Here is a 72089-nt window from a genome sequence, read left to right on the forward strand (position 1 = left end):
TCGGACCAGAAGATCATGCTTCACCAATCTCAACACCGGATGAAGTCAGCGGACCCCGTCAACGATCATGCTTCACCGATATAACACCTCGCTCATGATGAAGTCAGCGGACCCCGAAGGTCATGCTCCACCAATCGTATACTCCCATGATGAAGTCAGCAGACCCTAAGGTCATGCTTCATCAATCACCAATACCATGATGAAATCAGCGGACTCCGAAAGTCATGCTTCATCAATCAACGCCCTTTTGGCCTCGAACGACGAGTAGCGTAACATCGCGCTCTGCTACGCCATAGTGAATCCTAACGGATACCACTAACCATTCACACACTCGAGCAAGAACCACCTATATCAAACATAGGCACAAAACAATAATTCTCTAGAAGAGAATCCGACACACACCTCCCCTAACCAAAGGATTTCACCTTGCTCACCAAACACGTCCATTATCTCTCAACGAGATTTACCACATTACCACTTCGGTGATAATTTAAATCCAAACCATAAGTACAATTTAACCAAAATTGTACCCTACGTCAATTTGACCAAAACTAGGTCCCAACACAATTTTCGGATCTACCAAAAGCATCATCCGAAATCTCACACTAAAACTTCCTCGTGCGGGAGTGTAACTCCCCCACTTGGAACTACGTCCCATATCCACAACTCGTACAACCGTACAATGCTACCAAAGGTAGACTTTACAAACGATTGGGCTCCCATGACCCATCACCATATCTTGCTCCAGCCTTGAGCACACGAAGGATTTCAATCAATCCTTAAACACTTCGAACAAAAAGTGTACCACGATTACACAAACCACACCCTCGCAATCATCCAATTGCTCTAGTTTGTCAATTTCCACCTAGTCACTCATGTACCTAAGGGTTTCACTCCGGTACCCTAAATACAACGTAACCACAACACAATCGGAGTCGAACACCACGCTAGTAGGTATAAAAGAGGCACCTAATGTCGCGTCACGTAGACTCCTTTACCAACATACATCGAGATCCAAAACACTCGATTTCAAGGGTTTCATCCCACCCGTCGAACCTCATGGTTCATCAACTCCAACATACAAGCGAACACGCGCTTAACAATCGAACACCAAAACCCATTTCCATGGCTTGGTAGAAACATTTTCCAAATACTAAGGAATGCTTGGTTACGCCAAGTCTTACGCCCTTCGCCCAACAATCAAAACGTCACCATAGGGTACTTCCATTAGGAACGTCACCCATAACAACAATATGCACACATGCATTTAACAACTCAAACTCAACGGCACTTAATAAATAATCAAAGACATATTTATTAAAATGAAACGTACCTTAACGTCTCCTTACCGCACCCGTCCCCGCTAACTTGGGACATTCCGACTTACGATGTCCTTCTTCTTGGCAATTGAAACACACCATACCATCACCCTTTGGTACCGAACATTCCCAAGACTTGTGACCCCTCATGCCATAATTGTAACATCTAGATGCACTAAAATCCGGTATACCCATCCGCGTACCACCCGTGCTCACACTCGGACCCTTAGTCCTCTTACTCGGAGCACCATACGAAACAACCCTTCTCTCACTTGAAGGTTCACCAATCTTTGATCGCGTATACGACTCGAAACCTCTAGCCACGGCGAATAATTCCGCAAACGATTTCGCGTGACCCCGGCTAATCTTATTCTTCAAGTCATCATTCAAGGTTCGATAGAAATCTTGCATCAACAAATTATCATTCCCCAAATACTCCGGGCAAAAACGAGCCTTCGCCATAAAGGTCGTCTTGAGAGTATTCAAATCCATAGAACCTTGTTGCAAATTTCGCAACTCATTACGCAATTCCGACAAATCGGCTGAAGTCCGGAACTCCTCGAAGAATTCCTTCTTAAACCCGTCCCATGATAACGCCATAAACGGTTCACCACCGACAAGATCAATCTTACCATCCAACCAATCCTTTGTCCTACCCCGCAACAAACTAGTAGCGAGTCTTGTCCTCTTCTCAGGAGGGCATTCAATAGTACGAAAACACCCTTCGACATCCGAGATCCAAGTTGTGCTTATCAAAGGATCCGGTTTCCCGTCATACATCGGAGGTTTAGTCCTCATGAAGCTCTTAAGACAACGCTCCATTTCACTACTACCCCGAAATTCGGAATACTTCCTATCCATTTCTTCTCGTAACGCACCCACTTGCTCCGCAACTCTAGCGTTAAACTCCAAATCGTTCGTCTCGATCCCGTTTCCCGTCGCCATTCTAAGGAATGCAAAGCGATTAGATCACGAACGTATAAAGCACACACACAACACCGCCCCATCTTGCTAAACACTCGTCGTACATCACTTGATAGACACGATTTGCACCCGTAATAAGGTTTGCAAGTCCTTATTACGCACACACGTCATCTCAACTCGTTAGTACAACGACCGCCTCGCTCGATGATATAACCAACACAACGACGATTCCACGCGATATAAACACACGCAAGGGAATAGCATCACAACACAAGCCAAAAATCCTAGTTAGTCCACCTACAAACAAGGCACTAACTATAACCCGTTCTGACCCATAATCCTACAAGTCCCGCAACAAATAAGCACACACAAAAGTCTAAGTCTAGGCACCTATCTCAAGTCACCTAAATCCCTTAGACCATGCTCTGATACCACTTGTAACAACCCAACCCGTATTAAAACCGGCCCATAAATTTTTTTCCTTTTAATACGCTTTAAAAAACACTTTAGGTCCTAATTGTGTTTCCATAAACATCTTTAATACGATAGAAGGTTTAATAAACCTTAAAACATTTAATACATTGATTAATTGTCTAAACGGACATACACGACCCGACTAGTTTAGTTTTCAACCAAAACCGAGCATGGTGATTTGGGACTACGCTACCCAAATCCTAATCGAATACAAAAGCAAGATCTTCTTAGAAACCTAGCCAAGATCTCTAATCCCCAAGCTTACCCGAGCCGCCAAGCATGCGAACCTATAAAAATATCAACAACGAGAGGGTAAGCTAACGCTTAGTGAATGATAATATACTACATACATATATATGTATAAAATGGACACGCCACACAAATATCAAATACCGTATACCGAAGCATCCATGTATAAGGCAACTACACTAAACATACCGTACAATCTCTAAGCAACAAGCTAAAGATATCAACAAAGCGTAAGTTCACCAACGACGATGTGAACAACGCCAATAAGCTACACCCGGAGGGTTAGCTACAACACAACAATACAATAATATATATAACAATATAAAACGAATAAGGTTAACCCCTTAACCCATTACCGAATACCAAATGCCACAATGAAGATTGGCCGAGCTACACGAGACTTAGTAATCCGAACCCACACGAGGTTACTATCTTTACAACATCGAGGTTGGCCGAACTACACGAGCCTTAGTAATCCGAAACCACACGAGATTACTACCTCAATAAGATGACCGAACTACACGAGTCACCATGAATCCGAACTACACGAGACTCATTTTAGATAAGATGACCGAACTACATGCATCATCGTAAATCCGAACTACACGCGATTCACTTCTCCAACTCAACCCACGGTCACGGGATTATAAAATCCACCACATCGGGGTTATCCACATCACGACAATATCAACCCTTCGCCATTGAGGTTATAACATCCAAATCACAACCGCGTGTGATAACGTACACACAAGCGTGTACCTCGCCAAAGGTGGTCAACCAAAATGCACAAACGTGCCAATTGGACCTATACACAAGTCCATCAATCCACCTATATGTGAAGTGAGCTCTATGACCGAGAACCACTTCACCCGACCCGCACCCATCCTACACATACTTATGCATATAGGATATTAACACTCACCTTGTCGCCTTGATGAACGCTTCCAAATAATCCACAACTTGCCGAAGGAATTAACCTATCCCATTATCATAAATACCACAACACAATTAGGATGGATTTACAAACCAACCCAAATTCGACACTTAGTGCAATTTCGACCCAATTGCACTTCCAAGCACAAACCGTGCCCAAACTAACCAATAATCACTAACACAAGTGATAATGGTCCTAATATGCCAATTAAACCCGAACACAAGTGTTAAACACTTATCGTTCTCAAAATCGCCCATAAACCCTAATTTTGACCCATAAGGTTAAAATCTCACCATTTACAAGTTTTGACACCAAAACATGTTTAACTCGGTTTCATACTTCAGCTTAATCTATTTTAAGTTTACAAACGTCATCGAATCAACATTCGGGTCATAATCCTCAACAAACCCTAATTTTGACTCTAGTTAAAATTAGTCAACCACGAAAACCCTAAAAGTCTCCAAAACACCAATAATCACTAATGCTAGTGATTGTACACCATTTACAAGTCTTAAACATGGTTAAATCATTAACCAACCCAAAACCCGCCTTTAACAACAACAAACCCGACTATTGGTGTTAATCTCCAATTAACAACTAAATGGGTTTCACCTATGAATCATACAATCAAAAGCCCCAAAAATGAATGATGAACACAAGAATGAAATTCGGAGTTAGAGTTTACCACTAGTATCACTGTGTAGCCAAGAACGAGGAGAACAAACTTGTCAACTACGCCAAAGATCAAATCCCGTTTCTTCCTTTCCAAAAATCCGTTTGAATCCAATTGGGTGTTTGAGTTTTTGAGAGAAAAATGAAATAAAAAGGGAAAAGAAATTAGGAAATGAAAGGAGTGGATGAGGTTAAAGCCTCAAATCTGGCTCAAACGTGAAAAGACCAAATTGCCCTCGAACTTCATTTAAAATTACAAGAATCCGGCACCAAATTGCCCAGAATACCGCGCAGCGGCCTTAATCGTCGCGCCGCGACCTTTGCCTAGGTCTGGGATCATTTTTTGTCAAGCTTCTGATCTGGATTCCAGTTAAATGCCGCGCCGCTGCCTCCTTTGTCGCGCCGCGACGTTCAACGTGGTCTGACTCATTTCCTTGCATACAAGACCTTAACACCCGAATATGTTCCGAACCCTTCATACGCCTATCGTACATACACAATACACCTATAAATCATGTACGGAGAAAAACGGGGTGTTAAAATATAATATAGTATTATATTAATATTATATTAATATTATTATTATAAAATTATTTTATATGGTTATTTGCGAGTCGATATAGAAGGTCAATATAGAGGCATCAATGATCAACAATAATAAAGATGCTTCGTGGCGGGTTAGAGAAAAAAAGCTTCGTGGCTCATAAAGATCCATAATCCATCCGTTAATTAACTATTTAATAAGAAAAGTATAAAGAAATAAAAAAAGAAAAATGCTAAACGTAACCGTAAGAGCTAGATTTAAACATTTATTACAAAGTTAATATATATATAATATAAAACTACAAATTTCTATAAACAATCCAACCCCTGAATTTAAGTATGAAAACCACATCATAATTTAGAAAATTAACACTTTGTAATAAATGCTTAAACATTGGCTTAAGGGCTACGTTTAGCATTACTCATAAAAAAGAATAAAACTTAAAAAGAAAAGAAGAAAAAAAGTTGGTGAAGTTGACGAGTGAACAGTATTTGAAGGGTAATCATAGGCAAGAAAAAACTTGGTCAGTAATAGATACGGTAATAATATTGTTTAAAAAATACATTGATATATATATATATGTATATATATATATGTGTGTGTATATATATATATATATATATATATATATATATATATATGTATATATATATGTATATATATCACTATATACATTAAAAGAGAGTCTCGATTAGCTAATAAATGTTTTCAAAACCCCTTTAACTACCATTAGATTAGAAAATTTACATTATAATACCCCTTGATCCAACGGTCCTTAATCATCCACTAAAAATATTAGCTAATAAATCAATTTTACATACACTCTATTCCTAAAATGCCCTTCTAATAACAAAAAAAAACACGGGATAATCTAAACCCTTTAGAACTTCATATGCAAACCCTAGCTTCAGTCGACTAATTCTCCAGACACATGCATCATAAATCAATCCCAAAAATCAGTCTTTCGATGCATTCATACGAATCAAGAAATTGCACATACATCCAGGACAAACAATCAGAATATTGTTCATTTATTCTAAGGTTGCTCATATACATTTTTCGGTAAATCAATCTCTCACTGAGTTGTTACATGTAATCATCTTCTCTATATTGTGACTTTCATTCATCTTCTTCATCATTTCATCATGATTGCACCTGCTTTTGTTTATATGATTTATATACGGCCTTAGGACATAGATTTGAAATTGTTAGGTTTCGACTCTTATGGAGTCGTGTTTGTGTTTGTTAATTAGGGGTTTGATTTTTTTTTTTTTAGGGTTTTTGATTTGTTTGAATTTTGTAGGGATTTTGTTTTGCTTGCTTGATTTTCTTAGGTAATAAGAGTGTTTAGGTCTATAATTAAAGTTATAATTAAAGCTGATCGAGCCCATCAAAATGTGGGATAATGGATGATTCGTAGACATTAGTTTGGCAAGGTACGTTTCAGTTGCATAATAAGTTTTATAATTTTCAATTTGAGAAATAAAAATAATTGCTATGTACAACGTTTTGCATTTGTTATTTAAAAAATTGTTGCAAAGTATTGCTATCACAAGAAACATGAAACATGCAACACACAATAGATAGGTTGCAGAGGTGGAACTTGAACTCGGATATTGATGAGGCGGGTGTAAAAATTTAATAAATTTTTTATTATCAGCAGGGGTGAACAAAAAAAAAATCTTATAATTATGTAATTTTTTTTAATGTAAAAACAATTTTCCCGCTAAATCTAGGTGGGCAAGATACCCCTTTGGGATACACTATAATCTTCGAGATTAACCTTGAATTGTGCAACTTTCAAACAATCTATTATTAGGGAAAAAGGTTCTTTTTCAGCAACTCCAACAATTGATGATCAGTCTGATCACAGCTCGGATGTACAAATTATAAGTAGAAGTGAGTTTATGAACTTACCTACAGAGAGTGAAAGTGATTCATTCTTTCCTAGCAGTCCCGAAGGTTCATATACAGTTGTCTTTTTCACAATGCCAAAAGGAAAGGTTTGGGTAAGTTACCAATAATTTCACACATACATACATATTTGACCCTAATAGATGAATCTGATGTCCACTGGCACCATATGAAAAAGTTAATGCTTTAATAAAACTCAACAATATAACTTTTTCACGAATCTTTTTTCATAGTTTAACAAGTATCATATTGTTTTTTTATAGCGCCTACTCAAAGAATTTGTTGATTTACCAGAGTTGAAAAAAGGATGCCGTTACAAATGTGTTGATTGCGAGAAAGTAACTCATATATGGGGACTGAAGGAGGAAAAAAAGAAATAAAAACCTAATTTATATGTTTCATCGGGATAGTTTAAGTTTAAGAAATCAAATGCCTATGTTATGCTGGAAGACGACACTCACCCGATACATGGTGATTGTTATTAGGTATATTAACAATATCAATCTGCAATTTTCCATATAAATGCGGATTTGATATTCAGTATGTCAAATTTAGTATTTTCAATCTATCTGTGGATATCTGTTTCAGTCCATTTTGACCATTTGATACTATTAACCTCTATGTATGTATCCAGAGTCTCTTAACGTATGTATGATATATACTCTTAAACTCTTTGACTATTTGATGCAGATTTTAGTTTAATGTTACTACTCCTTTTGTCCCAAAATAATTGTCCTGTTAGACTTTTCAAAATCAATTTATTAAGTTTTGTCTTTAAATATTAGTTGGTTTTTGCTATAACATAGTTGATGAAATTTATATGAATAGATAGATTTTCGAATGTGCTTTCATTTGGTATAACTTTCATTCGATATTATATAACATGAAGAAAGATATTTAAGGTCAAAGTTGAAGAAAAAAGACTCAAAAAGTCAAAACAGGACAATTATTTGGGACGGAGGGAGTATTATATTTACTAAACTTTCTGTGGTAGCATTGTTATTACTACACAATAATAATTATGTTTTACTCAATCAAATTATAATATAAACAACGGATAGTATAGATTAGTGAGAATTAATTACTTGTATTGGTTTCTAATTTTTAATTGGTCAACTTAAAATTTGAAGTTCTAAACATTTTGGATATGTGATATCATTCATACATGATATTACACAAGAATTAGTATCAAAATGAATCAAATACTTCATCTTCTGTTGTTACCTTGTTTGGAGAAACGGAAACTTATAGCCAAATTAATAAAAAATACACAAATACAATATAATATCGTATTAATAAATGATTGGACCAGTCAAAAATCCCGCGAAATCGCGGGTCTTTAACTAGTATATATATAATTTGAAAACCATACAATATTTTTTATTGTAATAAAAATTATAAAATAGATATTTTTTATTAACATTATAATGTTATTTTTATGAATTATGAATGATATATTATTTTATATAATATAAAAATAATTTATAGCTTGCACATAAATTTAAAAAAATTACGTTAATATATTATTTGTTGAATCTTATATAAACGCATGGGATAATGTTGTCAGTTGAAGTTAAAATGTTATTGATAATCGTTAGATATTTAGATGTATGATTGCTATGTTTCGTTTGAAATTTTGACATAATGAAATTTATTTGTATTAAAAACATATATAATTAGATATCTACATAAAATATTATTCTTAAAGATCGGGTTCTAAAATAACTTTTTAGGAGCTCATGTTTGGTGTTTTATCGATTATTTATAAACGGAAGTTAAAATGATTTCAACAGACGGACTCATAATCTATGTGTTAATATTCAATAATAATGTTTTCGATACAAATGTTATCAGTAATAAAGGATTTTTTAATTGTATTATACATTGGATAAGTATCAATATTAATATTATCGACTACTAATTTATACAAATGTCGTGCAACGCACGGGCTCATAAAACTAGTATGTATATATAAATGTATTTCGGGTGATAATGGATATCCATATCCGATCCACGAAACTTTTGATCACCCATATCCATATCCGTTAATCGTCCATTTATATCATCCATATCCATATCCGTTAATCGTCCATTTACATCATCCATATCCATTGTAAATGGATCGGATCGGGTAAATGTCTATGGATGGAACATCCATTGCCATCCCTATGTTGAGAATAACGAAAGTGAAAGAATATATAGTTTCTATTAAAATTCTATAATGATGATGTCATTATTAGGCTAATTTCTTTGTTAAGGAAAAAAAAATCCAAGCCCTTAAGGTGATGTCATTAATCTAATTAATATCTAATTAAATTAAATCTACTTATTTATTTCATGTTTTTCGGGAAAAAAATTCACTCTTATTAATTATTATTATATTATTATTTAAATTGAAAGATAAGTTCTCCTTACGAGATGAATTATGTTATATATGTATGCGAAATACACGTCTCAATAAAAGGTTCTACTTTAGAATTTTTTAACAAGGAAAATAGTAATTGTGATGAAATTTGAAAGATGATGGTAACAGAATAAATGTAGTTCATTTATTCCGATCAAGTTAAGTACATCAATGTAAAAATAACGAAAAGTTTCTTAGTTGGAATCCGTCGGGTCATTAAACTTAAATGACTTTAGCGTTTAAATTCACTTAAAATCTAAACTATATTATTAAATTGTTTCGTTTAAATAAACCCGTAATTTCACATGTCATTTATTTAAGACATTTTAATATTAGCTACCGATGGAGTACTTTTAGCCTTTCACGCTAAATGGCCTCATTTACAACAACCCTAAAACCCAACTGCCGCAAACATTTAACCCTCCCTCATGTACCACAACGCTAAAACCTAACTTCCCTGTACATCTCCAATCACTCGTGAAACATACATCTTTCCCATCGATTATTCTTCTTCGTCCCTGTAGTCTTCTCCTCCTCCTCCTCCTCCTCCTGCTACATAGACAGACAGACAGACACACATCTAAGTTCGTATGTATATATATGTTTTATATTTGAGTGCATCTAGTTATAAAAAAGCTGTTGCTTTAGTTTGAATTATAGTTATCATTACATTGTAGTAACATAAATGAATGTAATAACAATTTAGCTTGTTTAGCCTGTAAATTAGAAATTTGAACATAAATTTACTACTTAATTTAGTGATTTTTATCTTTAAGTAACAATTGTGTTGAATATGATAACAGCAACTATATTGATTGTAAATGTTATGTCAACTGCAGTCACTCAACTGCAGGGACTGAACTTCTGTTTAAATATATTAATTTTATTTTATCACTAGGCACTCCCTTGTTGCAAACTATTGTACGAAAAGTAGGTTAGATTGCATCCTTTTTTTTTTTTTTTTTGTTATTATTCAATCCAGGGTTCTTTTTACTCCTTTTTCAGCTGTTTTTTTTCTTCACTTACTGCGAACACATACGCCATTTCTTGGTTTGATTTATGACAATTAATATGATTTGTTCGTTTGAATAATCAAAATTTTGTTTAGAGTCAATAGCAGTTTCTTTTACGACTATTACCATTGAATTGATATATCTGTATGTCATGCTGTGTACTGCAAGCACTGAAAATTGGTTAATATTAGAGGTGAAAATATTGAATTGTGTTCATGGTATAATTGTCACTATGAAATCGTGTATTATGCTGGAAGCTATTTACTCCCAGTTTCTAAATTATAAGTAAAAATATGAACTTTTCAGTTTGAAGATGTTTGTAACTCCAGTATTGTTTTTTTATGGTTACTAAATGCTTTTTTATCCTCAGATAAATTTAGCACGAAACGGTCATGTTCATGGAGGGTGTAGAAAATAGATCACATTTACCGAGGTAAATATAGGAAGATGATTTATACTTTTAGTTTCATTACATCATCATCAAGCTTAATAACTAACTATTCATGATGTCTCTCTACTCTGTTTACTTAAGCATAAATGGAGATGATAGCAATGTATTGATCTTGGCACCAAAGAAAAAGAAGACAAAAAAAGAGAAAAGCTTGAATCGGGTATGTCGTGATACTATAGATTTGTTGTTTAATATTCGAATAAATGTTAGCTTTTTAAACAAGGGGTTAATGTGTTGCTACTTTGCCTTTTTTTTTTTTTTTTTTTCTTCGTTTAAAGGGACCTCTAAAGTTGAAGAAAAAGCAAAGCTCTAAACAAAGCAAATCCCAGAAGAGAAAGCTAAAGAAACTTGAGGTTTGTATATCTAATCCATAAATCTTGTTAAATTTTTTTATATTTTGTTTGATTCAAACTTGAACATGTTGTATGCAGGAGGATAAGGAGAAATCGGTTCTTTTATCTAAGAGTCTTGAGACATTAGAGTAAGTAAGCTTCTGTTGGATACATAAATTGACACGTGTGTTGTAAATTTATTGAGATTTATTCGGTTTAATCTTCAATCAGAAAATACAAGCTTCAAGATGATGCATATTCACTTATGTGGTCTTCTAGCAGTTTGGGCCAGGTTTGAAACTTTAATAGCGCACGTGTTTTTTTAAAACAGTCTTTCAAAATTATGTTTAAGTGAACAACTAAATATTTATAGGTTGAAACTGCCCGTGAGAAACGCAGAAGAGAAATGCAGTTTGCTAAGACGGGTTTGGTACTACAACATAGTGACCGTCCTTCAAAAAGATTAGTCAATGGTAATGGTTCCTGTGAGATTGAACCTGATTCAAATGAAATCTACTCCGATTCAGGCGAAATAGACGACACCCTTATCAAAACCATGAACATAGATACCAAAATCGCTGATAGAGTTAAAGGTTCTTGTGTGATCAACCCTGATTCAAATATAATCTACTCTGATCCAGGCGAAAAAGAGGACACTCCTGTTCAATCCATGATCATAGATACTAAAATCGTTGATAGAGAAATCATAAATGTTGAACCTGTTCATATAACATCTTCAGAACCACCATATATTGAAAGAGACGAAGACATTAGTGCTCTAGAGACTCTATCGTCTGTTAAGGAACTTGATCACGAGCACACTGATACATCAATGATAGAAGATCCCAAAGCTTCATTACCTATATCTAGCCCTGATAGCGTGGCAAAGCCAATGGTACGTCTTATTAGTTGCTTGATAATTTTGGTCTGGCTGAATTCAAGTGCTGCATAATTGGTAAAAGTCAAACCTGGTCAACATCCGAGTACTCCTGACCGACTGAATATTATATGAGTAGCGATTTTGCAACCTTGTCGTATTCCAACCTAATGTGAAGTTTTGAAGTGATGTTCATATATATGTTATAGGTGGCCGTCAGCTCTACAGACAGTGGGACCCCCATGCCAAAACCTGTCGCTGTCCCTACGGTGGTCCGTGTATCGAGACCAGAGGATGTTGAGAGCAAGAGGATGGATCTTCCTATTGTCATGATGGAGCAGGAGATTATGGAAGCTATATACGAGAATATTAGCGTTATCATTTGTGGAGAAACAGGGTGCGGTAAAACAACCCAAGTCCCCCAAGTAAGTTTTTTTTTTTTTTTTTTTTTTTTATAATATATTAATTTTAAATATATCCGCTGGGAACTTTCTTTATGATTCTTGGCTGTTATTTTGAAGTTTCTGTATGAAGCTGGTTTTGGTTCTAAAAGTTGTGATGGTCGAAGTGGAATTATCGGTGTTACGCAACCACGCCGTGTGGCTGTTCTTGCAACTGCAAGGCGGGTCGCGTTTGAGCTCGGTGTTGGTTTGGGGAAGGAGGTTGGTTTTCAAGTTAGACATGACAAGAAAATTGGAGACAGCTGTAAAATCAAGTTCATGACTGATGGAATATTGCTTCGAGAATTGCAGGTTTCTTTTAGTATCGTGTTTAAAGATTTTACTGAAATTATTGATTAACGGTGAAGTGTTTTCACATTGTGAAGTATACTTAATTTTATGTTAATGTTAATATCATGTTTATTTTACAGAATGACTTTTTGTTGAAACGATATTCGACCATAATATTGGATGAGGCTCATGAAAGGAGTCTGAATACGGACATACTTACTGGAATGCTTTCTCGCATTATCGTTGAACGTAAGGTAATGTAGCTATAAATTTTTTGGTTCATTATACCTGTTCTTTCAATCTTCCCTTATTTTTATCCCTGAAACATATGCTTAGTTATTGTTAGCTAAGTGGTTCTATCTTGTGTTAATTGCAGAAAATTCATGAACAGCAGATTGAATACGAGTTATCGACAGGAAAAACAATTGGCCCTGACAAAAAGATCTTTCCGTTAAGGCTCATATTAATGAGTGCAACGATGAGGGTTGAAGACTTCGTTTCCAATACTAAAATATTTGCTAATCCACCACCCGTTATTCAAGTTCCAACCCGACAATATCCTGTAACCGTACATTTCTCAAAGAGAACTGGTATCGTGGACTACATTGGTCAAGCTTATAAAAAAATAATGGCGATCCACAAAAAACTTCCATCTGGTGGAATACTTGTATTTGTGACGGGTCAACGGGAAGTCGAATACTTGTGCCGTAAGTTACGGAAAGCCTCTATTGATATGACCAAGAAAAAGTCAAACGTAAATAATGAGGTACCGGTTGTCACTAATTCTAAGGATTTAGACTTGAATGAGATTGATGAAGCGTTTAAGATCGAAAATGACCAACAAACTGACAGGTTTAGCTCTTATGATAACGAAGATGATTGTGATTGGTCAGATGATGATGATGACGATGAATCTTATGAATCGGATGACGAAAGCGATTTGGAGGTAGTTAATGATAAAGAGAATCGTGTTACGGAAGATACCGATTTTGTTAACGTTTTAGCAGAAGACGGGAATTTTGATTCACTGAAAGCCGCTTTCGAAGCTTTAGCCGGAAAGAAAAGTTTCGAAAGTGCTCCGGATGATCCTGTTTTAGCCGCTGATTTGAACCAATTAGAAAATAATTCCTCGGTGAAAAAAGAGACAAAAGATGGGTCCCACAGTGCGTTGTGTGTTTTACCCTTATATGCGATGCTTCCTGCATCTTCACAACTTCGTGTGTTTGAGGACATGAAGGAAGGCGAGCGGTTAGTCGTCGTAGCAACTAACGTTGCCGAAACGTCTCTAACGATCCCGGGGATAAAGTACGTGGTTGATACGGGACGAGAAAAGGTCAAGAATTACAATCCGTCTAACGGAATGGAAACATATGAAGTCCAGTGGATAAGTAAAGCTTCTGCAGCTCAACGGGCCGGAAGAGCTGGAAGAACGGGGCCCGGCCACTGCTATCGTCTGTATTCATCTGCCGTCTTCAACAACATATTTGATGATTTCTCGACCGCTGAAATCTTGAAAATACCTGTTGACGGTGTTGTTCTTCTCATGAAATCCATGGGTATTAAAGAGGTACCGTACTCACTTTTGTTGATTTCTGTACTCATATGTTTTGTTTGCAGTCTAGGGGTGTTTAATACTTGGTTTCAGACCGGTTAACCCGAAAACCGAACTGAATGAAAACTGAAAATCAACCAAACCGAATTTGACTTCGATTTATGGTTTGGTTTCTGTTCGTTTTTCAAATTTGAATTCGGTTTTTGGTTCTGTTTTTTTTTAATTCAGTATAACCGAAAACCGGATTTTACTATTATTAATATGAAGACGAAAAACCGTTTTTAAAATCAAATGTCAAAATTTTGATGTAATATGAATAGTTTGATTAAATTATAATTTTTTAGGTTTAACCGGATCCGAACCGAATTCAAATTCGGTTTTGGTTTTCGGTATTGCCTTCAATATTTTCAAAACCAAAGAAACCTAGGAAACTGAACCGACTAGTTTGCACACATGTTTTTTTTTTTCTAATTTATTTTCTTTAAATAACTTATGTAGATTACAAAGTTCCCGTTTCCTACCCCGCCCGAAGCTAAAGCCTTGTACGAAGCAGAACTCTGTCTCAAATCTCTCGAAGCAATTGATTGTGACGGGAAGTTAACTCCACTCGGGAAAGCAATGTCACATTATCCGATGAGTCCTCGTCATTCGCGAATGCTTCTTACCGTTGTTCAAATTCTAAACAACGGAAACGGTTCTGCACGTCGTAACTTAACTCTCGGATACGCGCTTGCAGCCGCTGCAGCTTTAAGCTTATCGAATCCTTTCGTTATGCAGTTCGAAGGAGGATCAGAAAACAATGAAAGTGTTATCGGTAAGGAAGAAAAACGGAAGAAGAAAAAATTAAAAGAATGTTCAAAAACGTCTCGTGCGAAATTTCATAACTCTACCAGTGACGCTTTAACTGTAGCGTACGCGTTGCAGTGTTTCGAACTATCGGAAAATCAAGTAGAATTTTGTGACGAGAATTCGTTGCATCTTAAAACGATGCAAGAAATGTCGAAATTGAGAAAACAGCTTCTGCATTTAGTGTTTAACCAAACGTCGACTGATACACAACAAGACCTATTATGGACTTACGGAAAAAAAGACGATGTCGAACGCGATTGGATGGTTTACATTAACAAGCATCCGTTAATGTTAAACGAAGAGGAACTTTTAGGGGAAGCTATATGTGCTGGGTGGGCTGATAGAGTAGCAAGACGCGTTAAACGAATTTCGGAATTATCTGAAGAAGAGAGAAAAGTTAACGCAACCCGTTATCAAGCTCACAAAGTTAACGAAACGGTGTTTCTTCATCGTTGGTCGTCTGTTTCGAGAACCGCACCCGAGTTTGTGGTTTTCAGTGAACTTGTTGAGAGAAAACGCCCGTATATACACGGAGCAACGAGTGTAAAGCCAAAATGGCTTGCGAGATATTCATCGTATCTTTGCGTTTTTTCCGCTCCGCTTAAGGACCCGGAACCGTATTACGACCCGCAAACCGACCGGGTTTATAATTACGTGAATACGACTTTTGGTGACCATTTATGGCAGCTTCCGATACAAAGTTTACCTGTGAAAGATGAGAAAGTAAAAGCGAATATTTTTTGTTGCGCGATGCTTGACGGAAAAGTGTTACCGTGTGTGAAAAAGGCGAGGAAGTTTATGGGGGCCCACCCAAAGAGTGTTTTAAAGCCGGAGGTATCTAGTCATAAGAGATTTGGGAAACTCATTTACGAGATAAGAAAAAGGAACATTTATAGTTGTGATATGTTAAGGAAGGTGTGGGATGAAAATGCAAGAGTATTGTATGATGAACTTTTGGAATGGTTTCAAGAGGGATTTCGGGATAATTTTGACCATTTGTGGGAAAAAATGCAGCGAGAAGTCCGTTTGGGTCCTGATGAACGGTTTGCCAAGCTAACAAAGAAAGAGAAGAAGAGAAAACACGTATGTTGAACCAGGTGGCGTCATCGAAAGCGAAGGTGTAGGTACGTGTTGCGAGGACTTTATACTGTTGTAACAGATGTTATTGTTACAGACAGGTTTGTTAGAAATCGTAACTGGTTACACAAAATTTTGTTTGTTTTATCACTTGTAGAAACATGAATTTGTAATAGCTAATTATTGAAGGACTAAATATATATTTCTAATTTAAGTTATCAGAGTGAATTACTGCAACCCTTGATCTAGAGTTAAGTCTGTTGATTTTGATTATGATGCTCTTCTTTAAAGTCTTTTTTACTGCTACAATGCAGGTTGACTTTTGTTACCCACATTATTAGGTCATTTAATGGGTCAAAACTGGTCAATTAAGGTATTAATATGCAGGTCTGAGTGAGATTTATTGAGTCATTTATTAGGTAATACTAGTATGTCTCTAGGCTGTACGGGTCATATAATTGGTCAAGATGGGTAACGTCTGAAGATTGGGGCTTGTGGGTTAGTTAATCAGTCAAAAATTGGTATATCTTTAGTGCCTGTCGAATGGGTCGGGTAAACTTTTAATTGTGACATTCAGAATTTGTAATATGGGTCTTTTGGTTTATCCACAAACACTTGTTTTTACCTTCTTCCATATATTTCAAAAACATGAAATATGCTTTTAAAAAACAAACTATTAATATGTGGCGTCAGTTTTTGAGCTTTTTTACCCTTCAAAAAAGTTTACAAAGGTGCTTGAAAAAGCTTTATAAACACTTTAATGGTTTCTATGTTTAGTGTTTCACAGTAGCTAACTGACTATTTTTGATAAATTCATCAAATATATGCATTGACATTGTAGTATGCATTATTTGTTGGATTTATCATTGCCATTTTCGTAATTCATATATTGCTAGTTCTACAACGCATGTTCTTTTTATATTTCATTTTTTGGAAATGGGTAAAAAATCTGTATTAAACAGTCAAAAATTAAACACAAAACGGCATATATAACACACACATTGTAGAAACTTGCAACTAGAGAGTAGAGAGTACGGACATGGGATTTTTGTTTTGGCAAAAATACGTATATATAATTTATATAAATAGATGAAATGATCAAGTGAGGTATAAATTGAGCAGATCTGAACAATCTGTAGTATAAGAACCCGCATTCAAACTAACCAACACATCTGTAGTATAAGAACCTGCGTTCAAACTAACACCACCCACCTCGAGACCAGTAAATCGAGAAAATCTCTCGATGCTAATAAAACCCGGAGGAACCCACCAAACGAAATACCACCCACGAAACACCGAAGCTATCGATCAGACATAAACGACCGTTCAGGCGGCCGAAGAACCTCCGAGAGATCGCCGCCGCAAACCTTGATTTTCTGAAGCCGAACCAAACATCGACAACGGCGGCAACAACATCGACCCACCTGAATAGGACACGACGGCGGGGAAGATGGAGCAAGCACCAAATGAAAGGCAACGAAGTGGCGACCTGCAACCTAGAATCTGGTAAGTAGACCGGAGCTCCGGCCACAATCACCACCAGCTAAATGGCACCGGGTTGTACTGACCCAAAAAATGACCGGGAACCGGCCAAACTCCGCAACCTGCACGAGACCAAACAAAGGAACAGAAAGACAGGAAAGACCAAAAAGAAGATAGATCCAGGAAACGAAAGAGAAAGCCGGTACCCCACTCCGGTCCCCAAAAACGATGAACACCAGAAGAAGCAACTAGCAAAAGAAGTAAAGATGCCAAGTTATTCAAACAAATAAGAAAGCCGGAGTAAATCCAGCAAACATACGCCGGAGAAAAAACTCTGACGCACAGGTGTGCTCAGGCAAAGCCAAAAGCGACAACCACACACAAAAACAGATCGCCTCACCTAAATCGCCGCAGAACTCCTAGCGGAGTTGGTCGCCTACGAGCGAGAAAGGACATGGATATGTCCCACAAACTTTAAGCACAATAAAGAATCGATGTTATTTTTAATACCCATGTTGTCGAAATCTGCATCAACATAATCTCATTTTTGTTTACGTCATATCTTTTTCCAAGCATCCTATCCCAGAACAGAATCCTTTTTGCATCTGATTAGAAGGTTAATGGTATTTTTTCCAAGCATCCTATCCCGGAACAAGTCATAAATTATCTATGGGAAGTCGATTTCTGTCATTGATGGTTACCAAAAGGTCGCTGTAACCACACTTTTCTAAGGTGTGCAAGTTGATGGCGTAATATATGTTTATGGATATCAAATTCATAAATGACGACATACTCAAGTTTTACTTTGTGTAAAAATACGATGGGATATACGTCTGATTCATAATATTTGGTTGAGGAAATAAGTTTGAACTATTTGGTGCGAAGGTTGGATGACCCAATGCTAAGACATTTTGGGCCACTGAATCGGCACATAAAGCCACTGAACACTAGGACTCAAAAACCGATCAATCATGAGAATGCAAAAGGTGGAAGCAGTTGTGACACCTCTTTTAGGTACTATAACATTTTTCCATTTCTGACATTCCCGTTTGGTAGTTACGAACCAGATTCCAAAACATTTTTAAAACCGAAAGAAACGAGACAACCATTTCTTCCTGAAAAAAAAAAAAAAAAAAAACCGGTATGTATATATTTATTTAATGTATGCAACTGTACAACCATAATTAGTTGGACCGTCTTGTTCAAACTTAACAACACGCGGGTGTTTTTTTAATATTGTTTGTGTGCATTCCTTCACAACACCCGTACCCATCCCGTGAATAATAAAGAGAACCGAGGCAGACCCAGTTGAATCTATAGCCAAATTAAGGTGGCGAGATGCTTCCTCCACTCTCATACCACGTAAATCAACTGTGTTCTTTGATGTCTGAAGCACTGGTCCATATGAAACCTCTTTACTATTATTGCTGATATCATCTGATAAACTCTTTAGGCTTTTGATCCTCTGTCCCTATAAAACACACGAATATAGTCAGACTACATACAATACATGTCAAGTTTGAAATGTTTTGCTATATGTATTCAAGTTTTGAAAACATCAGTTGTACGCATTCAACTTATTATTGGGCGTAAGTATAGAATTTACTATGTGTGTGGAATGTAAAATAATACTCCGTATCCTTTTTGGGAATGATTTAAAATATATGATCTTTTTCAGACATCAGAGAAATTCATATTACTTTGATTGGTAATTTTGGACGCTTATGTTTCCCTTTTGGGTCATTTGCCCTTTTCTAAACAACCCTTCTAATGAAATGCTCAATTCACTATCAGATTCATGGCCACGGAGGTTCGCCTGCAATGACTCCGTGCTGCTCGCGTAGCGAGTAGTCGCCCTGGGATTAGTCAAGTTGACCGTTTGGATACCCAGGTTAAAAAAAAAAAAAAAAAAAAAAGATTCAGTTGGATCTTAATCAAAATGTTACTGTCACAGGTGACAATTTCGAGCAATTTACTATTGAATGGGTTATGTTTTAAACAGTGGCGGTACTTAGTATAACCCAAAGGGGGTATTCGCCCCACCTGAATTTAGCGGGGGAAAAAAGATTACACTTTTTTTTTTTTTTAAACTAAAAAATAAGGTTTTTTTTAAGTGTTTACCCCTCCTGACAATAAAAACATTATTTAATTTTTACACTCACCCCATCTGTATTCGGGTTCAAGTTCCGCCACTGGTTCTAAACCAATGGGTTAACCAAGTATAATTGAAAGGAGACGGCTCAAAATGTTTCAATTCATAAAACCTTCTAAATCATTGTACATAAAACAATAGAGAATTACAATACTTTTGTCAGCTAATTCTAACACACTAATTGTCTAATAGGAAACAGTATTTAGGGTTAACTTTGACCCAATTCTGCTTCAACCCTTTACCCAACCCACCTATTTCCCCCCCCCCCTATTACCTTATAGTAACTATATACTATTCAACCAACGAGCTTCTAGCTCAGTGGTACCCGATGCCTTTGATCCCTGGGCCCACAGTGGGGGAAGCTTGACCAAATAAAGGCGCAGGTTCGATTCTCAGTCTGGGCGCCCCGCATGGAATTATTCTCCCCTCCGGGGGGGGATATGTGAAGTGCTTCGGGGGACTAGCTAGTTGGGGTAAAGATCGTCTTGCCGTCACTGTGGTTCCCGGGAGGAGGTGCTTTTCCGGCACAGGTCCCTTTCGGGGTGGGATTGGTGGGTGCTACGGCACACAGAGTTAGCGTGTCTCTGCCAATATACACGTTTTGACCAAACTATATACTATTCAAACACCTACCGGGATATATTGAATCAACCAATAATTTCATACCTGCTTTTTGGTTTGTGATTGTGAATTTGCTGTTGGGGTGGTCATATCACTACTCTGAACAGCTCTCATACTTCTTACATTCACACGAACACTAATTTTACCATATTGGACAAGGGCAGTACCATCAGTCCCAGGTGGTTCAACTATAGTTGCCAATTTATTTCCTAATCCTCTCACAATTACTTGGTCCCCCACCTTCAGTCTAACAGAAGATATTTCTGCTTCTGTTACAGACATCTCTTCAGTGTACCGATGAGCCTCAACAATTGAAGAAATAGCAGACTCGGATTCTTTAAGAAGTGCATTAAGCTGATCGACACTAGTAGTTGTAAGCTTTTCTTCAAAGTCCTTCACTATTTTCTCTATCTGAGACTTAACGGAAATTACTTCCTTTTGGATCTTTTGAGTTTCTTTTGCCTTAAGAGCTGCTTCGCGTATGGGAAGATCAACTGCCTCATTTAGAATCTTCACAAAGGATGAAAAGAAAAAAATAGACAAATTTGTTAAAGATTCATGATATAATAACTTAACCAGGATATTAAGATGAGTGGTTCACGAGTTGAGTAAAAAAGTTAAACAGGCACATTTTGGTTTGTTTACGGCTCTAGTTATTGAGTCGACAGCAAGCGTCGCTTTATTGGCGACTTGGTTGACTCTTAGAGCCTAAATTTAAATTTTCAGGCAGGATTTACAACCCATTAAAAATTTGATTTTACCATTTTCATGGCGTCTCAATTTTATTTTAATTTTTAAAAATCTTTTTCTACTTATTGGCCGGAGGTTCACTCGGAAGCAATCTCTTTATCCATCGAATAGAGAGAGGGATGACTTTCTCTACTTTTGAGAGTATTTCACTCTGGGTGACTTATCTTTATTCTCAGATAGTGGAAGGATTGTCTACATCTCACCTCCCCCATACACCACTTATGTGGTATTGAGTTTTGTTGTTGTTGTTGTAGACACGTTTTGGTTTGGTTGTAAAGAAATACTTATTGTCAAAATTTTTCTTTACTTTTGGGTGATTTTTAACCCATGACCGATTTACACTGTTTCCTTTAAATATTTTCTTTTTAAATACCCGCTTACCCGTAAGAGAGAAAGTATACCCGAATTGACCCATTCATCCATAAAAGTGTTGAGATTGCCACCTCAACAAAATAATAAAGCAAGAACTAATACCTCATTATAAAGATTCATTGTGTTTGAATATATATGTGCAGCTCTGTTTGCCTCAAGTTCTAATCTGTTTTTTTCATCCATTAAAGACTGATAAAGCAAACCTCTCCGTTTCTCTGCCTTATCTGGCATCAACCTCTCGACCCATGTTTCTGCACGTGCAACTAAATTTTCATCGAACCCTATCGATTTAGCAATGTTCAATGCATTCGATTCGCCTGTGCTACCCCATAGTATTCTGTAAGTAGGTTGTAGAGTCTCCAATGAGAACTCCATTGCTGCATTCTCATATCGAGAATCTTTCTTTTTAAGAAGAGATAAATCTGCATAATGTGTAGTTGTTACAGCTAAGTTAACTCTATCTTTAAGATACTCAAGTATGCTAGTTGATAGTGCTACGCCCTCTGATGGGTCGGTCCCACTTCCAATTTCGTCGATAAGAATGAGTGATTTTTTGGAGGTCACTTCTAACATCTTACAGATCCGTGAAAGGTGACCACTAAACGTTGAAAGGCTTTGTTCCAGAGACTACAATAAAACAATGAGAAAATAAGAATGTTAGTTGACATACAATAACCAGAACAAAGAACCATGGTTACATAGTTACAATAATAGGGAGGAGCATAAAACCAAGGTTGCAAAAATCGCTACTCGGGTAGTATTCGGTTGGGACTTTTTAGGGAGTACTCGGAGAGTACTTGGTGTTGACCAAGTTCGACTGTTACTACTTTTGACTTTGACCGATTTGACCACATTTCGACCCGATTTTGACCTAGTTTTGACCAATCTTAACCGCATCATGACCCGATATTGACTGAGTTTTGACCTATTTTGACTGAGTTTTTACCGATTTTCACCGATTTCAACCGAGTTTTAACAATTTTGACTAAGCTTCGACCGATTTTGACTGCAATTCGACCCGGGTTTGACCGAGTTTGACCGCAATTCGACCCAATATTGACTGAGTTTTGACCGATTTTGATTGAGTTTTTACAGATCTTGACTGAGTTTGACTGATTTTAACCGAGTTTTGACTGAGTTTTGAAAGATTTAGAGCGCATTTCGACCCAATTTTGACCGCATTTTAACCTGATTTTGACCGAGTTTGACCAAGTCTGCCCCAAGTTGCAAAAACCGAGTACTCGCCTAGTAATTTCAAGTTCTGCAACCCTGGCGTAAAGTATTACCTGACTGTCTCCTATATCTGCTAAAACATAATCAAACCATGGAAGGGTCGGATGATTTTTAGCTGGTAAATACATACCGGCCTTCAACATAATCGACGCCAATCCTAATGTTTTCATTGAAGCAGTTTTACCCCCAGTGTTAGGTCCTGAGATCACAACCACCCTTGTTTCATTTTTAACTTTAATGTCAATTGGAACAGGAAAAGTAAACCGTTGACTTGTCACTCCATTTATCTCACACCAAAGAACAGAGTTTATAGATTTGGAAGCTATATTATGTGATAAACTTTTCAAAGAGGCCTCAAGAAGCAAAGGATGTTGTATACCTTCAATATCTACTGACAAGAGACCAGATTCGTTTAAAACTGGACATACCCCATTTATCCACCGAGCATGAGCAGCTCTTGCAATTGCAAAATCAATTTCAAGAACACTATCTAACAAGTGCTTAATCTCGAATTCCGATTCTGCGATTTCAGATGACAACAAACCTAATATGGCTTGTTCCTCAACTTTTTCAGCATTTGAAAGCCTGACTTCCATGTTGTTTAAGTCCACCGCTTCTTTGGGTTCCATAAAGTACGTTGCTCCCGAGCTGCTAACATTCAAAACTATACCATTTGGTAACAATGATTTATGAGAAGCCCGAATACCAACACATAATCTTGATCGGCGTTTGGTTACTAATGGTTTGTCGATACCCCCAGCCTGAAAAATCTTTGTGGATATGTCTTTTAATAAAGAGTCGAGATCTTCCATGTTACTTTTTCTTTCAGACCTAATAATCTCTAAATCTTCGCTGGCTCTATCAAGAATGATTGAGAGCTTACTGTCTATACAGAAGTCTATTTTCTGCTCCAGCTCCGTTAAAAAATTGCAATTCTGAAGAATTTCAAGCAGAGGATAGTACCTGTGTTAATTCAATAAATATGGTATCCAATAAACTACTTTGAACTGAAAATGTTTATCATGAGTATCTCAGTGACATGTTATATGTCAACTGTAACAGAATGCAAGAGACTAATAATCACATTCATTCACTTTATACAAAAGTTCATTCATAACACTGTGTTAGGTAATTTAAGGCTAATGCAATGAGATCAAAAGCCATAAAAAAAGATGTAATTTAGGGCTTTATACCTATCTGATTGTAGATTAACCTTCTCCAACTGAACAAACAAAACCTTAGCTGACTGTAATGTCCGTTTCACCGCACAAATCTCTCTGATCGAAAGCAACTGACCGGAAACAGCCGCCTCAACGATCACCGAAACATCTTCAATTCCTGAAAAATCAGGCGGTAAAGGAAGCGCGAAAGCAGCCGAAGTTTGATTTAAAAACTTCCTGCTCTCGTCAGGCGTTCGTCCAATCGGAACCTGACCGTTTAGGGCAGCCGTACCGGCCATCGTAGTAGAAGTGAAAGCGGAGATCTGGTTGCACACCGACGGCCATTCGAGAATGTTTAATGTTTCGGATTGTAGTGATTGTGCGAGGTTGAATCGGTGATGAGATGTATCTGCCGTGCATTTGATTGAAGGGAATTTGTGAATTGGAAGTGAGGGTTTTAAGGAAGTTGTGATGAAGAAGAAATTGTGGAGATACATTTACGTTGAAAAATGGAGGGTAATTAGATTTCTGTTATTTGTGAGAACATAATCTTCTTATCTTATATGATGGATAAACGGAACGGGGATAGAAAGGTTTATACAACAAAAAAGTGTGACCTTCGTGGCATTTACAAAAGTGTCAAGAAAAAAAAAAAATGAGAAATGAGAAAAATTTTCTTTCTAAAATTATTGAAATTATATGTTTACAAAGTTTTCTTGTTTAAAGTTTTTTATTTACTTCTGGATTAAGTAATGTACAGGGGTCTTGCAGTCATTATTTCAAAGTTGATTTTTGGGTTATAATTTTGAAAGGAGAAACTTTTGTGCTGAACCTGAAATGAAAGCTTAAAGACTTGGAGGACCTGGATGCAATTTATCTAATTTATATATATTTAATTTATTTCTTTTTAATTTATTATGCAGTTTTTCATCTATATCGAAATCTCTCTCTCTCTCTCTCCCTCTCTCTCTCTCTCTCTCTCTCTCTCTCAGTTTTAGGGTTTACTGTTTCATTTGATTTGTGAGTGATAACAAGATCAAACTGTATTGATCTTGTTAAGAGTGAATCATTGTGTAATTGAGTGAACTGGATCTTTTGTTTTCTTTGGTTTTAATTTGATTAATCTCTTGTTAATAGAGGTTTTATCCTATGGTGATTGAAGGATTATATCTTGTGATTCTTCTACTGTTTTGTTCATGGTATCAGAGCGGCAAGGTTGATTTTATTCGATCTCGTGATTCATTGTTGTCTAATTTTCAGATCTGAGAATTAGGGTTTCTGTTATTCAATCATATCTTTCAAGATTGGTTGAAAGTTTTACTGTTATTACTGTGTTTGGGTTCGACATCGACTTGTGAATTCTATTTTGGGTCAATTTTTTGCTAATCAGAAGTTATTTGGTGAGAAACCCTAATTTTTTTTATAAATTAGGGTTTGTTTATCTTTGATCTCCTTGTTCTTCCGCTGCAGATTTGTCTTCAAAGGGGAGTCTTGTGTTTATTCGTGTTTTTGTTTTACCCTAACCAGATCTCTACGCCCAACTCTTGATCTAGATCCTTTGAGATCTATGAAAACCTGATCAAGCGTAGATTGATCTTGACCAATTATACTGTAAATCATCTCTACATGTTGCCTGGTACCAGTACAAGACAATAGCTGCTCAGCGTATGGCGTATAATGTTGATTGTTGTTTGCCCTCGAGAAATTATCTCTGCAGACCTGGAACACGGATGGATGATCCGAGGGGTGGCCTCAATCAATCTGAGGATCAATCTGAAATTGATCCGTATAGCGTATTGCTGCTAAGCGGCTAGTGTATGTTTAGAGTGAGAAAGAACTGTGTGAGAGAGAAAGTGTATTTCTCTCTGACTGAAGTTCAGATCAGAATGATGTGAGATGTGGTGACCCAGGGGGTCTATTTATAGGTGTAGAATGTCCAAAATTCTCGGGATACACGTGTCAATCACTGAATGGTTATGTTACGTGAAGTATCCGGAATGTCGGTGGCGTGTGCTGACGTGGCTGCGTGCCGTTCACGTGCTGAATTAAAGGGCTTAAGCATAGAAGCTGCCTGCTATACGCTGGGCGGCGAATACTGAACGCTGAACAACACATAATTAAAGCTGCCAAATTTCATCATGTTTTGTGTCACTTGATCCACTTTTCTGTATAAAAATGATGTTTTTATGCGTGTATCCCCTAGGATACACCATTAAGTCCCCCCAGTTTAATGTCTTTATTTTTGTAAAAAATAAAGTCATTAAACTAATAATAAGTAATGCCTTTTTCCTCGAGAACAAGAACCTGCTGTGAAATGTCCCATTCATATTGATTATAAACGTTCCATATTAATTGATTTCGTTGCGAGGTTTTGACCTCTATATGAGACGTTTTTCAAAGACTGCATTCATTTTTAAAACAACCATAACCTTTATTTTATCTATAAAGGTTTAAAAAACATTACGTAGATTATCAAATAATGATAATCTAAAATATACCGTTTACACACGATCATTACATAATGGTTTACAATAAGAATATATTACATCAAAAATAATTTTCTTGAATGTAGTTTTTACATAATATCATACAAGCATGGACTCCAAATCTTGTCCTTATTTTAGTATGCAACAGCGGAAGCTCTTAATAATCACCTGAGAATAAACATGCTTAAAACGTCAACAAAAATGTTGGTGAGTTATAGGTTTAACCTATATATTATCAAATCATAATAATAGACCACAAGATTTCATATTTCAATATACATCCCATACATAGATATAAAAATCATTCATATGGTGAACACCTGGTAAACGACATTAACAAGATGCATATAAGAATATCCCCTATCATTCCGGGAAATCCTTCGGACATGATAAAAACGAATTCGAAGTACTAAAGCATCCGATACTTTGGATGGGGTTCGTTAGGCCCAATAGATCTATCTTTAGGATTCGCGTCAATTAGTAGATCGGTTTACTAATTCTTAGGCTACCAAGCAAAAGGGGCATATTCGGCTTCGATCATTCACCCATATAATGTAGTTTCATTTACTTGTGTCTATTTCGTAAAACATTTATAAAACTGCATGTATTCTCATCCCAAAATATTAGATTTTAAAAGTGGGACTATAACTCACTTTCACAGATTTTTACTTCGTCGGGAAGTAAGACTTGGCCACTGGTCGATTCACGAACCTATAACAAATATGTACATATATATCAAAGTATGTTCAAAATATATTTACAACATGTTTAATACGTTTTACTGTTTTAAGTTTATTAAGTCAGCTGTCCTTGTTAGTAACCTACAACTAGTTGTCCATAATTAGATGTACAGAAATAAATCGATATATGTTATCTTGAATCAATCCACGACCCAGTGTATACACGTCTCAGGCTAGATCACAACTCAAACTATCTATATTTTTGGAATCAACCTCAACCCTGTATAGCTAACTCCAACATTACTGCATATAGAGTGTCTATGGTTGTTCCAAATAATATATATAGATGGGTCGATATGATATGTCAAAACATTTGCATACGTGTCTATGGTATCCCAAGATTACATAATATATTAGAATACATGTATAATACATTATAAGTTAGCTAGGATATCATTAATATAGATTTGTTACCAATTTTCACGTAGCTACAACAAGCAAAAATAACCAATCTTGTTTTACCCATAACTTCTTCGTTTTAAATCCGTTTTGAGTGAATCCAATTGCTATGGTTTCATATTGAACTTAAGTTTATGAATATATACATAAAAAGTATAAGTTTATAGTCGTAATTACAGGTTACAAGTCGTTTTTGTAAAGGTAGTCATTTCAGTCGAAAGAACGACGTTTAGATGACCATTTTGGAAAAGATACTTCCACTTTGAGTTTAACCATGATTTTTGGATATAATTTCATGTTCATAAGAAAAATCATTTTCCCAGAAGAACAACTTTTAAATCAAAACTTATCATAGTTTTTAATTAACTAACCCAAAACAGCCCGCGGTGTTACTACAACGGCGTATATCCGGTTTTACGGTGTTTTTCGTGTTTTTCGGTTTTAAATAATTAAGTTAGCATATCATATAGATATAGAATATGTGTTTAGTTGATTTTAAAAGTCAAGTTAGAAGGATTAACTTTTGTTTGCGAACAAGTTTAGAATTAACTAAACTATATTTTAGTGATTTCAAGTTTAAACCTTCGAATAAGGTAGTTTTATATATATGAATCGAATGATGTTATGAACATCATTACTACCTCAGGTTTTGTGGATAAACCTACTGGAAATGAGAAAAATAGATCTAGCTTCAAAGGATCCTTGGATGGCTTGAAAGTTCTTGAAGCAGAATCATGACACGAAAACAAGTTCAAGTAAGATTTCCACTCGAAATAAGATTGTTATAGTTATAGAAATTGAATCAAAGTTTGAATATAAGTATTACCTTGTATTAGAAAGATATCTTACTGTAAATAAGAAAGATTTCTTGAAGATGGATGATTACTTTACAAGTTTGGAAGTAAGCTAGCAAGCTTGAAAGTATTCTTGATTTTATGAAACTAGAACTTATAGAATTTATGAAGAACACTTAGAACTTGAAGATAGAACTTGAGAGAGATCACTTAGATGAATAAAATTGAAGAATGAAAGTGTTTGTAGGTGTTTTTGGTCGTTGGTATATGGATTAGATATAAAGGATGTGTAATTTTGTTTTCATGTAAATAAGTCATGAATGATTACTCATATTTTTGTAATTTTTTGAGATATTTCATGCTAGTTGCCAAATGACGGTTCCCACATGTGTTAGGTGACTCACATGGGCTGCTAAGAGCTTATCATTGGAGTGTATATACCAATAGTACATACATCTAAAAGCTGTGTATTGTACGAGTACGAATACGGGTGCATACGAGTAGAATTGTTGATGAAACTGAACGAGGATGTAATTGTAAGCATTTTTGTTAAGTAGAAGTATTTTGATAAGTGTCTTGAAGTCTTTCAAAAGTGTATGAATACATATTAAAACACTACATGTATATACATTTTAACTGAGTCGTTAAGTCATCGTTAGTCGTTACATGTAAATGTTGATTTGAAAAATTAAGTTAACGATCTTGGTAAATGTTGTTAACCAAATATTTATTATATCTAATGAGATGTTAAATTATTATATTATCATGATATTATGATATCTTAATATATCTTAATATGATATATATACATTTAAATGTCGTTACAACGATAATCGTTACATATATGTCTCGTTTTGAAATCCTTAAGTTAGTAGTCTTGTTTTTACATATGTAGTTCATTGTTAATATACATAATGACATGTTTACTTATAATTTATCATGATTAAAAATAGTGTAACAATATCTTAATATGATTCATATGTAACTAATAAGACGTTGTTATAACGATAATCGTTATATATATCGTTTCGAGTTTCTTAATTCAATAAACACAATTTTATGTATATAACTCATTGTTAAAATACCTAATGAGATACTTACTTATCATAATATCATGTTAACTATATATATATATATATATAATCATATATATGTCATCATATAGTTTTTACAAGTTTTAACGTTCGTGAATCACCGGTCAACTTGGGTGGTCAATTGTCTATATGAAACCTATTTCAATTAATCAAGTCTTAACAAGTTTGATTGCTTAACATGTTGGAAACACTTAATCATGTAAATATCAATTTCATTTAATATATATAAACATGGAAAAGTTCGGGTCACTACAGTACCTACCCGTTAAATAAATTTCGTCCCGAAATTTTAAGCAGTTGGAGGTGTTGACGTATCTTCTGGAAATAAGTGTGGGTATTTCTTCTTCATCTGATCTTCTCGTTCCCAGGTGAACTCGGGTCCTCTACGATCATTCCATTGAACCTTAACAATTGGTATCTTGTTTTGTTTAAGTCTTTTAACCTCACGATCCATTATTTCGACGGGTTCTTCGATGAATTGAAGTTTTTTGTTGATTTGGATTTCGTCTAACGGAATAGTGAGATCTTCTTTAGAAAAACATTTCTTTAAATTCGAGACGTGGAAAGTCTTATGTACAGCCACGAGTTGTTGAGGTAACTCAAGTCGGTAAGCTACTGGTCCGACACGATCAATAATCTTGAATGGTCCAATATACCTTGGATTTAATTTCCCTCGTTTACCAAATTGAACAATGCCTTTCCAAGGTGCAACCTTAAGCATGACCATCTCTCCAATTTCAAATTCTATATCTTTTCTTTTAATGTCGGCGTAGCTCTTTTGTCGACTTTGAGCGGTTTTCAACCGTTGTTGAATTTGGATGATCTTCTCGGTAGTTTCTTGTATTATCTCCGGACCCGTAATCTGTCTATCCCCCATTTCACTTCAACAAATCGGAGACCTGCACTTTCTACCATAAAGTGCTTCAAACGGCGCCATCTCAATGCTTGAATGGTAGCTGTTGTTGTAGGAAAATTCTGCTAACGGTAGATGTCGATCCCAACTGTTTCCAAAATCAATAACACATGCTCGTAGCATGTCTTCAAGCATTTGTATCGTCCTTTCGCTTTGCCCATCAGTTTGTGGGTGAAAGGCAGGACTCATGTCTAGACGAGTTCCTAATGCTTGCTGTAATGTCTGCCAGAATCTTGAAATAAATCTGCCATCCCTATCAGAGATAATAGAGATTGGTATTCCATGTTTGGAAACGACTTTCTTGAAATACAGCCGTGCTAACTTCTCCATCTTGTCATCTTCTCTTATTGGCAGGAAGTGTGCTGATTTGGTGAGACGATCAACTATTACCCAAATAGTATCAAAACCACTTACAGTCCTTAGCAATTTAGTGATGAAATCCATGGTAATGTTTTCCCATTTCCATTCCGGGATTTCGGGTTGGTGAAGTAGACCTGATGGTTTCTGATGCTCCGCTTTGACCTTAGAACACGTCAAACATTCCCTTACGTATTTAGCAACATCGGCTTTCATTCCTGGCCATCAAAAATGTTTCTTGAGATCCTTGTACATCTTTCCCGTTCCAGGATGTATTGAGTATCTGGTTTTATGAGTTTCTCTAAGTACCATTTCTCTCATATCTCCAAATTTTGGTACCCAAATTCTTTCAGCCCTATACCGGGTTCCATCTTCCCGAATATTAAGATGCTTCTCCGATCCTTTGGGTATTTCATCCTTTAAATTTCCCTCTTTTAAAACTGCTTGTTGCGCCTCCTTTATTTGAGTAGTAAGGTTAATGTGAATCATTATATTCATAGCTTTTACTCGAATGGGTTCTCTATCCTTTCTGCTCAAGGCGTCGGCTACCACATTTGCCTTTCCCGGGTGGTAACGAATCTCTAAATCGTAATCCTTCAACAATTCAATCCACCTACGCTGCCTCATATTCAGTTGTTTCTGATTAAATATGTGTTGAAGACTTTTGTGGTCGGTATATATAATACTTCTGACCCCATATAAGTAGTGCCTCCAAGTCTTTAATGCAAAAACAACCGCGCCTAATTCCAAATCATGCGTCGTATAATTCTGTTCGTGAATCTTCAATTTTCTAGACGCATAAGCAATTACTTTCATTCGTTGCATTAATACACAACCGAAACATTGCTTTGAGGCGTCACATTATATCACAAAATCATCATTCCCTTCAGGTAATGACAATATAGGTGCCGTAGTTAAATTTTTCTTTAACAATTGAAACGCTTTCTCTTGTTCATCTTTCCATTCAAATTTCTTCCCTTTATGCGTTAATGCAGTCAAGGATTTTGCTATTCTGGAAAAGTCTTGGATGAACCTTCTGTAGTAACCAGCTAGTCCTAAAAACTGGCGTATGTGTTTCGGAGTTTTCGGGGTTTCCCACTTTTCAACGGTTTCAATCTTTGCTGGATCCACCTGAATACCTTCTTTGTTCACTATGTGACCGAGGAATTGAACTTCTTCCAACCAAAATGCACACTTTGAAAACTTAGCGTACAGTTTTTCTTTTCTCAGCAACTCTAGCACTTTTCTCAAATGTTCTTCGTGCTCTTGATCATTCTTCGAGTAAATAAGTATGTCATCGATGAAAACAATGACAAACTTGTCAAGATATGGCCCACACACTCAGTTCATGAGGTCCATGAACACAGCTGGTGCGTTAGTCAATCCAAACGGCATAACCATAAACTCGTAATGACCGTAACGCGTCCTAAAATCAGTCTTTAGAATATCATCCTCCTTCACCCGCATTTGATGATATCCAGAACGTAAATCAATCTTCGAATAAACAGACGATCCTTGGAAACTCTTTATGACATCCGAAATCAATTAAGTGTAGTATGGAAAACCTCGAAAATATCTTGGAAACTCTTTATGACATCCGAAATCAATTAAATCAATACCCTCAAACGGGTGTTGATGACAATTTGTTCGGTCAATCTTGGATCACGAATAATGAAACAATAACTGGTTTTGAAATCTGTGGAGATTATCATTCAACATGGGAATGTTATTATTACGTTCCTATGGAAAATTATGCACCCACGGAACCTGAATGGAATGATTATGAAGAATATAAGCCAAATTGAGATTATTCCCAAGAATATATCCAAACTCAACAACCAGAGGACGAGGAAAATTATGTGTCTGAAAATTCTTTAGATTATATGAAAATCAAACTCGAAGAACTTGATGCTCAAAATGAACAAATGAGAGAGTTTGTAAATAGGCAAGCTGAAACTCTATCAGATTACACACCTGTTGATCTGAGGAATATTGTGCAAGAAAATCTCATATCATCGAATTTTGATGAATTCGAGAGCTCCGAAATCACCAATTATCCCGATGATACTTATTATTCAACTTTACCAATTTCACAACATATCGACACATTAGCCTCAATCGACGAAATCATCGATCCATCAATGGATGAAGAAGAAGAAGTAAGGGTGACAAATTGGTACTCTTGGGAAAACGATAACGTTGAAAATTTTACCCCCAAGAACAAAGTGGTGGAACCAATAAGGACCGTTAATGAAGAAGAAATTACTTCGATCCAGCCACAACCTTCCAACCCAATATTCTCAATAGACGAGTCATCTACCGAAGATGAACCACGAGCTGTAATAGATAATGACACCTCGGATTTCACCCAATTGGGTAATAGAGGTGAAAACTTTAATCCCGAGAATAAACGGAAGGAAATGTTAGGAATTGTCCACCCTATAGTATGTATGTCGGTGTATATCGATCCATTTGACCAAGAACCAGAAAAGAGACATATCCATTTACTAAAAGCTACACTTAAAAAAGAATTAAGTAGTGACGATCGGGTGGGTATAAACTTTAAACCCATTGATATATTTTATACCACCCGAGATGTAAATGACTGGCTCACTATTTTAATTCGTGGAACTTATTCTACCGACTTCACATGTCGTCAGCTAAGTGTGGGGAAGTCTAACCCCACTTAACGTTAAATTAGGGGTTCGGGTTAGTGCATAACTCGTTAATAAAAATGCATGATGAGTAAGGGTAAAAGACGCATTTTCAAAAATTAGCAAACAGTTCAGAAAAGCAACCATTCTTGAAGAAAAACATGTGTGATAAAACAAGAAGGAATGAACGATGAGGTGCACCATCTATCATTCGACGAGCTTTGTAATTACAAACTGGGTATTATTAATCACTTTTCTACACTAATCACCCTCATGAATTTATAATTAGAGTCTGATTTCATGCAAATGAGGGCATTGCATGATCTCAAGTGTGGGGAAGGGTTATAAATTCTCTCGGGTTTATACTTGGCTTATTTTCTAAATATTGTGAAAATTTTAAAATTTTTCAACTAAATGAATTCAAAATCATATTTATACATATTTATGAACGATAAAACTAGGTGTTAATGTCGAAATTATTGTTACCTCGAAAAGGACATAAATTGAGAAACAACTAAAACGCTTGAATTTATTTATTATGATATAAAAAGACGCATGAAAAAAGCCAAGTGTGGGGAGAATGTACCAAGTTATTCAATTAAGAACTATCTATCACATGTTTCTGTAAAGTTATTGCAGGTGCTTTTGTTTTGGACTAAATTAACTGTTTTACCCGATGAAAGAAAAGAAAAGATGGATCTACACGATGAATCAATTCCATCATTAAAAGGAAGTAAAGTCTTCCGAAAAAGACACGCGCTTCTTGATTTAGGTCAAGAAGTTGTCGTCCAGACCAGCTGTAGGTTGACAAAATATCTAGAAAAGTCATCTCTAAAATCAGCAGGAAATCCACGGACCTCAGCATCAAACAGGGTCGCCATGTGGTCAGACTTATCCTATCCATGAGAGGATCTGTCTCGTAAAATGGGGAGGGCGCCGTGCAAATTAGCTTGATAAGACTAATGAATCAGACCTCCAGAAAGGATAATCTCCTTAAAGATTAAAAATCAGCTTTTAAGCCTGATATTACTCAATCCTTGAGATTGACCTTAAAAATTGAGAATTACAAACTCATGAAATTCGATGATATCTAAACTCGAGCTTGAACGAGAAAATATTTTGATCAAAAATAAAACCGATTTGTTTTCTAAAAACCCATTTTCAATGCGTTCATTACCATTGAACGTAAAATCCTGAGAATTCACCTGGAATTTATTAGGTCACCTGAACCAAATCGGGTGTCAACCGTAAGAACGGTGGTTGCATAGCATGGTCGAAGACAGGACCTTGTGCCAGACCGAAAAATTATAGGATGATCTTTACTATTGCTCCTACAAAGGATAGTAATAGCATCCGACACGTTTTAGACCATGAACAAATGCATGTCATTAGACATTGCCTTAACAGTTTCTTGTTCATCACTTTCCTTTACAACCGGATGGTAGTTTGCTGAAAGGTAATATACGGGACAAGTAAACTGGATGTGTTGCTTTCCTAATACAAGGTTAGCAAGTGGGTAACACAAAACCGCAAGTGTTGAGATAAAATTTTCAAATCTGAAACCCCCAAAACCCACAAAAATATTTTGCAACACCGGTGAAGGGTTATTCCGGAAAACTTATCTAGGACAAAAGCTAGAATGAAATTTTCAAATGATCAAATGTTTTCACAAAAATCCAATTTCCTTAAAGGATCTAAATTTTCATAGTCATGTGGGACTGTAAACCACACCGTTACTATCATTGTCTATACCGCCGTATCAAAATCACTGATGTATAAAGTGTGAAGAATAAAGAAGTGATTCGTGTGATTTAATTTCAAGTTATGTATTGCTTGAGGACAAGCAACGTTCAAGTGTGGGGATATTTGATAGTGCTCCAAATGAACATATATTTAGTAGCAATATCCTTCCAATATGTAAAGTTTTCAGTTGCAATTGTTCTATTTTCAAGTAATATTCGTTTATATTAAATAAGTGCGAAGACAAAAGGCGAAAACGAAGATTCGAAGACAAAAACGTCCAAAATGCTCAAACGTACAAGATACAATCCAAGTGGTTCCATTTATTGATGAGAAACGTCTAAAAATTACAAGAGTACAAGTTGCGGAACGCAAAGTACAAGATATTAAATTATACGAAAAAGCGTTCGAAAATCCGGAACCTGCACCTGAGCCAACTATCAACGCCCGATGCAACGGACCAAAAATTACAAGTCTACTATGCACAAGAATATAATATAATATTTAAATAATTATATAAATTATTTATATATTATATATTATATCAAAAAAACGTCGACAAGCAAATGGCCAAAAGTTGGTGAGCTGGAGTGCGTTACTTCGCGATCTCGGAGCTGGAAGGCACATTTGCTTCGCGATCTCGGAGCAGCAATTTCAGGATCTGCCTATAAAAGGCCACGAAATCTGACTAGTTTATACACACAAATTTTAATCTATCTCTCTGTAATATATAATAAATAAATAAATAAATATATATATATATATATATATATATATATATATATATATATATATATATATATATATATTAGTTAGTTTGGGTAATGTAAAGGTTATTTTACGGGTTTTGAAGTCGAAGCTCTGTCCGTGTAACACTACGCGATAAATAATCAATGTAAGCTATGTTCTCCTTTTTAAATTAATTTCTGGTACTTAAGTTATTATTATGATTATTTGAGCCGAAGTAATCGTGATGTTGGGCTAAATATTAAGACGGGGTTATTGGGCTTTGGACCATAATTGGGGTTTGGACAAAAGAACGAGACTTGTGGAAATGGGACTATGGGTTATTAATGGACTTTATATTTGATTAATATAGAGATTTACAATTTGACGTAGTTATATATAACCACATACGCTTGATCAGGTACGGTAGGCGGGATATTTATAAATACGAATTATTGTTCATTTGACCGGACACGGGGATGAATTAATAGTCACTGGACTCATTAAAACAGGGGCGGATTACATTCAAGGATAATTGGTGTAATTGTTAACAAAGTATTAAAACCTTGGATTACACGCAGTCGATAACCTGGTGTATTCATTAGACAAAGTATTAAGACTTTGTTACAGTTCGAATCCCCAATTAGTTGGAATATTTGACTTCGGGTATAAGGTTAATTTGGCGAAGACCCTCGCACTTTATAATTATGACCGATGGACTATTATGGACAAAACCAGATGGACTTATCGAATAATCCAGGACAAAGGACAATTAACCCAGGGTAATAAATTAAAATCAAAACGTCAAACATCATGGTTACGGAAGTTTAAATAAGTATAATTATTTTATTTTATATTTCATCGTACCTTTAATTATCGTCATTTATATTTTGCATTAGGTTTTAATTGTGACTTAAAATATAAAATCAACAAACCGGTCATTAAACGGTAAACCCCCTTTTATATATTATTACTATATATAATATATTTTGTACAAATATAATTGTTTAAAAATATAGTGTAAAATAAGTCGTCTCCCTGTGGAACGAATCGGACTTACTAAAAACTATACTACTCTATGATTAGGTACACTGCCTATAGTGTTGTAGCAAGGTTTAGGTATATCCCATCTGTAAATAAATAATTAAAACTTGTGTAATCTGTATCGCTTTTCGTATCAGAAATATATAGTATTTCGCGTACACCTCGCACGACATCAACTATCCAAAGGCTTCAATGGGAAACTTAATTTAGCACAAAATTCTCTACTCATATAGCTTCTATCCGCACCCGAATCAAATAAAACATAAGCAGATTTATCGCCAATAAGAAACGTACCCGTAACAAGCTCCGGGTCTTCCTGTTCTTCTGCCGCATTAATATTGAAAACTCTTCCACGACCCTGCCCATTAGTATTCCCCTGATTCGGGCAATTTCTAATAATGTGGCCCAGTTTTCCACATTTATAACAAATAGCGTTGGTATTACTTGCTCCGACACTATTCGTTTCGGCATTACTTGTTCCGACATTATTTGTTCCTTTAGTTCTGTTAAACTTTGGTCCGTAGACCTCACACTTTGTAGCGCTATGACCATTTCTTTTACACCTGTTGCAAAATGTTGTGCAAAACCCCTGATGATTTTCTTCACACCTATGACATGGCTGTTTTTGGTTTTTGTTGCTGTTGTTGTTATTGAGGTTGTTGTTGGGATTATTATTGTTGTTGAAACGGTTGTTGTAATTGTTGTTGTTGTTGGGATGTTTGTTGTAGTTATTGTTAGGATTGCGGTTATTGTTGCGATTGTTGTTGCGGTTGTTGGGATAGGTGTTGCGATTGTGGTTGTAATTGTTGTTGTTGTTGTACTGGTGACTCTTGTCACCGTTTTCCTCCCACTTCCTCTTGAGTTATTTCGTGTTGGCTTCTTCGGCCGCCTGCTCTTTAATTCTTCCCTCAATCTGATTTATGAGTTTATTAGCCATTCGACTTGCCTTCTGTATAGAAGCGGGCTCGTGTGAACTCACATCTTCTTGAATCCTTACTGGTAACCCTTTTACAAACGCGTCGATCTTCTCTTCTTCATCTTCGAATGCTCCCGGACACAATAGGCACAACTCTGTGAATCATCGTTCATATGTGGTAACATCGAACCCTTGTGTTTGTAACTCTCTAAGTTCTGCCTTGAGTTTATTGACTTCGTTTCTAGGACGGTACTGCTCATTCATCAATTTCTTGAACGCCGACCACGGTAGTGCGTAAGCAGCATTTTGTCCTACCTGTTCAAGATAGGTGTTCCACCACGTTAACGCAGTACCTGTGAAGGTATTTGTAGAATACTTAACTTTGTCCTCTTCAGTACACTTACTTATAGCAAACACCGATTCAACTTTCTCGGTCCACCGTTTCAATCCAATTGGTCCTTCGGTTCCATCAAATTCCAAAGGTTTGCAGGCAGTGAATTCTTTGTAGGAGCATCCTACACGATTTCTTGCACCGTTAGATGCATTGCTAGATCAGAGTTATTGTTGGTATGTAGCGCAGCCTGTACTGCGGCTATGTTTGCAGCAAGAAAGGTACGAAATTCCTCTTCGCTCATATTCATGGTGTGTCGAGTAGTCGGTGCCATTTCCTTCAAAATAGCCAACTGAATCGAGTTAATCATACAAAATATTAAGAGTAGTCAATAGTATTTCGTAGCATAATATGAACTCATTTATAAAAGCTTTTTCTTCATATTAGCGTTTTATAAGTTTAAATTCGGGTACTACCTACCCGTTAAGTTCATACTTAGTAGCTAATATACAATTCAACTACTATAATTCCATATGAAAATCAGATTATAATAATATATCACATATAAATATTCTTCAAACTTACAACATCGCTATATTACATATAACATGAAATATAGTACACTTTGATACGGGACAGTTTTGAAGATAAATCTAGTTAATACGCAAGTTGTTCAGCAAAGGAAATAAAGACACGTAATTCATAAGTCCAGAAACAAGTCATGCATTCTGGTTTTACTAAGACGACTTCCCATCCTTGGTCTTGTGAAAAATAACCGTTATGACCATTGGCTAGGCAGCATGTTGTAATGTCGTCAAAAGGACGAGGGTTTCGTAATGTCCAACAGCCCCGTAATAATCTAAAAACCTTGTTTCTCACCCCATCTACTGAATCCGTCACTTGTGGGAAGGTTTTATTTAAAAGTTGCAATCCAATGTTCTTTTTCTCACTTTGGTGAGAAGCGAACATCACTAACCCGTAAGCATAACATGCTTCTTTATGTTGCATGTTAGAAGCTCTTTCTAATTCACGAAATCCTATGTTGGGATAGGTTGAGTCAAAATAGGTTCTTAACCCGTAGCGTAAAATTGCATTTGGGTTCCCCGCATTTAACGCTTTAAAGAAAACACGGCGTAACTTACGGTCTCCCCAATGTGATATACCCCACCTATCAAAGGAAAGCCTTTTATAAACTAAGGCATTTCTGGAAAGTCTTTCAAATGTTTGACAAGTTAATTTCGCCATAACTAAATGTGCTGATGAATTCTGACCGACTCTAGACAAGATTTCCTCAATCATATCCTCTGGTAGGTCTTCTAAAATATTCGGTTGTCTACCCTTAACGTCCATTTTGTTTTTATACTGTAAAATAGACAAGGATTAGATTCGTAAAAGATAATTAACAAACAATACAAGCAATTTTTACATAGAACATAAAAGTACAAGCACACTACAATACATATAATACACAACATGATTACAACCTTCTAATCTGAATCACTGGTTTCTTCTTCTTCGGACTTGATTCGTTTTCCTAATTTTCTAGGAATATATGGTGTTCCTCTAATACGAGCCGTCGTTTTCCATAATGGTTTAGAAAAACCTGGTGGTTTAGAGGTTCCCGGGTCATTGTTACATTTTAGGAAATACGGATGTTGTCGATACATATAAAGTTCATCGGGGTTGGAATCGGGTTTCTCTATTTTTATACCTTTTCCCTTATTATTTTCTTTCGCTTTATTAAACTGGGTCGAGGTATTTTCTATAACATCATCGGAATCCTCATCGGGATCAGATTCATCGGAAAATTGGTAATCTTTCCAATATTTTGTTTCCTCGGCGGAAACACCATTGACCATTATTAACTTTGGTCCGTTGGTTGAGGATTTTCTGTTATTTAATCGATTTACTATAGGTATCAATATTTCTTCCTCCGGAACCTCTTCTTCTTCTGGTTCCTCCTCTTCCGATTCATCCTCTTCTGGTTCCTTTTCTTCCGGTTCCTCCTCTTCCGGTTCCTCTTCGGGAATTTGTGAATCTTCCCAAAATATATTCGACTCTTCATTATTATTAGGTGAATCAATGGGATTTGTACTAGAGGTAGACATCTATCACACAATATCAAACACGTTAAGAGATTAATATATCACATAATATTTATATGTTAATAATATATAGTTTCCACCAAAAAAATGTTATGCAATCGTTTTTGAAGAAAAACACGGTCAAAGTCCAGACTCACTAATGCATCCTAACAAACTCGGTAAGACACACTAATACAATTTTCTGGTTCTCAAAGACCAACGCTCAGATACCAACTGAAATTTCCCGTTCATATTGATTATAAACGTTCCATATTAATTGATTTCGTCGCGAGGTTTTGACCTCTATATGAGACGTTTTTCAAAGACTGCATTCATTTTTAAAACAACCATAACCTTTATTTTATCTATAAAGGTTTAAAAAGCATTACGTAGATTATCAAATAATGATAATCTAAAATATACCGTTTACACACGACCATTACATAATGGTTTACAATAAGAATATATTATATCAAAAATAAGTTTCTTGAATGCAGTTTTTACATAATATCATACAAGCATGGACTCCAAATCTTGTTCTTATTTTAGTATGCAACAACGGAAGCTCTTAATAATCACCTGAGAATAAACATGCTTAAAACGTCAACAAAAATGTTGGTGAGTTATAGGTTTAACCTATATATTATCAAATCATAATAATAGACCACAAGATTTCATATTTCAATATACATCCCATACATAGAGATAAAAATCATTCATATGGTGAACACCTGGTAACCGACATTAACAAGATGCATATAAGAATATCCCCTATCATTCCGGGAAATCCTTCGGACATGATAAAAACGAATTCGAAGTACTAAAGCATCCGGTACTTTGGATGGGGTTCGTTAGGTCCAATAGATCTATCTTTAGGATTCGCGTCAATTAGTAGATCGGTTTACTAATTCTTAGGCTACCAACCAAAAGGGGCATATTCGGCTTCGATCATTCACCCATATAATGTAGTTTCATTTACTTGTGTTTATTTCGTAAAACATTTATAAACTGCATGTATTCTCATCCCAAAATATTAGATTTTAAAAGTGGGACTATAACTCACTTTCACAGATTTTTACTTCGTCGGGAAGTAAGACTTGGCCACTGGTCGATTCACGAACCTATAACAAATATGTACATATATATCAAAGTATGTTCAAAATATATTTACAACATGTTTAATACGTTTTACTGTTTTAAGTTTATTAAGTCAGCTGTCCTTGTTAGTAACCTACAACTAGTTATCCATAATTAGATGTACAGAAATAAATCGATATATGTTATCTTGAATCAATCCACGACCCAATGTATACACGTCTCAGGCTAGATCATAACTCAAACTATATATATTTTTGGAATCAACCTCAACCCTGTATAGCTAACTCCAACATTACTGCATATAGAGTGTCTATGGTTGTTCCAAATAATATATATAGATGGGTCGATATGATATGTCAAAACATTTGTATACATGTCTAATGTATCCCAAGATTACATAATATATTAGAATACATGTATAATACAATATAAGTTAGCTAGGATATGATTAATATAGATTTGTTACCAATTTTCACGTAGCTACAACAAGCAAAAATAACCAATCTTGTTTTACCCATAACTTCTTCGTTTTAAATCCGTTTTGAGTGAATCCAATTGCTATGGTTTCATATTGAACTTAAGTTTATGAATCTATACAGAAAAAGTATATGTTTATCGTCAGAATTACAGGTTACAAGTCGTTTTTTTAAAGGTAGTCATTTCAGTCGAAAGAACGACGTCTAGATGACCATTTTGGAAAAGATACTTCCACTTTGAGTTTAACCATGATTTTTGGATATAGTTTCATGTTCATAAGAAAAATCATTTTCCCAGAAGAACAACTTTTAAATCAAAATTTATCATAGTTTTTAATTAACTAACCCAAAACAGCCCGCGGTGTTACTACAACGGCGTATATCCGGTTTTACGGTGTTTTTCGTGTTTTCCGGTTTTAAATCATTAAGTTAGCATATAATATAGATATAGTACATGTGTTTAGTTGATTTTAAAAGTCAAGTTAGAAGGATTAACTTTTGTTTGTGAACAAGTTTATAATTAACTAAAGTATGTTCTAGTGATTTCAAGTTTAAACCTTCGAATAAGGTAGTTTTATATATATGAATCGAATGATGTTATGAACATCATTACTACCTCAGGTTTTGTGGATAAACTTACTGAAAATGAGAAAAATAGATCTAGCTTCAAAGGATCCTTGGATGGCTTGAAAGTTCTTGAAGCAGAATCATGACACGAAAACAAGTTCAAGTAAGATTTTCACTAGAAATAAGAATCAAAGTTTGAATATGAGTATTACCTTGTATTAGAAAGATATCTTACTGTAAATAAGAAAGATTTCTTGAAGTTGAACGATCACTTTACAAGATTGGAAGTAAGCTAGCAAACTTGGAAGTATTCTTGATTTTATGAAACTAGAACTTATAGAATTTATGAAGAACACTTAGAACTTGAAGATAGAACTTGAGAGAGATCACTTAGATAAAGAAAATTGAAGAATGAAAGTGTTTGTAGGTGTTTTTGGTCGTTGGTATATGGATTAGATATAAAGGATGTGTAATTTTGTTTTCATGTAAATAAGTCATGAATGATTACTCATATTTTTGTAATTTTATGAGATATTTCACGCTAGTTGCCAAATGATGGTTCCCACATGTTTTAGGTGACTCACATGGGCTGCTAAGAGCTGATCATTGGAGTGTATATACTAATAGTACATACATCTAAAAGCTGTGTATTGTACGAGTACGAATACGGGTGCATACGAGTAGAATTATTGATGAAACTGAACGAGGATGTAATTGTAAGCATTTTTGTTAAGTAGAAGTATTTTGATAAGTGTCTTGAAGTCTTTCAAAAGTGTATGAATACATATTAAAACACTACATGTATATACATTTTAACTGAGTCGTTAAGTCATCGTTAGTCGTTACATGTAAATGTTGATTTGAAACCTTTAAGTTAACGATCTTGTTAAATGTTGTTAACCAAATATTTATTATATCTAATGAGATGTTAAATTATTATATTATCATGATATTATGATATCTTAATATATCTTAATATGATATATATACATTTAAATGTCGTTACAACGATAATCGTTACATATATGTCTCGTTTCGAAATCCTTAAGTTAGTAGTCTTGTTTTTACATATGTAGTTCAATGTTAATATACATAATGACATGTTTACTTATCATTTATAATGATAAAAAATAGTGTAACAATATCTTAATATGATTCATATGTAATTAATAAGACGTTGTTATAACGATAATCGTTATATATATCGTTTCGAGTTTCTTAATTCAATAAACACAATTTTATGTATATAACTCATTGTTAAAATATCTAATGAGATACTTACTTATCATAATATCATGTTAACTATATATATATATATAATCATATATATGTCATCATATAGTTTTTACAAGTTTTAACGTTCGTGAATCACCGGTCAACTTGGGTGGTCAATTGTCTATATGAAACCTATTTCAATTAATCAACTCTTAACAAGTTTGATTGCTTAACATGTTGGAAACACTTAATCATGTAAATATCAATTTCATTTAATATATATAAACATGGAAAAGTTTGGGTCACTACATGCTGTAGCCGAACTTTTTCTGCCATGTCAGTTATTTTTTGATCATTGTCTGCAAAAAGTACCTCTTTTTTGATTTTGAATTTCATTTTCCAATTTTTTCTTTTCCCGCATATTTACGCAATTAACACGTGGCATCATATCATCCATACGATTAACCGCCAACTATTCATCTTCCACTTCGCTATTTAAGACCCGAATTTTTCTGCTTTGCATTTACTTCATCCTGAATTTACTTCTCTTCATCTACCTTAAAATATTTATTAAGAATTCTGTTTTTAACTAATCATCAATGGCTATCCATAATGTTGAAGATATTTCAAGTAGAATTTCATCACTTTATCTTGATCGTGTAAGGATTGCATTCCCCAAATTTTTTGGGGCCGATGCTGTTATTCCAGGTCCACATGATCGTGCCTCTCGTCCTCCTTCTGGAAAGGTTGCCATTTACGGTCGTGCTCTATATTTTTCTCAGCTGCGTATTTCTTTTACAAAATTCTTCTTAGACGTCTGTTGCTTCTATGGTGTTAGTGTTGGGCAATTCGAGCCTATGTCCATTCGTAAGATCTTGCTGTTTGAGATGTATTGTATGGCTCAAAATTTGGCACCATCTGTGCGTATTTTTTCTTATCTGGCAACTATAAAACCTTATGCTAAAGGGTGGTTTTGCATTAATCTGCATGGGTTTTTGCTTAATTCCGGGGATACAAATGAAGATTGGCAGAATAGTTTCTTTTTCATCAATAGTGAAGTTATTCCAAATGATTGTCTGAAGGCTCGCTATTGGCATACATCACTTGATCCTCACAGAGTTACTCATCCAAGGATAACTCCTGATGAACGCAAGTTATTAAATTTAATGAAAAAAGAAAAAATTCCAAATCGTCGATACCCTGAACATATGCTTTCTTTATGCTCCTTTAATGCTGAATGGGATGCAGAAGCCCGTGGATGTGCTATTGTTATGCTAAAAAACAAAGGTATATTCGGTTTATAATTTGTTCATTTTGTTTTGTTGTCTGTGTACTAATTATTGTATACTGTTTTTTTAGTGATTACTCCGCTTGCCACCTTGCGTTATACGAAATTCAATGAATTGCAATTTGTTTCTGAAAAATTGGTTGATGAGACCCTTGAAAATAGTTTGTGCGAAAACGAGCTTGAGGATGAAGATGACGCTCCTTTAAATCGAGCAAATTCGAGGAAACGTCGTGCTGCTGGTAACCTTACTTTTGAATCAATAGCAGAAGAAAACCTTTATTGCTTTTTTCACATGCCCAGCAATGGTGGTTATTATAATGTTGATCCTGATAAATACCCAATATTGAATTGTGAATCTTCTTTTCTGGATTGGAAAAACTTTTTGAATAAAAACTGTTATTTTAATTCAGCCATGGCATCGAAAGAAGAAGCACAGAGAAGACTTGCTCTTCCGCCCCCCGCTCAGTGTAGCAGAATAGGGGAGAGCAGTTCTCAAATTAGTATTCCTAATTTAGATACTGCTGGTTTGACATCCCTCTTAACTGGTCCTCCTGGTAGCTATGAGGATTTTATGAAGTATCTCGAAGTCATGCTGTCTCCTTCACTTATTAACTTTTTTGAGGGTTTATCTGATGGTGATGCCCGAAAATGTAAAGCACAAGGCATTATCTGGAATATTGCATCTGAATTCAATAGTCTGAGGCGTTTAGAGCGTTCTGACCAAGTGCATCGTGATAAGTCTGAAAAAATTGAGAAAAACACAGAGGCTTTGAAAGCTACAAAGCTTGAGTTAGATGCTGCTATCGCTGCAAAGAATGCTGCTGAGGCTCGTTATGTTGAATTGGCTACAAAAGAAAAATGGTATCATCACAAGATTGGGACATTAACTCAATATGAAACATCTTTAAGAGAACAATTGGAATTAAGCCAGAGTGAGACCAGGCATCTTATTGAAGGTGTTCCAAAGATTGTGAAGAGTGCTTTTACTTCTGAAAAGCTAACTAAGCCGTTCAACGAATTTATAACTGTTGCGCTGGACGCTGACCGGATACGATTTCTTGAGAGGTTGAAAAATGAAATACCTAACTTTCCAAAGTCTTTGCCTGAGTCTCTTATATCTCAGTTGAAGCCAGATGCAGAAGAAAAACTTAAAGTGCTTGGTGATGAAATAGAGCATCTGTCTTTTCCTGAATTAGAAAATTTGTGTAATAATGCTGCTACATCGGTAGACGATGTTCTAAATTTGAAGTTTTAATCTGTATTGCTTGTGTTATCTGTTGATTATGTAATATATATAAATGTTTTTTACTTTGTTGATAATTTTGCCAAAGCTTTATATGTTTGATTTGAACAATCAAAATTATGACTAGTCATATACTGTTTGTATAATTTTTACGTCATGACGGTCGTAGATACATTCTATTTCCTGGATGCTAAGCGGATTTCTACGTTATCCGCTGCCATTTCAATCTTTTGTTTATGATTGAACTTCAGCCACTGAAGAAAAAACTTCTCTTTTGCGGGCAGGGATGACACACAGCTTTGTGACATCTGATTAAAATCCTTGGCCAGATAAAAATTATGAATAATATGCCATAAGAAATTTTTCTGAATTCTTATTTCTTTAAAGAAATGTTTACATTTATGATTGCATCTCATGCTCTAAATAATTGATCAAGCTATTCGAACATGCAATACTACGCATAAAATTTCTTTAAGCTCATTGCATTCCATGTTCGTGGAATTTCTTCGCCGGAGGGCGCTGATGTAACATCCCGCCTTTTTCCGTTAAATTTATTTTAACACCGTCTTTTTTTTAGATAATATCTTTCGTTATCTAAATTTGTATCTTCCGTTGACTAACGTTCTTAATATACCTGTTATTTAATTATAACATCACTCGTTTACTCTAGCATTTTTAAAATAATTCGTAAGGTTAATTCACGCACCCGCTTCAAACTTGAGGGACCGAAGTTGCCAAGTGGGCAAACTAGTTGACTAGGTCAACTAGTCAACCCACTCTTTCCACCATTCATTCCATTTTCACCTCCCTCATCTCTTTTTCCTCTCTAGCACAAGAACACACTTTTTAACATCTTCAAAGAATCATCATCTATTTCAATTCAAGCAAGCAAACATCAAAAAACTTTTGTGATCCTTGCATCATCCTCTTTAATTTGGTACCAATTTCACTACGTGGGGTAAAGTTTCTAAAAACTCTAGATTTCTCAAATTCATTTTATAGACTTGAAATGGTGTTAGTTAGTGTCTATAGCTCGAGTCTAGCATAAATATGTGATTTATTTGCTTGATCTTGTTGTTTTGCATAAACTAGCATGAACTTGAAATGGGTGTGTTTAATCCTTGATTTTGGTAGATTAAATGTTGTTTAAATATTAAAGTTCATATATTAAATGTGTTATTAGCATCATTAGCTTCGTTTTGGTATGTTGGATGACATGAAAATCTTACATTAACTTGATTATTGATTTTGTGATTCTTGGTTAGGGTTTGATAGATCTTAAAACGAACATATGATGCATTAAATGCTTTACAATGTTATTTTTAAGTGTTTAGTTGTATTGTATGCATAATTAGCTACGAAACGGCATATTGTATGTGTAAATTGAGTTCCTGAATCATGAAATGCGTTTTACGAACTTGAAACTTGAATGATGAACTTTTAACGATCATTCGACGAGATTTTTGTTGTTGTAAATGATTAACTTATTGATGATATGTGTTTAGTTGTATTCCTTGTCAAAATACCTTTCCAACGATATAAGATACGTGTCTTAAGTGTTTTCGGTTCATGAGTTATGTTAAATTGAGTTTTGGTTCGAGACTTAACAAAACTGCAACAACAGCACTTTTTTTTTCAGTAAAGCGCGCCGCGCAGATTTGAGCGCGCCGCGCAGATTTGAGCTCGCTGCGCACATGTTGAGGTGCAAATGCTAAACCCCCTGGACTGGTACCTGATCTTTTTCCACGTTGTAGTGCGCGCCGCGCACTCCTGCGCGCACCGCGCACTCCTGCGCGCACCGCGCATTTCCTCAGGCCAATTTTACTTGTGTTTTATTATTTATTTTTTTTTTCACAAAACCTTTCCCGCTTAACCGCAACTCCGATTAACATGAAACTTGGCCAACATGCTCACATATGATTATATAACTTAGAAAAATTGTCGGATAACCGACCCGACCCCGTTGACTTTGACTTTGACTAAGTTTGACTTTTAGTCAAACTTAACCAAAAACTTATGCAATCGTTCTAACATGCTTTTATACTTATATCTTGCATGAAACTTGACAATTTGATTCACATGCTACATAATCGAGTCGTAACGAGCCATATGACTAATTGAACATATTTCGCCCGACCTTGTGTCGTAACCGGTTAATTGATACAACTTACTTGTTTAGGTCGAGGCTAAGCAACTTTCATGCACACGTTTACTTTGTGAAGTACATTTATACTCGTGCACTCGAGGTGAGATCATAGTCCCATCTTTCAACAACTTTTATACTTTTAGATCATGGGATGAGAAACATATACAGTTTTATACTACATACTTTTATACTTTGAACACAAGTACGGAAACAAACATTCTACAGCGAGTTAGAACAAAAATCCTCAATTCGATTATCATTAGTTACACTTGCAGGGTGTAAGCAAGAACTTATACTGTGTGGCCATACGGGTTTGACAAACCCTCATTCGGACGGTTCGCTACCGTTGTGCGGATGAAATATATTTTCGAGAAACAGTGTATGTTCTAACACTATTGTGATGGGGTTCTATGGAAGGAAAGTTAAGTCTTGATAATTGGATGCTCGCGAACATACTTTTGGAATGCAAACGATTTGGATAATCAACGTTATGGAAATACAAAATCTTGTAGTTCAAAAACAACGTTTACAAATACACCTACGATTTCACCAACGTTTTTCGTTGACAGTTTTCTATATGTTTCTCAGGTTCATACTTAGCTACTTGATACATGCTTCCGTACACTTTGATTATTTGCTTGGGGTCAAGCATACATGCATACACTAGTGATAGCACCTTTGGATTCAAACTTAAAGCATACATACTACACTATTTATAGCAACTGTGATTTTCAACTAATTATGTCGCAAGTTATTTCTTTTATACTTTATCACTCTTGTAAACTTAAACTTGTTGTCGAACCGTTTGGTAACTTAAAACTTTGCAAGTCATGGACGTTTCAAATGAATGCGACATAATTTTGGTCAAACGCGTCTCATTTAGGGACTATGACCACGTAAAGAGACCTAAGTTAACGGCGCCGTCAATGAAGATTTTTCCGGGTCGCTACAGATGGTATCAGAGTGTTGGTTGTAGGGAACTAGGATATGCATTAGTGTGTTTGACAGAGTCGTTAGGACGCATTAGTGAATCTAGACTACAACCGGAGAGTTAATCATTGCATTCTGACTTGCATTTGCTATAGATAGCACTTACCTGACTACTTGTGCATTTATACTTAAATCTTTCTCAGGTGAACTTCTTAATGGTGTAGCGACCCGACAAAATCGTCATTGACGTCGCCGCTAACTTAGGACCCGATACGTGGTCGTAGTCCCTATATGAGACTCGTTTGACCAAAATTATGTCGCATTCATTTGAAAAGTACAAGACTTGCAAGGTTTAGTTTACAAATGGTTCGACAACACGTTTAAGTTTACAAAGTTATAAAGCATAAATGAAGTAACTTGCGACATAATATAAGTTGAAAATCATAGTTGCTATAAATAGCGTAAGTATGTAAACATTTGTTTGAATCCAAAGGTACTATCACTAGCGTATGCATGTATGCTTAACTCCAAGCAAGTAATCAAAGTGTATGCATGTATGCTTGACCCCAAGCAAATATGAGTGTACGCGGAAGTATGTATCAAATAGCCAAGTATGAGCCTGAGAAACATATAGAAAACTGTCAACGAAAACGTTGGTGAAATCATAGGTGTTTTAGTAAACGTTGTATTTGAACCACAAGATTTAATATAAGATGATTATCAAAATCATTTGTATTCCTAAGTTGTTATTTGTTTCGCGGGCACCCAATTATCAAACTTAACTGTTTTGTACCCTGTTACGTAGTGTTAGAACATACACTATACTCGAAAATATATTTCATCCGCTAACGGTAGCGAACCGTCCGAATGAGGCTCGTCAAGCCCATGTGATCACATAATATAAGTTTTCGTTTACACCCTGCAAGTGTAACTAATGATCATTGAATTGAGGATTTTTGTTCAAACCTGTACGTGGAATGTTCGTTTTCGTACTTGTGTTCAAAGTGTAAAAGTATGATACGTATATGTTTCTCATCCCATAGTTTAAAGCATAAAAGTTGTTTGAAAGATGGGACTATGATCTCACCTCGAGTGCACGAGTATAAAAGTACTTCACAAAGTAAATGTGTGCATGGTAGTTGCTTAGCCTTGACCTAAACAAGTAAGTTGTATTTATTAACCGGTTACAACACAAGGTCAGGCGAAATGTATTCAATTAGTCCTATGGCTCGTTACGACTCGATTAGTATAGCATGTGAATCACGTTGTCAAGTTTCATGCAAGAATCAAGTATAAAATACGATTAAAACGATTGCATAAGTGTTTGGTTAAATTTGACTAAAAGCCAAACTTGGTCAAAGTCAAAGTCAACGGGGTCGGATCGGGTATCCGACGATTTTCCCATGATGAGAAAGTATATATAAATATGTTTGCCAAGTTTCATCTTAATCGGAGTTACGAGTAAGCGGGGGTGAAAATGTGAAAAACAAAAAGAAATTGGGACAGGCCCAAATGGCGCGACGCTCCAATTTTGGCGCGCCGCTCCATTTAACTGATCTGCAAGTCTGGCAGTTTTCACTCAAGCACGAATCCAACTTCAAATACACATAAATCATAAACCGTAAACATCCAAAATAAGTATCTTATATCGTTGGAAAGGTATTTTGACAAGGAATACAACTAACCACTTTTCATCAAGCAAAAACATCATTTACAATAACCGAAATTCTCGTCAAGTGATCATTAAATGTTCAAAATCATCGTTTCAAGTTTACAAAATGCATTTTAAGATTCGGGAATCCAATTCACACATATGATATGCCGTTTTGAAGGTAATGAAACATACATTACAACTAAACACTTACTAATAATATTTCATGGCATTCGAAACATCAAAAGCTCGTTTTAAGTCTATCTAACCCTAACCAAAATTCACAAAATTCAATAATCATGTGTTTGAAGTTTTCTTACTCAACCTACGCATCAAAACGAAGCTAGTGATACTAGTAACACAATTAAAACATGAACTTTAACAAATTAACAACATTAACTCATCCAAAATGAAAGAGTAAGCACACCCATTTCAAATGTTCAAACTAGTTACTCAAAACAACGAATCGAGCAAACAAAATATATATTCATGTTATACATGAGCCATAGACACTAACTAACACCATTTCAAGTCAAAAATATGAATTTAGAGAAATCTAGAGTTTTAGAAATGTTACCCAAACTTGATGAAATTGGTACCAAAATGTAGAGGATGAAGAGAGGATTCCAAATATATAATTTGTTTTGATGTTTGCTTCTTGATTCGGATTTGGATGATGATTTAGTGAAAATGAAGAAATTGATATAAGAATGGAAGAAAGAATTGAAAGAAAAAGAGAAAAGAAAAAAAAATAAACGGTGGGGAAGGGAGGTGGTGACTAGCTCACTAGTTGCCACTTTGGCCCAATGTCAGATTTGGTCCCTCGAGTTTGAAAGCGGGTGCGTGAATTAACCAAACGAATATTTTTAAAAACGCTCGAGAAAACGAGTGATGTTATAATTAAATAACGGGAATATTATAAACGTTAGTCAACGGAAACTACGAATTTAAATAACGAAAGATATTATTAAAAAAAAAGATAGTGTTAAAAATAAATTTAACGGAACGCGGGATGTTAAATTACCTACACCTTAAAGGAAATTTCGTCCCGAAATTTAGTTGGAAGTAGTAGTCGTTGTTTCTTCTTCGAAACCTTGGCGTTGCAAATTCTACGAATAAGTGAAGGTACTTCTTTGGGCATTTCAACGAACTTCGACAGTCGGGATTTTTCGTCGTTTCAGAGTTTGGTTTCACGATTCAAAATATCAATCGGTTTTCTCATGAAGTGGAGTTTGCCATCGATATTAAGCTCATCAGAAGGAATAACAAGTTCTTGTTCGGCAAGACACTTCTTCAAGTTTGATATATGGAATGTATGATGAACGGAGACTCAAACAAGTCAGAAAATCTAAACGACTAGCAACAGGTCCAAAACGCCCCAAGATTTTAAAAGGATCGAAATATCGCGGATTTAGCTTTCTACGTTTCTCGAAACGGATTACACCTTTTCAAGGTGTGACTTTTAGTATTACGCGGTCACTCACTTGGAATTTGAGAGGTTTACGTCTAACATCGGTATAGCTCCTTTGGCGACTACGATCGTTTTGAGTCTTTTCTTGGATTCGAATGATCTTAACGGTTATTTCATGGATGAGTTCAATTCCGGTGGTTTGATTGTCACCTACTTCGGTTCAACAATTAAGAAAACGACAATTTTGGCTATATGAGTTTTCAAAAAGTGTGGCGTAAATACTTCGGATAAAAATTATTGTAGTAAGAGGATTCGGCTAAAGGCAAATACTTTTCTCAAGTAAATTTGAAGTTGATAACACAAATTCGTATTACGGTTTCCAAGGTTTGAATCGTATGTTGGTTTGGTCCTTCGGGTTGTGGTTGATGTGTTGTACTCATGTCTAAACGTGGTCCCAAGGCTTTTTGTAAGGCACTTCGAAATCTAGAAGTGAAATGAGAATCTCGATCCGAAATGAGGTACATTTCTTTAAGGTATATTTGAAAAAGTTTGTTAGGACTTGAAAACGTTTGTTGGAACAAGTTTCTGTTTCTCAAGAATTTCGCGCCGCAGAAAGTTTATCGGTTTCCGAAAACGTTCGTTAGGACTATTCATCCACGAGGCGAATACTAGCTTAATGTGGAGAGTCTCTCTCTCCGTTGAGAATTTAGAATAAAGATTTCCTTAAACGGAAGTACGAGTGTAAGGCGAGAGAAGTTTCCGCCTCGATGTGAGCATAACAAGCATATTGTAGTTCGTCGATAAAACTGTGCGAAAACGAGATGGTATACACGTATAGCATATGGTTGAAGTCAAAGTAATTTGTCATTCATTCGGAAGCATAAGTATGGTTCGATAATAATCGACGATGTGTCCCGGGTATGGTTGTTATCAGTATTCTCGGAGTTGTCGGATGTTCAAACAAGGAAAATGAAGTCATGTACATGGCACTTGGTGGTGATTAGGTTGATCGAGTCCAATCACCATCACGCTAAATCATATCTCCATCCCCACATCACTCCATAGATTCAGGTTCGTGTAATCGTGAAGTTTTAAAATGAACAAAGCATAGCGACATCACCAACGTGACTCGTATTTAATCGAAAGAATTAGTGCAACTCTGAAGAAGCGTTCCCCGAGGGAAGTGTATAAATGATTGTTCACGTCAATCCGATTCAAGTCAAACAATAATGTATTCCGGTACGAGAAGTGTAACGAATCATGATAACGAATAGTACGCAACCATAGTGACGAAATACTGATGACGATACTCACCTAGAGTAGTGATGGTAGTAAAAAGAAGTGGTAGATAGTAAGGAACACCGGGGTGACACCGATAGTAAGTTGAAACGGTGGCGAATAACAATCTGGGAGACAGAGTTTTCGAACAAGTGTGAGTAGTGAAGTCGTCGTCATCCTTACGAGTATGAATCTTGAATTTACGTGTGTTACCAGAAAGTGGCAGAATACGGATTCGTATGACGAAAGTTTGGTACCATTATGAAGTTTGCCTAAGAATGATTCAAGTATAATGCACAAGTAGTCAAGTAAGTGCTATGTATAGAAAATGTATGTCAGAATGCAATGGCTAACTATCCGGTTGTAGTCTAGATTCACTAATACATCCTAAAGACTCTGTCAGACACAATAATGCACACCCTAGTTCCCTACAACCAACGCTCTGATACCATCTGTACCGACCCGACAAAATCATCATTGACGGCGCCGCTAACTTAGGTCCCGTTACGTGGTCGTAGTCCCTATATGAGACTCGTTTGACCAAAATTATGTCGCATTCATATGAAAAGTACAAGACTTGCAAGGTTTAGTTTACAAACAGTTCGACAACACGTTTAAGTTTACAAAGTTATAAAGCATAAATGAAGTAACTTGCGACATAATATAAGTTGAAAATCACAGTTGCTATAAATAGCGTAAGTATGTAAACATTTGTTTGAATCCAAAGGTGCTATCACTAGTGTATGCATGTATGCTTGACTCCAAGCAAGTAATCAAAGTGTATGCATGTATGCTTGACCCCAAGCAAGTATGAGTGTACGCGGAAGCATGTATCAAATAGCCAAGTATGAACCTGAGAAACATATAGAAAACTGTCAACGAAAACGTTGGTGAAATCATAGGTGTTTTAGTAAACGTTGTATTTGAACCACAAGATTTAATAAAAGATGATTATCAAAATCATTTGCATTCCAAAGTTGTTATTTGTTTCGTGAGCACCCAATTATCAAACTTAGCTATTTTGTACCCTGTTACGTAGTGTTAGAACATACACTATACTCGAAAATATATTTCATCCGCTAACGGTAGCGAACCGTCTGAATGAGGCTCGTCAAGCCCATGTGATCACATAATATAAGTTCTCATTTACACCCTGCAAGTGTAACTAATGATAATTAAATTAAGGATTTTTGTTCAAACCCGTACGTGGAATGTTCATTTTCGTACTTGTGTTCGAAGTGTAAAAGTATGATACGTATATGTTTCTCACCCCATAGTTTAAAGCATAAAAGTTGTTTGAAAGATGGGACTATGATCTCACCTCGAGTGCACGAGTATAAAAGTACTTCACAAAGTAAACGTGTGCATGGTAGTTGCTTATCCTTGACCTAAACAAGTAAGTTGTATTTATTAACCGGTTACGACACAAGGTCGGGCGAAATGTGTTCAATTAGTCCTATGGCTCGTTACGACTCGATTAGTATAGAATGTGAATCACGTTGTCAAGTTTCATGCAAGAATCAAGTATAAAATACGATTAAAACTATTGCATAAGTGTTTGGTTAAGTTTGACTAAAAGTCAAACTTGGTCAAAGTCAAAGTCAAAGTCAACGGGGTCGGGTCGGGTATCCGACGATTTTTCCATGATGAGAAAGTATATATAAACATGTTTGCCAAGTTTCATGTTAATCGGAGTTACGAGTAAGCGGGTGTGAAAATGTGAAAAACAAAAAGAAATTGGGACATGCCCAAATGGCGCGCCGCTCCAATTTTGGCGCGCAGCTCCATTTAACTGATCTGCAAGTCTGGCAGTTTTCACTCAAGCACGAATCCAACTTCAAATACACATAAATCATAAACCGTAAACATCCAAAACAAGTATCTTATATCGTTGGAAAGGTATTTTGACAAGAAATACAGCTAACCACTTTTCATCAAGCAAAAACATCATTTACAATAACCAAAATTCTCGTCATGTGATCATTAAATGTTCAAAATCATCGTTTCAAGTTTACAAAATACATTTTAAGATTCGGGAATCCAATTCACACATATGATATGCCGGTTTGAAGGTAATGAAACATACATTACAACTAAACACTTACTAATAAAATTTCATGGCATTCAAAACATCAAAAGCTCGTTTTAAGTCTATCAAACCCTAACCAAAATTCACAAAAATCAATAATCATGTGTTTGAAGTTTTCTTACTCAACCTATGCATCAAAACGAAGCTAGTGATACTAGTAACACAATTAAAACATGAACTTTAACAAATTAACAACATTAACTCATCCAAAATCAAAGATTAAGCACACCCATTTCAAATGTTCAAACTAGTTACTCAAAACAACGAATCGAGCAAACAAAACATAAATTCATGTTATACACGAGCCATAGACACTAACTAACACCATTTCAAGTCAAAAATACGAATTTAGAGAAATCTATAGTTTTAGAAATATTACCCAAAGTTGATGAAATTGGTACCAAAATGTAGAGGATGAAGAGAGGATTCCAAATATATAATTTGTTTTGATGTTTGCTTCTTGATTCGGATTTGGATGATGATTTAGTGAAAATGAAGAAAATGATATAAGAATGGAAGAAAGAATTGAAAGAAAAAGAGAAAAGAAAAAAAATAAATGGTGGGGAAGGGAGGTGGTGACTAGTTCACTAGTTGCCACTTTGGCCCAATGTCGGATTTGGTCCCTCGAGTTTGAAAGCGGGTGCGTAAATTAACCAAACGAATATTTTTAAAAAACGCTCGAGTAAACAAGTGATGTTATAATTAAATAACGGGAATATTATGAACGTTAGTCAACGGAAACTATGAATTTAAATAACGAAAAGATATTATTTAAAAAAAAAGTTAGTGTTAAAAATAAATTTAACGAAAAAACGCGGGATGTTACAAATGGTACTAAACTTTCATCATACGATTCCGTATTCTGCCACTTTCTGGTAACACACGTAAATTCATGATTCATACGCGTAAGGATGGCAATGACTTCATTAGTCTCTTCGGTTGTTATTCGTCACCGTCTTGACTTACTATCCACAAGTGTTGTAAAGTTACCACCACTACTTTTGATGAGTATCGTCATCACTACTTATCACTACAGTTACGTACGTCTCGTTATCATAATTAGTTACTCTTTTCGCACCTAAAGACGTTATTGTTTGACTTGAACCGCATTGACGTGGACAATCTTTTATACCCTTCCCTCGGGAAACGCTTCTTCAGAGTTGCACTAATTCTTTCTATCTAATACGAGTCACGTTTGAGACGTCGTTACACTTTGTTCATTTTAAATCTTCACGATTACATGAACTTGAATCTATGGAGTGATGGGGGAATGGAGGTATGAGTTAGCGTAATATAACGACACTCGATCAACGTGGTTATATTACGGTAAGTCATACCAAAGTTCTAGTGACACGTGATGGTGATTGGACTCGATTAACCTAATCACCACCATGTGCCATGTACATGACTTCATTTTTCTTGTTGGATATCCGAAAACTCTGAGAATTTTGATAATAACCATACCGCGGACACACCTTCGATTATTGCCGAACCATATTTATGCTTCCGAATGAATGACAAATTCTTTCAACCCCAAACATATATACACGCGTATACTATCTCATTTTCGCACGGTTTTATCGACGAACTACAATATGCTTGTCATGCTCACATCGAGGCGGAAACTTCTCTCACATTACACTCGTACTTCCGTATAAGGAAATCTTTTATCTAATTTCAATGGAGAGAGAGACTCTTCACGTTATACTAGTATTAGCCACGAGGGTGAATAGTCCTAACGAACGTTTTCAGAAATCGATAAGAAACTTGCTCTAACAAACGTTTTCAGAAACCGATAAATCTTTCGCGGCGCGAAATTCTTGAGAAACGAAAACTTGTTCAAATATACCTTAAAGAAATGTACCTCATTTTGGATCGAGATCCTCGTTTCACTTCTAGATTTCGGAGTGCCTTACAAAAAGCCTCGGGACCACGTTTAGACATGAGTACAACACATCTGAAATGTCCCGTTCATATTGATTATAAACGTTCCATATTAATTGATTTCGTTGCGAGGTTTTGACCTCTATATTAGATGTTTTTCAAAGACTGCATTCGATTTTAGAACAAACCATAACCTTTAAAATATTACGACGATTATCAAATAATGATAATCTAAAATATAGCGTTTTTCACACGACCATTACATAATGGTTTACAATAATATTACACATCAACGTAAGTCTTCGAATGCAGTTTTTAAACAATATTATACAAGCATGGACTCCAAATCTTATCCTTACATCAACATAAGTCTTCGAATGCAGTTTTAAACAATATTATACAAGCATGGACTCCAAATCTTGTCCTTAATTTAGTATGCAATAGCGGAAGCTCTTAATAATCACCTGAGAATAAACATGCTTAAAACGTCAACAAAATTGTTGGTGAGTTATAGATTTAACCTACATATTATCAAATCATAATAATAGACCACAAGATTTCATTTTTATAACACATCTCATATCAGGCATTTCGCAAACTGCATAGAGATAAAAATCATTATATGTTGAACACCTGGTAACCGACCTTAACAATATGCATATAGAATATCCCCATCATTCCGGGACTCTCATCGGATATGATAAATCGAAGTACTAAAACGGATTTAAAATGAAGAAGTTATGGGTAAAACAAGATTGGATAATTTTTCTTGTTGTAGCAACGTGAAAATTGGTAACAAATCTATATTAATCATATCCTAGCTAACTTATATTGTATTATACATGTATTCTAATATATTATGTAATCTTGGGAAACCATAGACACGTATGCAAATGTTTTGACATATCATATCGACCCATGTGTATATATTATTTGGAACAACCATAGACACTCTATATGCAGTAATGTGGGAGTTAGCTATACAGGGTTGAGGTTGATTCCAAAAATATATATACTTTGAGTTGTGATCTAGCCTGAGATGTGTATACACTGGGTCGTGGATTGATTCAAGATAATATATATCAATTTTTTTCTGTACATCTAACGTTGGACAACTAGTTGTAGGGTACTAACGAGGACAGCTGACTTAATAAACTTAAAACATCAAAATGTATTAAAAGTGTTGTAAATATATTTTGAATATACTTTGATATATATGTACATATTTGTTATAGGTTCGTGAATCGACGAGTGGCCAAGTCTTACTTCCCGACGAAGTAAAAATCTGTGAAAGTGAGTTATAGTCCCACTTTTAAAATCTAATATTTTTGGGATGAGAATACATGCAGCTTTATAAATGTTTTACAAAATAGACACAAGTACATGAAACTACTTTCTATGGTTGAATGATCGAAGCCGAATATGCCCCTTTTACTTGGTAGCCTAAAAATTAGGGAACATCACTAATTTTGAGAATTAGTGCACGCCTAATTGACGCGAATCCTAAAGATAGATCTATTGGGCCTAACAAACCCCATCCAAAGTACGGATGCTTTAGTACTTCAAGTTTTAATATCATGTCCGATGGATGTCCCGGAATGATGGGGATATTCTTATATGCATCTTGTTAATGTCGGTTACCAGGTGTTCACCGTATGAATGATTTTTATCTCTATGTATGGGATGTGTATTGAAATATGAAATCTTGTGGTCTATTGTTACGATTTGATATATATATATAGGTTAAACCTATAACTCACCAACATTTTTGTTGACGTTTAAAGCATGTTTATTCTCAGGTGAATACTAAGAGCTTCCGCTGTTGCATACTAAAATAAGGACAAGATTTGGAGTCCATGTTTGTATGATATTGTGTAAAAACTGCATTTAAGAAACATATGTCGATGTACTATATTTCTATTGTAAACTATTATGTAATGGTCGTGTGTAAATAGTATATTTTAGATTATCATTATTTGATAATCTACGTAATGCTTTTGAAACCTTTATTGATAAAATAAAGGTTATGGTTGTTTTAAAAATGAATGCAGTCTTTGAAAAATGTCTCATATAGAGGTCAAAACATCGCAACGAAATCAATTAATATGGAACGTTTATAATCAATATGAACGGGACATTTCAGTTGGTATCCGAGCGTTGGTCTTAGAGAACCAGAATTTTGCATTAGTGTGTCTTATCGAGTTTGTTAGGATGCATTAGTGAGTCTGGACTTCTACCGTGTTTACTTGAAAAATGATTGCTTAACAAATTTTGTTGAAAACTATATATTTTTAACATGTGAATATTATGTGATATATTAATCTCTTAATTTGTTTGATATTATGTGATAGATGTCTACCTCTAGAACAAGTCCCATTGACTCACCTAATAATAATGAAGAGTCAAATGTAAATTGGAATGATTCGTGGACTGATTCACAAGTTCCCGAAGAGGAACCGGAAGAATAGTCGGAACCGGAAGAAGAGTTGGAACCGGAAGAAGAATCGAAACCGGAAGAAGAAATAGAACCAGTATGGGAAATAATAAAACGGTTAAGTAGAAGAAAATCCTCAACCAACCGATCAAAGTTAATTATGGTCAATGGTGTTTCCGCCAAGGAAGCAAAGTATTGGGAGGATTACCATTTCTCCGATGAATCGGATCCCGACAAGGATTCCGATGATGTTATAGAAATTACCCCAACACAATTTAATAAGGCAAAAGAGAAAAATAAGGGAAAGGGTATAAAAATAGAGAAATTTGATTCCAAACCCGATGAACTTTATATGTATCATCAACACCCGTATTTCTTAAGTTGTGACAATAACCTAGGAACCTCTAAACCACCAGGTTTTTCTAAACCAATGTGGAAAACGACGGCTCGTATTAGGGGAACATCATATATCTCTAGAAACTTGGCAAAACGAACCAAAACCGAAGAAGAAGAAATGAGCGATTCGGAATAAGATTGTTGTATTCGTGTGATGTAATATATGTAATATAGTGTGCTTATGCTTTATGATATATGTAAAATTGCTTGTATTAATAAGTATTTTATTTATGAATCTAACTCTTGTCTATTTTACAGTTTAAAAACACAAAATTTATAGACAACCCAATATTTTAAGAGACCTACCCGGAGACATGATTGATGGAATCTTGTCTAGAGTCGGTCATAATTCCTCGGCACAACTATTTAAGGCGAGATCAGTTTGTAAGACATTCGAAGAACGTTCCAAGAATGCCTTGGTTTATAAAAGGCTTTCGTTCAAAAGATGGGGGATATCACATTGGGAAATCCATAAGTTACGATGTGTTTACTTTGACGCATATATTACGGGGAACCCAAATGCTATTTTACGCAACGGGTTAAGAAATTATTTTGACTCAACATATCCGAATATAGGACTTCGTGATTTAGAAAAAGTGGCTAACATGCAACATAAAGAAGCATGTTATGCTTACGAGTTAGTAATGTTCGCTTCTCACCAAAGTGAGAACAAGAACATCAGACTACAACTATTAAACAAAACGTTCCCACAAGTGACGGAGTCGGTAATTGGGGTAAGAAATGAGGTTTTTAGATTGTTACGGGACTGTTGGACATTACGTAACCCTCGTCCCTTTGACGACGTTACAACATGCTGTCTTATCAACAGCCATAACGGTTATGTTCCACAAGACCAAGGATGGGAAGTAGTCCTAGTAAAACCAGAATGCATGACTTGTTTCGGGACGTATGAATTACGTGTCTTTATTGCCTTTACTGAACGACTTGTGTACTAGCTAGAATTATCTTCACAACTATCTTGTATCAAAGTTATTGTGTGCTATATTTCATGCTATATGTAAAATAAGCGGTATTGTAAGTTTGTAAAATATTGTGTAAAAGTTTGAACGCGAAATGTTATTATAATCAGTTTTTCATATAGAATTGTAGTAGTTGAATTGTATATTAGCTACTGAGTATGAACTTAACGGGTAGGTACTACCCGAATTTAAACTTATAAAACACTAATATGAAGAAAAAGCTTTTATAAATGAGTTTATATTATGCTACGAGATACTATTGACTACTCTTAATATTCTGTATGATTAACTTGTTTCATTTGACTATTTGAAGGAAATAGCACCGACTACTCGACAAACCATGAATATGAGCGAAGAGGAATTTTATACCTTTCTTGCTGCAAACATAGCCGCAGTACAGGCTGCGCTACATACCAACAATAACTCCAAATCTAGCAATGCAGCTAACGGCGCAAGAAATCGTGTAGGATGCACCTACAAAGAATTCACTGCCTGCAAACCTTTGGAATTTGATGGAACCGAAGGACCAATTGGATTGAAACGGTGGACCGAGAAGGTCGAATTGGTGTTTGCCATAAGTAAGTGTACTGAAGAGGACAAAGTTAAGTACGCTACGCATACCTTCACAGGTACGGCGTTAACATGGTGGAATACCTATCTCGAGCAGGTAGGACAAGATGCTGCTTACACACTACCATGGTCAGTATTCAAGCAATTGATGAACGAGCAGTATCGTCCCAGAAACGAGGTCAATAAGCTCAAGGTAGAGCTTAGAGGATTACGAACGCAAGGTTTTGATATCACCACGTACGAACGACGATTCACAGAATTGTGCCTATTGTGTCCCAGAATGTTTGAAGACGAAGAAGAGAAGATCGACGCATTTGTAAAAGGGTTACCGGAAAGAATTCAAGAAGATGTGAGTTCACACGAGGCCACCTCCATACAAAAGGCAAGTCGAATGGCTCACAAATTAGTGAACCAGATCGAAGGAAGGATTAAGGAGCAGGCGACCGAAGAGGCTAACATGAAACAAGTCAAGAGAAAGTGGGAAGAAAACAATGACAAGAGTCACCAATACAACAACAACAATCACAACCACAATCGCAATAACTATCCCAATAACCGCAACATCAATCGCAACAACAACTTCAACAAACGTCCCAACAACAACTACAATAATCATCTCAACCACAATAACAACCGCAACAACAATAATAATCAGAAACAGCAATGCCAAAGGTGTGAAGAGAATCACCCGAGGTTCTGCACAACATTTTGCAACAAGTGTAAAAGAAATGGTCATAGCGCGACAAAGTGTGAGGTCGACGGACCAATGTATAACAGAACTAAAGGAACAAATAATGTCGGAACTTTAACGCCCCGTCCTAATCCATTCGGACGAAGTCCATATCGATTATAAATGATTCACAACAGTTGATTACATCGCGAGGTACTTGACCTCTATATGATACATTTTACAAACATTGCATTCGTTTTTGAAAAGACAAACTTTCATTTCATCGAAAGTTGACAGGCTTGCATACCATTTCATAATATATTCAACTATAATTGACTTGATAATAATCTTGATGAACTCGACGACTCGAATGCAACATCTTTTGAAATATGCCATGAATGACTCCAAGTAATATCTATAAAATGAGCAAATACACAGCGGAAGATTTCTTTCGTACCTGAGAATAAACATGCTTTAAAGTGTCAACCAAAAGGTTGGTGAGTTCATTAGTTTAACATAAATAATCATTCCATAATTTTAATAGACCACAAGATTTCATATTTCCATTTCTCATAAACATACGTCCCATGCATAGAGACAAAAATATCATTCATATGGATTGAACACCTGGTAACCGACATTCACAATATACATATTAGAATATCCCCATCATTCCGGGATCCTCCTTCAGACATGATATAAATTTCGAAGTACTAAAGCATCCGGTACTTTGGATGGGGCTTGTTGGGCCCGATAGATCTATCTTTAGAGTTCGCGTCAATTAGGGTGTCTGTTCCCTAATTCTTAGATTACCAGACTTAATAAAAAGGGACATATTCAGTTTCGATCATTCAACCATAGAACATAATTTCGATTACTTGTGTCTATTTCGTAAAACAGTTATAAAAGTTGCGCATGTATTCTCAACCCAAAAATATAAAGGGTAAAAAGGTAAATGAAACTCACAATACTGTATTTTGTAGTAAAAATACATATGACGACATTGAACAATGCATGGTTGGCCTCGGATTCACGAACCTATATCAAGTATTAACACATTATAGTATAAATCAATTAAGTTTATATATTTGTTATGTATTAATTATTCTTATAATATATTATGATACTTATTTGATATTTAATTAATGTTATATCAATAATATTAGTTGAAACATAATTTTATATAATATTAGTATATTTTATGTAATAATATATTTACATATATATCTTTTGTTTTGCAAAATTAATAACTGTAGAAATACCTGACTAAGGATAATAATAATAATATTAATAATAATAATAATTTTTAAAAGTATAAAACTACCTTAGGAGTCAGTTTTAAAAAGATTACACCAAGCCGGGCTCGAACCCGAGACCTCTCGCTCACTCATCAACACCCTTAACCATTCCTCCATTTCAATTTTTCTGATTTATAATACAAACCCAAATACTTATCTATTACATGTTTCAACCCACTTCATCTTCTTCACCAAAATCTAAACAATCAAACAACTTCATTCTTAATAGTCAATCATCAAAATGGTTTTAGGACTTCTAAACAAACATGAAACAAAAAATAAAAATGTGTTCATGATATAAAAAAAATGAGAAACAAAATAAAAAAAAATCCTACTGCTTGCGCGTAGCTAGAAAAAAAAATTTGTTTTCAATTTTGAGTTCGTTTTGGACAATCTTTACAACATGAAACATGTTTCAAATCATTCCTAAAAACTATTGAAATCGTCAATTGAACTTAAAACATCAAAACAAGCTCTAATTTCTCCAAGAACAAAACAGTTGACTTTTGACAATTTAACTTTGACTCGCAAATTCGAATTCGTTATTAAGAATTGGAACTTGAGATTTTGCAGGAAGTTTAAATAAATGATTCCTAACAACTCTGCATTTTTAGTTTTTGAAATTTGTTTCGAATTTACGTTAGTGTATATTACTGTGAAGAACTCAAGAACTCAAAAATTGATTTTTAGATTAAGAGTATTATAGGTTATGATTACAACATGAATTTTGTTGCAAATCATTCCTATAAACTTTATGGATCATCAAATTAACTGGAGATATCAAAACAAACTCGAATTTGATTCAAGAACACTTAGTTGACTTTGAAAACCAAAACTTTGACTCTCAAATTAGAAATTGATAGAAAGAATTGAAGATTGAAAACTTACAGATAGTTTAGATAGACGATTCCTAACAAGACTGCATTATTACATTTTGGAAATTCATTCGAAATCAAAATATGGTGAAAAAGATGAATGTACAGAGTGTCGAGCTTATTTTGTGATTTTTTTATGTTTTACTTAATGAATTGCAGAATAATTCTTTTATAGAGTGATTGCATTGATCCTAATTGAGTTGTGAAATGGACATCTAACAGATTACAGACAGAAAACAAAATTTGAAAAAGTTAGATTGAAATGGGTAACGGAATGGTACTAGTTCTTGACTTTTTTTTTTAAAGATTAATATTAATAATCAATAAATATATTAATAATAATAATAATAATAATAATAATAATAATAATAATAATAATAATAATAATAATAATAATAATAATCATCATCATCATCATCATTATATCCATAATAATAAGTAATAATGATACAAAAATCATAAAAAATGATAATAATATTATTAATGATAAAAAAAATAATGGTTTCTTTAATAATAATATCTAATTCACGGAGTATTATATTGTGTCCATTGCTAAACAGTTAACATATAAAAGTGTTCCTAAAAATCTCAAATTTTTTTTGATTAAACATATTTAATTATTTCACCCATTACCTGTTTGAAACCTGATCAAAAAGGTTCGAAAAATATTTATTTTCTGTTCCAATTTATATGTACAGAGTACAAAAAGTTAGATTGAAATGGTAAAAAAAATATTTATCAAAACTATTGTCTTTTTAATCAAATTTTGAAACAACATTTATTTTAGAACTTCTTATATATATATATATATATATATATATATATATATATATATATATATATATATATATATATATATATATATATATATATATATATATATATATATATATATATATATATATATATATATTAGATCTATTTTAAAATAATTAAACGTCAACCGAAAGTTACAGACATTTACCATTTAAGCTCAAAATTTAATATACACTATGTATATATATATAAATAGTTTTAAATAACAAAATTTACTATTCACATAAATATATATTAAATGATTAAAATATATATACATATAAAATAATAGTATTTATTACAATGTATTTTGTTGTACATATTTATTTATAACAATAAATGTATATAATAGTTTATTAATGTTCATGTTATTATATATATTATACATATATTTATATATACACATATTTATATATATCCACATATTTACAAGCAATGGTTCGTGAATCATCGAAAACAGTCGAAAGTCAATTGAATATATGAACATTGTTTCAAAATTTTCTAGACTCAACATTACATACTTTGCTTATCGTATCGAAATCATATCAAGATTAAGTTTAAATTTAGTCGGAAATTCCCGGGTCGTCACAGTACCTACCCGTTAAAGAAATTTCGTCCCGAAATTTGAGTGAGGTCGTCATGGCTAACGATAAATATGTTTTCCTGACGAATATGAGCTGATAAATAGAGTTTTATCATTATTGCATAATACAGATAAAATAATTCGATTATTCGAAGAGCACGAATGAAGCTATCACCAAAGAGTGAAATAGAAAATTAAAGATTCATCTTAACTTTTGACAGAGTCAGGGTTGAATTTAGAAAATAAAGTTTGTCTTAACTTTTGACGTCGTCTTGATTAAATTCCGGAATTCAAGGGATATAAAGAAAATCTTCGAAATCTAAAAGATTTGATTATTTGGCGAATATGGAAATTAAGATCTCTATAATTAAATGCGACGATTTGTCCGGATTACTACATCTGATATTTCCATTATAAATTTACCTTTTTCGTTCCATTAGTTTTCACCACTTCTATACTCAATTCCTAAATCCAGAAGATTGTGAAAATGCTTAATCCAATTCTAATCCTTGTCCTTATCCTGACTGTCGTAACAATCATTCTCCTTTTCCAACTTCCACAGAATGAATCTGTTTATTTCTACTATGCTCTAGGGATTATTGTATTTATAATCCTCTCGTGTCTTTATATTGCTATACGTACTTATATCCACAGTTTGTAATTTCGGTGTTGTTGTTGGGCTTTATATTCTTCCTTATATTTCAATGTCCCTATTCCTGTCTCCTATAATCACTGTCATCCACAGTTAATACTTCCCCCTTATTTGCTGTGATTTATACTCCAATTTATATTTCGGAGCTTTGTCCCTTCGTTTCTTCTCCTTCTTGCGATTGTGCATCTCTGGTAATGGTCCAGAATTCGCAGATATAAGTTTCAGAATGAACATTGTTAGTGTCCTAAGAAAGAAACGGTAATATCACAATTTGATTTGTTAAATTACCAGAATTCAAGGAAAGATAGGACTATCAAGAAAAATATGTTCTTAATATGTTTATAGATTAGACAGAACGTAAGAGTCGTGTAACATGGCACATGATGACGTTATAATCTGTGAATCATCATGTTCCATTTAGAAACTCAGCATGACTTATTGTAATATAATCACGTTGATCAAGTGTCATTATATTATACTAACTCATGCTTCGGTTCCGAACATTACTTCAATAACATTCATATTTTAAGCTCAAAAGTTTACAGAATATAGAAACTAACAGTTTCTATATGATGTAACACTGATAGCACGAAGAGATTAATGATTTCAGATTAGAATAGTTATGAAAATATCTTCAGAAATATAGAGGATATTTATAATGAAAGATACGATGATATCTTGGAATTTCTAATATCGAAGGGTGGTGAAGAAAATTTATCCGCAAGAGTTTGGAGTCAGAAGCAAGGTATTCGCTAAAGATTTCATCAGAAACAGAATCATCAGGATTCTTAATGTACAAGCTTAGTTCTTGTGATTTGTTCAAAGACTCCTTCGTAGTTTGCTCAATCAGTTTTCCAGTTCTAACTTTTCTGAGCTTTTCCAACATACTATTCTTTATCATCAAACTTCCGATGATTAAGGGCGTTTATGGTTGTCTATGGTTTCTGCTGCTTCATTCAGCTTTTTTTCAACATTCAGAGTATTGATTTGTGACTGAGTGCTTTTCAGAATTTCAGAATGAGAGATCATAATTCTAAGGGATAAATGTCATACATATAACTGTTGATGTAGATATGCTATGAGTTTTCAAAGTACTGATTGCTGATTCCTGATAATTGGTATGGCAGTTCTCGTTACAAGATGCGGACGAGTATATGATAGGGTTTCAATGAATAAATATAATGATTTGTCAGAGAGATTTAAGCCAAGAAGCAACAAGGTTGCTGGTACGTTTGCTGGTAATATGGTGGAATATAAAAGAATTCTTCGGTATCAAAAGGGTAATTGTATATATCAGGATTTATAGTAAGGTTACTTCGAATGAAAAGTCGAAGTTGACCTGCTGGAGCTGTGACAAAATTGGCTACTTTGAAAAGGGATCGCAAAGTTATTTTTGCTAATAAATGCCAAAGGATCTGACGCGGCTACGTGTTAAACTTTTACTCAATTGCCGAGAGTTTCTTAAGTGCATAACTATATGCATAAATCTTTTCTTCCGTAGATGAAGTGTGGTTGGTTCATCCTCTCGATTGAGGTGTTTTCAAGAATCATGAAAGGTTTGAACGCAGACTGTAATCGTCAAGATACAAATGAGGTTTAAGATGAAACTAAGTGGCAAACTTGAAGAAATGTTTAGTTTCATATGTTATAATCAATATTTTAATTCATTTTAATTGTCCAATATTGATAGTCCACAGTTAGCAGTGTACAAATAATAATTCATATATAGTTTACTATATAATATTCGAATTAATTAATACGTGTCGTGACCGGCATACCTCTCAGACTCGATCACAACTCAAAGTATATATATTATTATAGAATCAACCTCAACCCTGTATAGCTAACTCCCGCATTACTGCATATAGAGTGTCTATGGTTATTCCAAATAATATATATAGATGGGTCGATATGATATGTCAAAACCTTGTATACGTGTCCCGATATTTAAAGTGCGTAAAAATAAATAACAGAAATTAAATGACGATAAATAAAGTGCGTAAAGTAAATAACAGAAATTAAATGACGATAAATAAAATTGCGAGAATGTAAATTGCGATAATTAAATTGAAATAAATAAAGTGTAATCAGTTAGCTGGGAACAATTAGTTAGGAACAGTTAGCGTGGATTCTTAACAAAATTTCTCATAGTTAATTTGTTTGTTTCTAACAAATTTTATTTTGTCAAATGTTTCCTTCATTATGCCACTTGATTTTTGATAAATCAAAATCCAAATATGAAATTGGATGAATATGGTTATTCTGTGGTGAACGAATTTGTATATCGGTGGACGTAAGTAGGATAGTAAACAACTGTTGAATTATATTCGAAGAATGTACAGTGTAACTTATTAATGTGAAATCTAAATACTCCTCGGGTATTACTTACCCGTTAAAATATTTTCACCATTAACAATTTGTACACAAGAATTTTTAATTACAATATTTATGAAAATATATATACATATATATTTTCTTCAGATGTAATCATGGATTTAATGAGTCAATATGATATTAAACTCATTTGATTTACCGTTGGAACAAGAATATATAATCTCTAAAACATTAGAGATTACATAATCGCCATGTCGAACGAAGATAAATGATGTAGAACGATACGTAGAACGATGATTATACTTGAGGTACAGAGTGAGATGTTGAGGCATGGATTGTTGATGGTACTGGTACTGTTATTGATAGTACTGTTGATGCCGGTGATGTTGCTGAAGATGGTAAATTTTGCACTATCTTTTCCAAGGCTACAACTCGGGCGTGAAGCTCGTTGACTTCTTCTATTATACTAAGATGATTGTCGGTTCGAACGAGCGGATGAATGAGGTTTAGAATATGAGATATTATATGATCGTGACGAGACACTCTGGAAGTGAGAGAGAAAATGGTGTCTCGAGCAGGTTTGCCGGTAAACGCTTCAGGTTCATTGTCAATAGGTGAATTCGTTTGATGGAAGGGATTGCCTTCTTCGCGCCTCCATTGATTAAGTCGACTACGAACCCATCAGATGAATTGGGGATGACTGATTGATTAATTCATTCCGGTGACGCTGATAGGTGAAACTCCATATCGGAATAGCCATCGGAATCCGAGGAATTCGAACTGCTTGAGGAATTCATCTCGTACGATCAGATGAAGGATTTTCGATAAGAAATAGATTATAGGATGTAGATTAGTACCCTGCAATACAAAATTTACATATGCATATATAATACTAAAATCCCATAAATTATGGAGGAATCTACGGAAGCTGTCAGGCAAAGGTAACAATAACATATACGCTAAGATATGAACTTATCTATACACTGTCTATGTAATAGAGGCAGTAAGACGTGTCTAGACTTTAAGGATGATAAGCAAATAATTTTTGACACTAAATGATAAGCAAAACTTTTGACATGCAGACACGGTCGAAGTCCAGACTCACTAATGCATCCTAACGACTTATCAGTTAGACACACTAATGCAGACCTGGTTCGCTAAGACCACCGCTCTGATACCAACTTTAACGCCCCGTCCTAATCCATCCGGACGAAGTCCATATCTATTATAAATGATTCACAACAGTTGATTACATCGCGAGGTACTTGACCTCTATATGATACATTTTACAAACATTGCATTCGTTTTTGAAAAGACAAACTTTCATTTCATCGAAAGTTGACAGGCTTGCATACCATTTCATAATATATCCAACTATAATTGACTTGATAATAATCTTGATGAACTCGACGACTCGAATGCAACATCTTTTGAAATATGCCATGAATGACTCCAAGTAATATCTATAAAATGAGCAAATACACAGCGGAAGATTTCTTTCGTACCTGAGAATAAACATGCTTTAAAGTGTCAACCAAAAGGTTGGTGAGTTCATTAGTTTAACATAAATAATCATTCCATAATTTTAATAGACCACAAGATTTCATATTTTCATTTCTCATAAACATACGTCCCATGCATAGAGACAAAAATATCATTCATATAGATTGAACACCTAGTAACCGACATTCACAATATACATATTAGAATATCCCCATCATTTCGGGATCCTCCTTCGGACATGATATAAATTTTGAAGTACTAAAGCATCCGGTACTTTGGATGGGGCTTGTTGGGCTCGATAGATCTATCTTTAGAGTTCGCGTCAATTAGGGTGTCTGTTCCCTAATTCTTAGATTACCAGACTTAATAAAAAGGGGCATATTCAGTTTCAATCATTCAATCATAGAACGTAATTTCGATTACTTGTGTCTATTTCGTAAAACAGTTATAAAAGTTGCGCATGTATTCTCAACCCAAAAATATAAAGGGTAAAAAGGTAAATGAAACTCACAATACTGTATTTTGTAGTAAAAGTACATATGACGACATTGAACAATGCATGGTTGGCCTCGGATTCACGAACCTATATCAAGTATTAACACATTATAGTATAAATCAATTAAGTTTATATATTTGTTATGTATTAATTATTCTTATAATATATTATGATACTTATTTGATATTTAATTAATGTTATATCAATAATATTAGTTGAAACATAATTTTATATAATATTAGTATATTTTATGTAATAATATATTTACATATATATCTTTTGTTTTGCAAAATTAATAATTGTAGAAATACCTGACTAAGGATAATAATAATAATATTAATAATAATAATAATTTTTAAAACTATAAAACTACCTTAGGAGTCAGTTTTAAAAAGATTACACCAAGCCGGGCTCGAACCCGAGACCTCTCGCTCACTCATCAACACCCTTAACCATTCCTCTATTTCAATTTTTCTGATTTATAATACAAACCCAAATACTTATCTATTACATGTTTCAACCCACTTCATCTTCTTCACCAAAATCTAAACAATCAAACAACTTCATTCTTAATAGTCAATCATCAAAATGGTTTTAGGACTTCTAAACAAACATGAAACAAAAAATAAAAATGTGTTCATGATATAAAAAAATGAGAAACAAAATAAAAAAAATCCTACTGCTTGCTCGTAGCTAGAAAAAAAATAATTTTGTTTTCAATTTTGAGTTCGTTTTGGACAATCTTTACAACATGAAACATGTTTCAAATCATTCCTAAAAACTATTGAAATCGTCAATTGAACTTAAAACATCAAAACAAGCTCTAATTTCTCCAAGAACAAAACAGTTGACTTTTGACAATT

The 72089-nt window shown here is 34.9% G+C and overlaps 2 protein-coding genes across 4 annotated transcripts; one reads left to right on the top strand and one right to left on the bottom strand.

Moving 5' to 3' along the window:
• Positions 1–9849: 9849 nt before the first annotated feature.
• On the top strand, positions 9850–16545 carry LOC139897383 (ATP-dependent RNA helicase DEAH13). Of its 2 annotated transcripts, none has more exons than XM_071880076.1 (12): positions 9850–10022; positions 10818–10880; positions 10980–11058; positions 11177–11251; positions 11330–11379; positions 11462–11522; positions 11604–12125; positions 12317–12532; positions 12629–12859; positions 12979–13092; positions 13215–14405; positions 14889–16545. In XM_071880076.1, the coding sequence occupies exons 2-12, from the start codon at positions 10840–10842 to the stop codon at positions 16329–16331; spliced, it is 4023 nt and encodes a 1340-aa protein (XP_071736177.1). In that variant the 5' UTR covers positions 9850–10022; positions 10818–10839; the 3' UTR covers positions 16332–16545. The 2 variants fall into 2 exon arrangements, with proteins under 2 accessions (XP_071736177.1, XP_071736178.1); XM_071880077.1 differs by having other exon boundaries at positions 9850–10018.
• Positions 16546–18924: 2379 nt separating this feature from the next.
• LOC139897384 (uncharacterized) lies at positions 18925–24603 on the bottom strand. 2 transcript variants are annotated; one of them, XM_071880081.1, is made up of 5 exons: positions 24120–24603; positions 22980–23889; positions 21796–22320; positions 20617–21081; positions 18925–19263 (listed from the first exon to the last, which is right to left on the bottom strand). In XM_071880081.1, the coding sequence occupies exons 1-5, from the start codon at positions 24581–24583 to the stop codon at positions 18952–18954; spliced, it is 2676 nt and encodes an 891-aa protein (XP_071736182.1). In that variant the 5' UTR covers positions 24584–24603; the 3' UTR covers positions 18925–18951. The 2 variants fall into 2 exon arrangements, with proteins under 2 accessions (XP_071736182.1, XP_071736181.1); XM_071880080.1 differs by having other exon boundaries at positions 18925–19269.
• Between the last annotated feature and the right edge of the window lie 47486 nt (positions 24604–72089).

Source organism: Rutidosis leptorrhynchoides, chromosome 3 (assembly GCF_046630445.1).
Source record: "Rutidosis leptorrhynchoides isolate AG116_Rl617_1_P2 chromosome 3, CSIRO_AGI_Rlap_v1, whole genome shotgun sequence".
In the NCBI taxonomy this organism is placed as follows: Eukaryota; Viridiplantae; Streptophyta; class Magnoliopsida; order Asterales; family Asteraceae; genus Rutidosis; species Rutidosis leptorrhynchoides.

Coding starts and splice junctions, on each gene's coding strand:
- LOC139897383 (XM_071880076.1), top strand. CDS start 10,840: ATGTTCATGGAGGGTGTAGAAAATAGATCACATTTACCGAG. Junction 12,860..12,978: donor TATTGCTTCGAGAATTGCAG/GTTTCTTTTAGT, acceptor TTTATTTTACAG/AATGACTTTTTGTTGAAACG. Junction 13,093..13,214: donor GCATTATCGTTGAACGTAAG/GTAATGTAGCTA, acceptor TGTTAATTGCAG/AAAATTCATGAACAGCAGAT.
- LOC139897384 (XM_071880080.1), bottom strand. CDS start 24,583: ATGTATCTCCACAATTTCTTCTTCATCACAACTTCCTTAAAACCCTCA. Junction 23,890..24,119: donor GTTAATCTACAATCAGATAG/GTATAAAGCCCT, acceptor GAATTAACACAG/GTACTATCCTCTGCTTGAAA. Junction 22,321..22,979: donor CAGATATAGGAGACAGTCAG/GTAATACTTTAC, acceptor GTTTTATTGTAG/TCTCTGGAACAAAGCCTTTC.